The 68,621-nt window shown below is 31.6% G+C and overlaps 15 protein-coding genes across 15 annotated transcripts in view; 8 read left to right on the forward strand and 7 right to left on the reverse strand.

Annotated features, from left to right (window-relative positions):
* The first annotated feature begins 11,091 nt into the window (after positions 1–11,091).
* On the forward strand, positions 11,092–13,038 carry BO95DRAFT_442660 (uracil-DNA glycosylase). Its single transcript, XM_025586479.1, has 3 exons — positions 11,092–11,855; positions 11,909–12,368; positions 12,431–13,038. Exons 1-3 carry the CDS (start codon positions 11,488–11,490, stop codon positions 12,731–12,733), a joined length of 1,131 nt encoding a protein of 376 aa, XP_025442492.1. The 5' UTR covers positions 11,092–11,487; the 3' UTR covers positions 12,734–13,038.
* A 168-nt stretch (positions 13,039–13,206) lies between these two features.
* pdiA (protein disulfide isomerase PDI1) lies at positions 13,207–15,368 on the reverse strand. The gene is made up of 4 exons (XM_025586480.1): positions 14,767–15,368; positions 14,294–14,672; positions 13,760–14,199; positions 13,207–13,696 (listed from the first exon to the last, which is right to left on the reverse strand). Exons 1-4 carry the CDS (start codon positions 15,135–15,137, stop codon positions 13,330–13,332), a joined length of 1,557 nt encoding a protein of 518 aa, XP_025442493.1. The 5' UTR covers positions 15,138–15,368; the 3' UTR covers positions 13,207–13,329.
* A 374-nt stretch (positions 15,369–15,742) lies between these two features.
* Positions 15,743–18,103, reverse strand: BO95DRAFT_413311 (MFS transporter). The gene is made up of 2 exons (XM_025584276.1): positions 17,705–18,103; positions 15,743–17,642 (listed from the first exon to the last, which is right to left on the reverse strand). The coding sequence occupies exons 1-2, from the start codon at positions 17,838–17,840 to the stop codon at positions 15,967–15,969; spliced, it is 1,812 nt and encodes a 603-aa protein (XP_025442494.1). The 5' UTR covers positions 17,841–18,103; the 3' UTR covers positions 15,743–15,966.
* Positions 18,104–19,147: 1,044 nt separating this feature from the next.
* Positions 19,148–22,527, forward strand: BO95DRAFT_431746 (mediator of RNA polymerase II transcription subunit 14; the record flags this gene model as incomplete). The annotated part of the gene is made up of 2 exons (XM_025585023.1): positions 19,148–19,840; positions 19,894–22,527. 2 exons carry the CDS (start codon positions 19,148–19,150, stop codon positions 22,525–22,527), a joined length of 3,327 nt encoding a protein of 1,108 aa, XP_025442495.1.
* A 168-nt stretch (positions 22,528–22,695) lies between these two features.
* BO95DRAFT_514320 (DNA polymerase epsilon noncatalytic subunit) lies at positions 22,696–25,476 on the reverse strand. Its single transcript, XM_025591668.1, has one exon. The coding sequence runs from the start codon at positions 25,210–25,212 to the stop codon at positions 22,996–22,998; it is 2,217 nt and encodes a 738-aa protein (XP_025442496.1). The 5' UTR covers positions 25,213–25,476; the 3' UTR covers positions 22,696–22,995.
* Positions 25,477–25,585: 109 nt separating this feature from the next.
* On the forward strand, positions 25,586–27,599 carry BO95DRAFT_442663 (SHNi-TPR domain-containing protein). The gene is made up of 3 exons (XM_025586481.1): positions 25,586–25,714; positions 25,796–26,853; positions 26,917–27,599. Exons 2-3 carry the CDS (start codon positions 25,819–25,821, stop codon positions 27,208–27,210), a joined length of 1,329 nt encoding a protein of 442 aa, XP_025442497.1. The 5' UTR covers positions 25,586–25,714; positions 25,796–25,818; the 3' UTR covers positions 27,211–27,599.
* Positions 27,185–28,703, reverse strand: BO95DRAFT_128624 (yippee/mis18 family protein). The gene has a single exon (XM_025580493.1). It carries the CDS (start codon positions 28,298–28,300, stop codon positions 27,587–27,589), a length of 714 nt encoding a protein of 237 aa, XP_025442498.1. The 5' UTR covers positions 28,301–28,703; the 3' UTR covers positions 27,185–27,586.
* A 140-nt stretch (positions 28,704–28,843) lies between these two features.
* On the reverse strand, positions 28,844–29,783 carry BO95DRAFT_362634 (ornithine decarboxylase antizyme; the record flags this gene model as incomplete). Its single annotated transcript, XM_025582586.1, is given in 4 exon segments — positions 28,844–29,060; positions 29,141–29,559; positions 29,576–29,583; positions 29,603–29,783. 4 exon segments carry the CDS (start codon positions 29,781–29,783, stop codon positions 28,844–28,846), a joined length of 825 nt encoding a protein of 274 aa, XP_025442499.1.
* A 615-nt stretch (positions 29,784–30,398) lies between these two features.
* On the reverse strand, positions 30,399–32,914 carry BO95DRAFT_128632 (cleavage polyadenylation factor subunit MPE1). The gene is made up of 4 exons (XM_025580494.1): positions 32,479–32,914; positions 32,067–32,364; positions 31,892–31,998; positions 30,399–31,835 (listed from the first exon to the last, which is right to left on the reverse strand). The coding sequence occupies exons 1-4, from the start codon at positions 32,648–32,650 to the stop codon at positions 30,520–30,522; spliced, it is 1,893 nt and encodes a 630-aa protein (XP_025442500.1). The 5' UTR covers positions 32,651–32,914; the 3' UTR covers positions 30,399–30,519.
* A 23,707-nt stretch (positions 32,915–56,621) lies between these two features.
* Positions 56,622–58,360, forward strand: BO95DRAFT_388927 (deoxycytidine monophosphate deaminase). Its single transcript, XM_025583567.1, has 7 exons — positions 56,622–56,807; positions 56,905–57,247; positions 57,323–57,684; positions 57,754–57,886; positions 57,944–58,031; positions 58,081–58,131; positions 58,185–58,360. Exons 1-7 carry the CDS (start codon positions 56,786–56,788, stop codon positions 58,230–58,232), a joined length of 1,047 nt encoding a protein of 348 aa, XP_025442501.1. The 5' UTR covers positions 56,622–56,785; the 3' UTR covers positions 58,233–58,360.
* Positions 58,361–59,132: 772 nt separating this feature from the next.
* On the forward strand, positions 59,133–61,207 carry BO95DRAFT_388932 (imidazoleglycerol-phosphate synthase). Its single transcript, XM_025583568.1, has 3 exons — positions 59,133–59,445; positions 59,507–60,946; positions 61,012–61,207. Exons 1-3 carry the CDS (start codon positions 59,323–59,325, stop codon positions 61,099–61,101), a joined length of 1,653 nt encoding a protein of 550 aa, XP_025442502.1. The 5' UTR covers positions 59,133–59,322; the 3' UTR covers positions 61,102–61,207.
* Positions 61,208–61,448: 241 nt separating this feature from the next.
* BO95DRAFT_442668 (putative autophagy ubiquitin-activating enzyme ApgG) lies at positions 61,449–64,449 on the forward strand. Its single transcript, XM_025586482.1, has 8 exons — positions 61,449–61,553; positions 61,624–61,845; positions 61,936–62,044; positions 62,111–62,889; positions 62,951–63,095; positions 63,149–63,616; positions 63,667–64,029; positions 64,160–64,449. Exons 2-8 carry the CDS (start codon positions 61,655–61,657, stop codon positions 64,253–64,255), a joined length of 2,151 nt encoding a protein of 716 aa, XP_025442503.1. The 5' UTR covers positions 61,449–61,553; positions 61,624–61,654; the 3' UTR covers positions 64,256–64,449.
* BO95DRAFT_388938 (RlmE family RNA methyltransferase) lies at positions 64,038–65,547 on the reverse strand. The gene is made up of 6 exons (XM_025583569.1): positions 65,278–65,547; positions 65,175–65,225; positions 65,079–65,105; positions 64,615–65,025; positions 64,403–64,564; positions 64,038–64,335 (listed from the first exon to the last, which is right to left on the reverse strand). Exons 1-6 carry the CDS (start codon positions 65,449–65,451, stop codon positions 64,294–64,296), a joined length of 867 nt encoding a protein of 288 aa, XP_025442504.1. The 5' UTR covers positions 65,452–65,547; the 3' UTR covers positions 64,038–64,293.
* A 625-nt stretch (positions 65,548–66,172) lies between these two features.
* Positions 66,173–67,738, forward strand: BO95DRAFT_442670 (OST3/OST6 family protein). Its single transcript, XM_025586483.1, has 4 exons — positions 66,173–66,676; positions 66,734–66,831; positions 66,891–67,246; positions 67,301–67,738. Exons 1-4 carry the CDS (start codon positions 66,332–66,334, stop codon positions 67,480–67,482), a joined length of 981 nt encoding a protein of 326 aa, XP_025442505.1. The 5' UTR covers positions 66,173–66,331; the 3' UTR covers positions 67,483–67,738.
* Positions 67,739–68,167: 429 nt separating this feature from the next.
* BO95DRAFT_496198 (Rft-1-domain-containing protein) overlaps positions 68,168–68,621 on the forward strand; it is a gene marked incomplete at its 5' end in the record, with an annotated part of 1,757 nt that continues 1,303 nt past the window's right edge. The window contains one exon of the mRNA XM_025590851.1: positions 68,168–68,621. This exon is cut by the window's right edge and continues 307 nt beyond it. Within this exon, the coding sequence (XP_025442506.1) occupies positions 68,168–68,621 (454 nt within the window).

Here is a 68,621-nt window from a genome sequence, read left to right on the forward strand (position 1 = left end):
CTAAAATTATATACTAATATACTTAATATTTATTAAGCCGGGATTAATTTATAAATAATTTAAGATTTGTATAATTAAATAAAATTTTAATAAAATATTAAGCTCCATTAAAATATTAATACTAATATTTAAAAAAATAGATAATAGTAAAAAATTCTTAATTTAAAATATTCTAGTTAAGTTTTATACCCGAGAATTTTTTTAACTAAATAATAATTATATAATATTATTTTGTTAGTTTTAATTAGATTAAAATATCTATTATTTTTTTATTATAAATATCGGTTTCGATCCAAATAGATTAAATTAGATTAAAAAAATAAAAAAAAAATAGTTTAAAATATATTAATAAATTAGTAAAACACCAGTCTTTTATTTAGAATTAAATAATATATTTCTAGTTTCTTACTATTTTAACTTTTCTTTAAAAAATTTATTAAAGATAATATTAGTAAAGAAAAATTATAAATAAATCTATAATAAAAATTATAAAATCCTAAGAAAATCTAAATATTATAATAAATAATAGATAATAATTATAAAACAATAGTTTTAACTCGGTCAGAATCTATTATAATATTTATAAAAAAAATAATATATTTAAAAAATTTAACTTATTACTAAAAAAAAAAGTATTTAAATAGTTTAATATATAAATTAGCTTTTTATAGTTATACCAGCACTTTTTTAATATATTTAATATATTTATATCTTATTATTAAGAAGATAAGAATATTATTTAGATATATAATATAAATAATATCGAGAATATTATATAATATAAAATATATATAGTTTTAAAAAAAAGCAGATATATTAATTAAGCTAAATAGTATTATTATATACTTAAAATAATTATAATATATATAAAATATAGTTTTTTATTTGTTTTTTTTAATATAAATATAATAATAGGCGTTTTAAATATTAATTTTATTAAAATATTTATATTTAGTTAATCGGTCAAGAATTTCGGAGATTAAAAATAATAAATATTAATTTTTTATTATAATTTTATTAAATTTATAATAATTTATATATAGCCGTAAACTTTTATTTTTTTTAGATATAAAGAAAATAGAGGCTTCTATAAGATTTTTAAATAAATATATTTTTTTATTAATAGTATTTTTATTAATATAATCTTTAAGTACTAAAAGTTCTTTTTTTAAGAAAAGATAAATAAATCTAAATAAAGATAATTTATTTTTAAAAAAATCAATAGTATAATTCTTATTATAATATTTAGAAAAAATTTTAAATTAATTAGAAAAAAAAATATCAGTAAATTCGACCAGTTTTAATAAAATAAAATTATTTTAATAATATTCTGATTTTTTATTATTATCTAAAAGTTATAGTTTTTTTAGAATTTTAATAATTATATAAATACAGGCGTAATTTCAGCAAGTCTTAGTAAATTTTTAAAAACTTAATTTTTAGATTTAATTAAATTTAAACTACTATTACTTGTTTTAGAAAAATAAATAAATTTTATAATTAAATAAAATAGTTATAAAAAGTAAGATTAGAGTATTTTAAATAATAATAATATATAGTTTAATAAAATATTATTATACTTTTTTTAAATCAGTAATATTTAAAAAAATATTTTATATTTTATAACTAGTAATAAAAATATAATTAATAATTTTAAGCTATAATAAGAATTTTTAGAATTTTAAAAAAAAGTATTATTATATAAATCTAATACTAACCAGATTATATACTATATAACTATTAATATTTATATAGATTTTCTTAATATTAGATATTTATATTAGTATTAATATTTTATCGGCTGTTTCTACTTTATAATATAGAATTAAGATAGAAAAGTTGATTTTAGCTTATTTTATTTTTTTATATTATTCTTTCTAACTTATAGTTCTTAAATTTAAGCTGATTTTTTTTTTTAAAAATATTAGTTAGCAAGATACTTAGTACTATTATATAAAAAATATTATAAAATTTTTCTAACTAGATTAGAATAATTAGTTTTAGAATTAAAAGATTAAGTATTCTTATAGAATTATAACTATTTTTATAATATATTAGACTTATTAGATCTCTGTTTATATTTTTATTTTTATATATATAAATTCTAATAATAAATAGTAAAAAATACTATCTTATCTTATTTTTTAAATAGTTAATATATATATTCTTTAATATAGCAACTAAAATTAAAAAGTAATTTTATAAAAAAAGTATAGCTGTATTTCTTTTTAATAGTTTTAGAAAAATATTATTTTAAAATATTAAGATAGATATAAAATTTATAAAAATCTTAATTATTTTACTATCAAGCTTGTTCTAGCTGGTTTATTATATTAGATTTAAAAATAATAATATTTCGGATAAGAAAGAATATCTATTTAATAAAAACAGACTATAAATAACTAATATTTTTTTTATTTTAATAATAATTTTTTAAAATAATAATACTATTTCTGCTAATAAGTCGTATTTATATAGCTTATAATCTCGAGAATCTTATAATAATTATTATAAAATTTAAATAATATTTTTTAAAAATTATAATCTAAATTATAGAATTATTTTTAGTATTTTTAAATATTAAAGAAAAGTTCGAATTGCGGAATATTTTTAATTTTAATATTTATTTTAAATCTACTTAAAAAAAAAGTTTTCTGTTACCGAGTTAATATTAATTTAATATTATTATATTAAATTTTTTATTATAATTCAGCAACTTGTTTTTTTAACTATTAGTAATCTTATAGCTAACTAATAATATTTTTAACTACGGTAAGATTCTCTATTAAAAAATCTAGTAGTAAAAATAATAAATTATTAGTAATAAAAAAAGTTTTTAACTTAAAACTATTATTAAAATATAAGAATTATAGTAATATACTGTATTTTATAAATAACTAAAAAAAGAATTAGAATTATAAAAAAAAAGATTAGTTAGATATAAAATAGTAGCAGTTTATTAATTTTAAGACTAATTCTTACTATTCTAAAGATTTAGCAAGATTCTAGAAGTTAAATACTGAAAAAGATCTGAGTTATTAATATTATAACTATTACGCAGAGGATATATAGATAGATTGTTAATAATCTGTTATAGCTACAAGGGTTATCTATAACAAGTTTTTATATATTTAATTCTTAAAATCTTCCGCAAGATAGACTAATAGTATTATAAGTTTATTTTAAAGTATATTTAAATAAAAGTTGTTGTTATCTGCAGTCTCAGTAATAAAAAATAATAATTTTAAAAATATATTAGAAATAATATATAATCTTTTAGGTTTATAAACTATAAGTAAGTAAAAAAATTAAAAATATTATACTACGCGAATAAGTCTTAGGTTTAGTTAAATTACTAATATTAATATTAAAAAGACTTACTTTAAAAATAGTTTAATTATTTAATAGTTAGTATATACCACTGTTTTTCAAACAGTTTAAATAAAATATCTATACTTATAGATTACCTAAGATAAACCTAATATTTTAAGTTTTATAGACTAATAATTATATTTTATACTACTAAACTCCCAACTTAAAAAAAGAATTAATTAAATAGAGTCTATAGATAGAATAGTAATCAAAGTCTATTTTATATTATATTTTAAACTTGACTTGTTGTTTAAAAGAATATAAAAAAATATTACTTTTATTTTTTTCTTTTTTAATATATCGATGTTGATATAGAATATTTATATCTTATTAAAATATACAAGTACTGGTTTTTTATAGAAGAAATTTTTTATTATATAAAAAAACTAAAGTTCTGCGTCTGTCGGTTCTATTAATAAAACTTTTACTGTATAATTTTTTTATATAGTCTTGCTAAGATTATTAAAAATTATTTTTATAAATAAGATCTTATATTATTAGAGAGAATAAATTATTTTTATATAAAAAAATATATAGTTTTTTAACCAGTTTATTAAACTGATAAAATAATTTAATTTAATTAGAATCTTCGGAAATTCAAGTTTTAAAATCGCTGCTATTTTTACTTTGGTAATTATTATATCAAAGATATTTATATTTTATTTAAAAATTCTAATAAATAGAAATCTAAGAAAGGATTTATTAGATAATAAAATAATTCTTATTTTCTGATATTTCTTAAGAAAGTATTCGAGATGTTAAAAATAATTCTTAAATATTTTTAAAAATATAATAAAATTGTTTATATAGATGTACAGAAATTTTTTTATTTTTCGAAATAGATCTTCTACTTGATATTAAATATATAGTATTAAGTTAAAATAATCTATAGAATATATCTTAAAAAAATTTTATCTATAATATAATATAATATTTGTAAATTACTAACTTTCCGAATAAACCGGCTATTAATAGAATATTTTAATTATATTAAATACTAAAAGATATATTATACCGATAAGTATTATTATAATTTCTATTTAAATTAGTATTAAATATATATCCGGAATTGCTAATATATTTAGTATCCGGATATTAATTACTAGATATAGTTTTAATAATTTTTGTTTTATATTATTAATAACTATTTTTATAATAATAAAAACTAAAATACTGGAAGAAATAAAATTTTTTAATCTATCTCTATAGTTAGTTTTTAATAACTTGTTGAAAATATTATTAACAGTTTTCTAATATATAAAACTAAATTTATATATCTTTACTATTTTATTAATTTTATTTTTTTATTTTTTATATAAGAAAATGCGAAGCTATTGGTCTATTAATATTTTAATAATATTATTATTTATTTATACTTTAGAAAATTTAGCTATTATTTTTATAAGGACTTTTTATTATTCTGATATATTATAAATTGTAATACCGGTTTTTAAAATCTTTATTATTATAAAGTTAATATTAAATTTTAATTTGTTTTATATTTTAGATATTATTAATATAAGATTCTCGAGTAAGTTTTAGAATTTAAAAGTTATATAATAAACTGCTGTAATATTAAACTTTAAAATACTTCTAAACTTTATATAATAATTAATAGTAATTAGTTATAGTAATAGGTTTGAAGCTATAATAAAAATAAAATTTATATTAATTATATAAATAAAAAAAATTATATTTATATATTATTTAAATTTAAAAATATAGTTTTTATCAGCTGTAAAATTAAGTAGATAAACTAGAAGTACTATTTTATTATATATAAAAATAATTATTTTTTTTAATAAATATTAGTCGGTTTTAACGGTAATTTAGTTTTAGTATAATTATAAGTAGAAAAATTATATTATAATAATATACTACTTTAATAAGCCGGCCTTCGAAATTAATTTTAAATCTGTATAATCTAAGAATATTATAACTAATAAAAAGATGGACTTTTAAGTTTTAGATTAAGTATATATTTATATATATTTAAATTAATACTAATTTATTATCGACTTTTGTAGAAAAGAGAATAAATAATATTATATATTTTATATTATTAAATTTTTATTTAATTTTATAAATATAAACCGGATATATTATATTTAATATTAAAATATTTAGAAAATTAGTCGCGAGCCAGATTTTATTAACTATTAATATAATATATTTAAAGTTAAAATATATAATATTTATATTTTTATTAATATAAATTTTAATTATTATATATTTTTAGTTCTTAAAGAATTTTTTTAATTTAAAGGGCACGAAAAACTTGTCTGTATTAATTATTAAAATATTTAGATTTATATAAAAAGTATATAGTTTATAATTTGTAATATATATATAAAATATATTATTAAAAATAAATAATATATAATAATCTAAGTATTATAAATAAAAGATATCTCGATGTTTGTAATAATCCGAAATATTTTAATTTTTATAGTTATTATTCGAATAATAAGTATTATTATTATTATTATAATATTTATTATTATAGTTATTATTATAATATCTCTAAATATTATAGAATTAGTTATATATTCTATTAATCTGGCTATACCGGGAATATCTATTATAGAAACTATTATTACTATTACTATTAGTATTATTATAGTATATTTTTTAAAATTTACTATAATTATAGTTATTTTAATAATTATAATTACAACTGCAGCGGCGCTTGTATTTTTAATTATTATAATAATTTTTATAGTTTTTTTTATAGTTAAAATTCCTATCTTAATAATTATTTTAATTATTATAATAATTATTATATTTATTTTTATATTTATTATATCGGTTATTTTAATAATTATTTAGTTTATAAAAATCTATTTAGTCTCTGCGGTATTAGTTTTTATTCTAATTATTTAAATTATAATTAGATTAATTAAATTAATAGTTATATTAATTATATTTCTAAAAAAAATAAATATTATTACAGATATAATTTTAGGCTTTGTTTTTTGTATTTAAATTCTATTTATTCTTCTAAATTGTATAATATAAGTTTATTTTATTATTAAATTTCTTAAATATAATTTTATATCTAGATTTCTTAATATGCTCTCGGAGCTCGGGATTAATATATTTTTATATTTAAATAATTATATTATATTTATTAAGTATACTGTAAGCTTGTACTAGTTTTAATATTTTAATAATATATATAGTTAAAAATCTGTTGTAATAAATATCTCGAATAGTATAGTAATAATTATTAAGTTATTTTTAAAATTAATTATTTAAAATTTTTTATCGGGCTTTGATTACTGTAATCTAGTAGTTAATATTTCTAAAGTTAATAAATTTAATTTATTATATTTTATTAATTTATTATATTTATTAAGCGTTTATATTATTTTTAAAGAAAGTATCTATATTTTAATTTATAATAACTATATCTTGTAAATATAAGATAACTTTTAAATATATATAGAAAGCTTAAACAGTTTAATAATATATTTTTTTATTATATTTAACTAAATCTCTGCGTTCCTAATTAGAAGATATATTAAAATAGAAATATTTAATATTTAAAGCTTGTTATTATATATTATTTAATACTTAAAATCTATTTTAATATTAAAAAACTGCCTTATTGTCTGGAAAAGATGGTAGAGATAGTAAAAAAAAAATAAAAAATTATTATTATAAAATCTGTTTTTTTTATATTATTTTTATTTTTTATATTTTATATATCTTTATTTATAAGTATTAAATACAGTTACTATTACTTGAGCGAATAATTATATAAACTCTATTTTTTAAATATTTATTATTACTTTATCTATAATTTAGATAGATTAATTAATATATAAACTAATTATTTAAGTCGAACTGTATATATATAAGTTATTAATTTAAATAAAATTATTCTTATATTTTTATATTTAATATAAAACTGGTATTAATATAGTAGATATAATCTTAGCAGCTGGATAATAAATAAGTTTATAAATAAATTAATTAAGACTTTTATTAAAAATAGTATAAGAAAATTAATTTTATTTATTTTATATAATATATATACTAGCCGTGTCGGTATCGGTAAATTAATAAATAAATCTAATATAAGTCTTAGTAGTAAAAAAGATAAATAAACTATTAAAAATAGTTTAGAAGTCGACTTCGGTAAAACTAGTATTAATAAAGATTTAAATACTATTTTAATTAATATTAATATTTCGACTGAAATAATAGTTAAAGTTTCTAAAATTATTATTAATAATATTAATAGGATAAGAATAAAAAAAATATTAGTATAAAAAATTATATCTATCTCTACTTCTTCGAATATTATTAGTAGAGTAGAGAATATTTGTAAAAATATAAAGATTAATAAATATATAAAAAAAGAAAATATGATAATAAGTTTAAACCGGCGAATTACTGTTTTAAAAAATCTTCTATTTATCTATTTAATAGAGTAATTATACTTGTTTTTAATAGTTTAATCTTAGTTACTTTAAGTTTTCGAAATATTTATAGATTATAATAATATTTAAAAAATAATTATTTATACTACAGTAAGAATTTTTATAAAAATATTTATAATATTTTTATATTCTATTTTAATAAAGTAAAGTAGTTAATAAACAGTCCGAATAATATTATTTAAATATATTAATATACGTACCGTTCGGAAGTACTTATATATAATTAATTATATAAAAATAAAATTAAAAATTATAGTTAGTTGTATGATTTATAATAGTTTAGTTTAATAAAAATAATAATATTAAAAAAATATTTTTAGTAATATAAAAAACGGTCGGAAGCAAGTAATAAGATATATAAAAAATTAATAAATAAAATAATCGAAGAATTAATAAGTAAAAATATAATAAAATATACAAGATTAATAAGTAGAAAATTAGAAAAAAGTATATCGGTAGTATTATAAATATTTTATTAATAAAATACTTATTTAAATAAATAAACCAATATAAAGCACTTTTTTAGTAATTTGGTTAAATAAGTAATTTTTAAATAAACTAAAAATTATAATAAAATATACTACTAATATTAGGCTTTAAGACCTCGAAAAATAATAATTTATAAATAGATAGTTGTTTTTTTTATTTTAGCTATTTTAATATATATATAAGATTGTCTTCCTGAAGCAGTAAGAAAAGACAGTACCCAAGCCGAGGCTCGAGGTGTCGAAGGCAACAAAAAACTTTTAAAAAGATATATTCTAGAAGCTATTTATAAAAAACTAATATAAAAAATCTTTATTATCTATAATAAAAACTGTTTAAATTAGTTTTTTACAGACGGGCCCTAAAGATTTTTTTTAATAATAGCTAATTTTACTAATTTTTAATTATAAATTCGAAAAATTATATAATTTATAAATATAAACTCTTAATACTATAAAAAATTCTAGCTTATTTAACGATTTAAATTAGATTTAGTCTACTATTTTTTTTTAACTATAAAATTTGTTGAAACTTAATCTATCTTATAATTTACCGGGTATTTAATTTTTATTAAGTAATTAAAAGTTTTATTTAGTACTATAATTATAATAATATTAATTATTTTTATTCTATTATAACTAAATAAAAATAAATAAAGTATTTTTTAAGCTTTTATATATTTTTTTTTTATATTCTGTTTATCTAAAAATAGTGGGTCTACTATTTATAAGATCTATAATATTTATAATAATTTTTTTAATTATTTAGATTACTTAATTAACCGACTGGTAAAAAAGCAGATATCTTAAAAAAAAATTTTTTAAAAACTTATAAAATATATATTAAAAGCTCCGAAAATATTATTATTATATCTACTAAATAGAAGACTATATTTATATAATTATAACTATTTTAAACTTAATGTTAAAACTTAAAAAGTTTAAAAAAAATATCTAACTAGATAATAATACTAACTGGTATTATAAATACCGAACTATTTTTAAAAAAATATTTTATTTTTATTGTAATTAGAATCCGGCTATTAATATACTATTAACTATTTTCAGATTATTATTAGGCCTGGATAAAATTTTTTATAATATTTTTAAATATTAAAAATTTTTACCAGCAGCCGAAATATTCAAAAAATTTAAAATATATTTAAATATTAAAGATATATAGCTTATAAAAATATTTTTAATTAAATTAATATTATTCTAAATATTATAAAATATATTAATATTTTTACTTACTAGAAGTCCCGCTGTAATTAGTTTTTTATTTTTTATTAAATAGTTAGAGATTTTTTTTAGTTGCTATTAATAGTATTAGTATTAAATATTTATTTAATAATTTTTAAAATATCTATTATTATTACCAGAGCTGTTTTTATACTAATATAATTAAAGTAGTAATATTTTAAATATATATTAATTATTTTACTATTAGTAAAAAATACTAGAATATTTTTAATAATTTTAATCCGGATTTAATTATTTTTATATCTAAGAAGTAAGAAGAAAATAAGATAATTATTATTTTTTATATTAGTAAAAATAAAAATATAAATAATCTTAAAAATAATCTAGAAGATAAATTATTATTAAAAATAGAAAAGCTAGTTTTATCTGAATTTTTAAATATTATATATATTTAGATAAAAATAGAAATCTGGTTTTCTTAATTTTTTTGCTATTATAATTACTGTTTTAAATAGTATAAAAAATAGTATAATCTTATTAGTTTATTTAATATTAAATATTATTTTTTCTATACTAGATTTTATAAAAATCTTTTTTAAAGTATAGTATACCCCTCAGCTTTATAAAAAAAAAGATTAAGTAGATTAAATAAATTAAGCAGATTAAGTAAATTAAGCAGATTAAGTAAGTTAAATAGATTAAATAGATTAAGCAGATAAATCGGAAGAATTAAAGCTGTACTATAATATTAAATAGATAAGCTAAATCTAAAGAATATTACTATACTATAATTAAAAATATATTATACTTTATATATTATCTGTATAAAAGAAATATATATATTATTAATTAATCTGCAGTTATTAATCTATCTGCTATATCTAATTTTTCTAACTGGTAGGTATAAACAGTTAAAATAATAGTTATATTTTAATCTAACTATAACCGTACGGTTAAAATTTTTTTATATTTTAATCTAACCGCCAGGTTATGGCCAGGTTAAGATTAAGGTATAACGGTCAGGTTAATCCACTCTAATCTAAAGACATAATTTAAAATATACTATTATTATAAAAGCTGCGCTCTCTCATAATTAATTTATTCCTATTATTAAGAAAACTAACTAGGCTAGATACAAGAAGAAAGAAGAAGAAGATGGTCCCGCTAGGCGGTGTATCTAGGCAGAACAACACACGGAGTCAACAGGGGGGGAGAAAACCTACAGACATCACTGTGCAAATGTTAGTCTAGGTTTAAAGTTGACATACACCCAATACTGTAATTTATATGATGTTATATGCAGTGCAGAACAAATCCATAGAACAACCATTAACTTATAACCTTACTCCAGTAACTAACTACTAAATTGTACCTATTCTGTTAAGAAGAGAGAAAAATCTACTCACTCTAGTAGCAGTAGCAGTCCTTTAAGTTAACATGTTTCCAACAGATGAATTTTCAAGGATGAGTATCAAGTTATTTGAAATAGATATAGTCACGGGTATACATAGTACTTACCACATTGGCTTCCGGTCTAGTGCTGAAATTACTGCTGGTGTCAATAGCAATTCATTCTCCTGCAAGGCTAAGTCCAACCCGAACGGTCAAACGTCAGTCAGCCCGACTCGGCTGGTGTTTCATTTTCGAGGACGCGTGAAACTCGCGCGCGACCACGACGCGTGCTTGTTTCCTCGGAGTTGTTGTTAATTATGCTCGGTCTGCAGCTGATCATGAAAGCATCACATTTATACTGCTATTATCCCAGCCCTTGCCAATCTATTCGCCCCATTTAATGCGTAAAAGCTGGTGATGCCACAAGTGCCCCCTGAGCTAGCTCCATTCTCTCTCGTTTCAACCCTCCTATCTGGATCTCCTTGCCATTGCCGTTGCCATCGACCATTGGTCATTCACCCTCTCCCTACCACATACTATCTTCGGGGTCTACTCGCTCTCTGTGAACACGCAAACCCAATTGCAGTATGGCCGGTCAGGCGGGTACGAAACGAGATGCGGATCATCTGAAAGACCCAGCCGCAGATCGAAAGAAGTCCAGGGTCAACGGTAGCATAACTTCTTTCTTCAGTGTTCCAAAGCCCTCAGTCTTGGTCGAAACTATGCCACCGACCAGGGCCTCGTCCAACTTCGATAAGCAGAAATGGGTGGCGTCATTAAACCCCGAGCAGAGAGAGCTCCTTCAACTTGAAATTGATACTCTAGATGAGAGTTGGTTGGCACAACTCAAGGACGAGGTATTGAAGCCGGAATTCCTAGCTTTGAAGCGCTTTCTGCAGAAGGAAAAGCGATCGGGAGCTAAGATTTTCCCCCCAGAAGAGGAAATTTACTCTTGGTGTGGTTTAAGCCTCAGATGTCAAATAGCATTTTCCAACTAATACAGTTTAGGTCCCGCCATACCCCTCTGCACAAGGTCAAAGCAGTAGTGATCGGGCAGGACCCCTATCACAATCATAACCAAGCTCATGGTTTGGCTTTTTCCGTCCGCCCGCCAACACCAGCTCCCCCATCCCTCGTCAACATCTATACGGGGATCAAGAATGACTACCCTTCCTTCCAGCGACCACCGAACAAAGGCGGCCTTTTGACTCCTTGGGCTGAACGGGGAGTACTTCTTCTCAATACATGCTTGACTGTCCGCGCACATCAGGCTGCCAGTCACTCGAACAAAGGTTGGGAACAATTCACTCAGAAAGTCATCGACTTGGTGGCCCGGGTTCGTACTCGTGGCGTTGTGTTCTTAGCATGGGGGACGCCGGCCGGGAAACGGGTGACAGGCATCAATAGAGAGAAGCACTGCGTCTTGCAATCAGTTCATCCAAGTCCGTTAAGCGCATCTAGAGGCTTTGTGAGTCAGCATTTCGGACATACAGGCGCAGAATGCCTTGCTGATTATTTTCGTGGCTACAGTTCACCAACCAACATTTCAAGAAATGCAACGATTGGCTATCCGATCGGTATGGCCCAGGCGAGATCATCGACTGGAGTCTAAGCTCCAAGAATAAGACAAACAATCCCCTCACCAATATTCAAGGCCCTGCTCCACATGAGGCAAATGGTTGTGAGGATCTAGCGGTGAAATTACCCAATGCTCATTACGAGCAAGTGTCTCATCATGACTCGAAAACCCCCATCCCGACCGAAAATGCCGATGAGTTCGATGAGGATTTAGATGCATTGGAGGTACTGGCGGCAGCAGACTCAACCACTTGAGCGTCAGGAAGAACGACGCATTCTATACCTCTTATGCTTTATTGGCCCGGATACCTAAGTAAGAGTTACAGGTTATTCATAAGTACTCGCCATCATTGAATTGATAATTTCAGGGTGACAGTTGATAAAATGTGGGGTCGCGATACAACAATTCGTGTGATTCTAAGGCACGCATTTGCGGTCATATGGCACCAGGGGCACGTGCGTAGATGCTTCAATGTGCTGATTATTGAACTTATCCCCTAGGGTAGCTCTAGGATTAGGTTACGTCGTTCCGAGACGGGGTCGGAAATTGAAATCAAGAGGAAATCAATGATAGACTGGTTTGACTCCCAGCTACGTACGTACTAATGTATACCTGCCCTCAAAATATGAGCCCCATACACCGAGACATGTAAAATGTGAAAGTCCTGTGTCCCATAGGCCTTGCATACCAGACTTCCTTGGTCTGGCGGTTAGGAAAAGACGCCAGATCAACCTTGTCAGATACGTATGTGAGAAAAGAGATATAAGCTAGAGCGGAAACGGAGAGTAACAGGCTAGATTGAGAATAATAAGATACAATTCATTAGAGGGACCGGGAGCTTCCAAAACGATTAGAGTTCATCATGCTCCACCGCTTCTTCTTCGGCAACTTCCGGGGCCTCGTCTTCAGTGGGAGCTGCAACAGGGGGAGTGGTGACGTCCGCATCTCCCTGCTGCTCCTCAGGCTTAGCATGGGCATCAACCTTGTGCTTACCATTCTCAAAAATGAAGTTGGCGAGGTCCTCAACTGTGCGGGACCCTTCATACTCAATTGGAGAATCCTTGGCGCCGGCTGGGTACAGTCTGATTGTCGGGAAACCAGTGATAGGGTCAGGGACATCGTTGGCTGTCGCATCAATTTTGGCGACAGTAACCTTGGCCGCAAGTTCAGGGTTGTTGACATAAAGACTAGCAAGCTCATCGTACTTCGGAGCAAGACTGTCGAATCTGGTCAGTTGTGTCCGCTTGGCAAATATGGAAACAAAGTAGGAGATAACATACGCTTTGCAGTGCCCGCACCATGGCGCATAAAACTCTAGAAGAACGTCCTTGTCGTTATCAACAACAAGCTCCTTATAAGAGTGTGCCACAACAACGGTCACTGGGCCATCCTGAGTCTCCGGGATAGGCTCTGACTTGATGCTAGGCTCGATCTTGCCATGAAGAACATCTTGAATAAAGATCTCCAAATCTTCCACCTTGAGTTCCTTGGACTGGTCATACGGGTACTTGGCATTCTTCGCAGGATCTTGAATGGCAAAGGCAGGGAAGTTCTGGGGATCGAGATTGAGGTTTCCTGCATGCGCACCGAACATCTTGGCATCAATAGTAGCGATGTTGATAGAGCCTCTGTGCTTCTCCGCGATCGGCTTGAAATCCTCCGTCAACTGTTCCCGCTCTTCCTTGGTTTCGGCGAAAATGTATGCGAGGGGAACGCCGGCCTTCGAGAATATTGATCAGTGGGACGGGACACACAAGCCCACCTTTGAGAGAGCAGGCTTTGGATTGACTGGAACTTTCGGGCAATCCACTTACTGTGATGTATCCAGAGTAGGTCTCGGGTCCGATTTCGCCCACAAGGGGAGTGCTAGCGGTCTTTACCCAGCCGAGCAGAGCCTGTTGGTCAATCTCGCCATCAAAAACTGTCTTTTTCTCATCGAAGTCCTTGTAGAGAACAAAAGCCGGCTGTTCGACACCCTCCACCTTGGCGATGGCAGGGTCACTTGCTTCCGCGAAGAGGTAATTATCCCTCTGGGATTCGGCAAAGGCCTCGAATGCGTCATGTGTCGTTTTATCTTCAGAATCAATGTAACCGATGACGACGATTTTGTCCATAGTCTTGATCTCTTCAAGATTCTCACCATCAACAGGTGACACGGCAGGAAGAGATTGCTTGATCATATAGGACACAATGCTGATAGGTTGAAGGTAAGTAAGGATCTGTTATTTCCCTCACTCTCAAGATAACGGAGAAGAATGATGACAGGGAAGTACTGAGGTGAACTCACGATTCTGCTTGACGCGCACCTTGGTAAGGCTTGCTCGAGTCGGGTCCACGGAAGATCTTCAAAGTCGGGTAGCCCTCAACGCCCTGACTCCGACACAGATCCTCCTCTACAGTGCAGTCGATCTTTACCAAAGGAATATCCTTTGCCTTCAACTCTGCAGCTGCTTCCTCATACTTGGGAGCGAGAGCTTTGCAGTGGCCACACCAGGGCGCAAAGAATTCTGCAAGCACCAGATCATGTTCCGTCATGAAGCTTTCGAACGTGTCCGTGTTCAGTGAGATGACATCAGACTCGGCATCCGCAGCGTCCGCAGCGTACACTACGCTTGATGCGCCGAGGAGGCTGAGAGCCAAGGGGGCGAGAGATCGCATGTTGGCTGAGATGGCTGGCGGTAGTATGAAGCTCGGGTGAAGTCAGAAACGGAAAGCCTTCCTATAATCCAGCTAATGTGGGCGACGACGCCGGGCTCCAATGGAAGACTGAAGGTGCTAGGCTGTCTCGGCCTGGCGACTGGAAAGGAAGGAAGTTGACAGTGTACAGGGTGGATAATGAGTGCTAGGTATTTAAAGACTTAAATAGTGTTTGTGAAGTATGGGGGAACGGAGTTAAGGACAGTCTGTTCTTTCTGCAGTAAGTTGCCGCTTGAGGATGCTGACTGGTTCAAACGGCCCCGCTTAACACAGCAAGGGACCAAGCTAGTGGTACCTGAATTGTATAGTAGGCATTTTGCGGCATTGCAAGTAATATTGCAACGGAATGGTAACTACGGAGTACTCGTAGGTACACGTAACTTCGGTCGGAAAAAGTCAGGGTACTGTTCAGTACACCTACATACAGGGCGATTAGCCCCTTAGCAACATGCCGCCGATGCGGTGCTCTCCATCTATTCCCAAGTTGGAACGGTACGTCGATTTTGTAACAAGAGCCCAGCAGAAGACATCAATCCAACACACTGTGTGATGCAACCTTATCTTTACTTGTGCAGAGGTACGTTCTTATTGGGACAGAATCGACGTGTCTGGAGAACCTATATCGAGCTTTCGACAAGGGGCTCTAGCCCACACCAAAAAAGAAAAAAGAGAGAGATCATACTCAAGACTAACTATTCAGGCACAAGGAAGCGGAGGGGACAAGGAGACAAGATGGAATACACAACTATCCCAATGCTGCTACGAAAGACACTGTTCCACCCTCCATGGCTCACTCACTTTGCATGACTGGTCGTTCACTGTGAGTGGAGACGTGTAAATTCGTTCTAGAACCGAGCGACTGTATCCCCATTTCACCTTCCAATCCAGTCGCGAGTGCCAGAGCATCTCGTTTCCCACGGTCAACGTCGACAAGCAACATAAGAGGCAATGGAAACAAGATCAGTATGGCAAGAAAGACGAATGCGGGTCTTATGTCACCATATCGATCCGTAACGAGTCCAACAACCATCGGGCCAAAGATGCTGGATCCTTTGTCGGTGATGGCATAAAGCGCGTAGAAAGCCGCTTCGTAGCCTGGAGGAATCAATTGCCCGAAGAAACTTCGGCAATAGGAAGACAATCCTCCCATGACAAGCCCGTAGACTATGGCCAGCACATACATCTCCCATGGTTGTTGAAGACCCAAGAAGCCCAATTCCTTAACGGCTGGAATGAATCCTAGAAGTCCATAGAGCGGCACAATCTCAAGCAGCAGAATGCATAGAATGATGATTTGTGATGCACACAGGCCAAAGAACCGCGCAATATAGCCCCAAGAGAATGCACCGAATACACCTGCTATCATTGCAACCACGTTGATCAGGCCCAATGCAGCAGGCTGCATACCGAGTTGGGTTTTAGCGAATAGCACGGCCGTCCCACTCACTGTTGCGATCCCGTCACTTAGAAGAAACCACGAAGCAAGAAACAATAGAATATCTTTCAGATGCCGAGTACGCATTGCTGTCCGGAGGAGAGACTTCCAGGCATATGCAACATAGCCACCCCACGCGCGATGGTTCTTGCTGTGCAAGACATGGGATAGAGGTGGTCCTGGTCGGGAACGCAGCCATATCGCAGCAGGAATCGTGAAGAGCAACCACCAGAGTCCGATCAGAAAGAGAACAAGACGCAGCGAGAAAGTAGTTTGCCTAGTCGCAAAGACCACGGCGATGCATATTCCTTGTAATATCACCGCGCCAATATAGCCAATGCCGATCCCATAAGAAGAGATTTTGGAGGACAGCTCGAGTTCCTGGTTATTCTTTATAGAGACCAGTTTGCGATCTGCTAGATGATGCAACCGACTGGATTGAACCAGCGGTGTTGTCTCCCGAACTTCATGCGGGGGGCCAGATGCTGGGACCTGGATGTCGGTGTAGCTACCGTTTGGGGCGATTGGCCTGAAAGGACTAGCCGCATCTCTTTTGAGCAAGGAAGAGTGGTGGCGGACTAACAAAGGCAGGAACGAATTGAGAAGCACGAAAGAGGCCCCAAAGCAGGTATTGGCTACAATCGCAGACAGCGCACCCAGGATGTAAACTCGCGGCGATATCGCAAGGAAGAGCATTGTGGCAACGGAGCCGGCCAAAGCAAAAAGCACTAGAAGCATCTTGCGATGATTTCCATGGTCTGCGGCGCCCGACATAGACACAATGAAGATAGCCTGAACAAAGACACTCACCGAGAAAGTATACATAGCGAAGCTTGCAGTGTTCACTTGTAATCCTAGAATATTAACCACGCATTGAGCTACAGTGGCTGCCCCAGGTTGCACATATACAAGGGCCGATTGTGCTTGGTTTTGTGGGTGATTCCAACTTGCACTACATGGGATTGTCTGGTCCGATAGAAGGACACCACGTTCCCTAGCCATTTGCTCCAAAGTAATGGGGAGGAACGACCCTTTGAAAGAACCATCAATCAGGATATGCAACTTTTCAATAATGCCTCGGTTCAAAACATACCCATGGCACATACAGCGAAAACCTCTGCAGCCCAACCATAGCTGTACCAGCCAGCAAGCTCTTTCTTACTCGTAGGCCGTGTATCTTCACCGGGGTACTGGGGAGGATCACTCCTACCCACATGATAACCCTGCATGATGGCCCGAGACGTCTCCAGAAGCAGCGTATGTAGCAGATAAAGATAACAGGAGTTATTTCACTTTGTCACGAGCCAATACAGTCTCTGTATTCTCGTTAACACTGAGCAGAGCAGACCGCGATGGATGATCACTCGCAGCAGCTAGTCCAGACAAAACAGGTCGAATGATCTCTTTGTTGATCACCCGCGTTCGAATCGATATCGCGCTGTGCCTACTGTGATCCAAGTTGAAGCTCTCAGAGGTATGAGGGAATCTCAAACGTAGCCAAAGGAGAATGACGGGGGTGTTATAGGCTCATGATATACAATAATGTAGTAGTCTTTTTACTGCGGCAGCAGACGAAGTCTCCAGATTACAGAGATAGCATAGGGAGGGAAATTGTCTGTCTGATAGTCAAAGTGCAAAACCAGCAGTACTGCTGCAACCGACACGCGCTCCGCAACAATATAAGGAGAGCACTGGTGTACGGGGCGCTGAGTATACCATAGTAGTACACTAGTCCTGCTTGGGGAAAAGTTGCTGGGATCTATGGGATTACGTAGCTCCGGCGACCGCTGAGCCAACTGAGGCTGGACCTGGGCTCGTGCATTTGCAGCGCATCGCGCCGGCTTCATTTATCAATCACTTTGCCTTGTTTTCTTACCGGAATATCAATCCTCTGACTGGAGTGTCCCAGTCCACCGCAGTTTTGATATACAAAATATGCTTTAATCTTGCCATAGGTTATCAACTCGTACTGTCTCATACGCAAATCTCCCCCTCCCCGCTCCCAGATCGATAATTCGGTCTCCGTTCTATACGCCATTTTTATCGTGAATCGATCAGCCAGTGCTTGTGTCGCAGTTGCTCCTCACAATCTTGGACACCGATTCCGTTGCGAAAACCACTACCTTTAAAAACACCACATAATAGCTGGTAATATCAGCCAACCATTGAAAAGATCCACTCTTTGAGCATTCGATTCTCCTTGTTTGGATGGAATAAGCTCGCGGCCCAAGCACCGAGTCCACCTGCGCCTACGTTGGCTTGCGATTCTACGAAGCTACAGATTATATATCCATTGCGATACATTCAACATCTTTGCTTCGGTCGATGGTGATACTCATATGTAGGCTATATACCAGACCTCCGGTTTGACTTGTGGCCATCCATCCGTGTTCCGCAATTCTGCATCCCTTCTTGCATCAGCTTTGGCTGCTTTGAAGAGGCACAGTCCTACATCAGATTACTCCCCTTTTCTCGTGCAGAGGGTGAGAAGGGGAGGGCTTAGAGCGACTGAGATCCGGCTTATGTCTTCTGGAACATGCCGGGCGTAGTCATGGACACTGCCAATATCGGCGGACAGATGAAGGGATCACCCACTGACTCGCAGAATGGTGTATCTTGTTCTGCCGGGGAGAAGGCGCCAATGAAAGGCTCTGCTGTTGTTCAAAACGGCTCTCTCTACGCAGCCGGCCTGGAGAAGGGTTCCGCTTATCGCACGGACGCATCGACCATCACACCCGTGTTAGCAAAAACGAGAGAACTACCAGAGCTACCACATGTGACGCAAGGATTCTTTCCCTTTTCGATCTTACTCAATAGATCAGCTCAACAATGCTGGAACGATCTACTTGATTTGATCACGGAACTCGCAGAAATCCAGGTGGCTCCCAATGACCTAGGATATGCATCAGTCCCCATCGCGGGAAAGCCACCGGGGAACCAGTCGTCTGAGAATATACAGAAGAAGCTCCGTGTGCTCGAATTCGCTCACGCTAAACGTGCCGATTTTATCAAGCTTCTCGTTCTCTCTCAATGGGGTCGACAAGCTGCAGATGTCAGCAAGCTGATCGACATCCAGAATTTTATACGTACACGTCACCAAGCATACACAGGAGCGCTACAATGGATTGGAGAGATGAAGAAAGACCTCGTTCGAGCCCAGGTGGCCAATCCGGATATCAGGACGTCCCTAGAGGTATTATCCAAGGGAAGAGTGGCGTCCATGCTTACCGTAAGTTACTTGTGCCTGAAACTAATGCCCCAATCTAACATGCGGTGTGCCAGCTCGGTTACAAGCCTCCCAAGCTCTCAACGCCGAGAAGAGCTCTCAGGAAGCTACAAAAAATCAACAGATTACTATGTACCCGACTTGCACTGCATGATGAGCTTCCTCCTTCCTTTCAAACTTACAGCATTCATGACGGTCGAGTCACTTTTATCGTACCTACTGAATTTGAGCTTGACCTGTCCATTGGAGAAGGAAGTGGGTTGTCACAATTTTTTTTCGTCGACATTCGCTTCCTCTTCCATCCATCGTCACCAATCCCCAAAGGTCGAATCTTTAACGAGCTTGAGTCCAAAGTCAATGATGTACTTCAGACTCGCGGCTTGCCTGGCTGCTTCGATCTATTACACAATCTGGTTCTTACGAACAAGATCAATGTCCTCTTTAAACAAGCCACCGACATGGCAAGGGGACTCTGGGCTGATGTATTGCGCATCGAGCTGCTACATCGAACGGTTGTTGTCCACTATTGGGCACGGAAGCCTGGTAGCAAGAGCTGGTTAGAAATCGGGATCAATAGCGGCCGTCGCGGATCTATTCACGGGAGCCCTTTGCCGCCCTACCTAGGGTTGCGCTGGATAAAAGATGGAGAAGAAGTCAATTCTGGGTTGATTGATTTTGACACGACGAACATTTCTATGGAACGGTTACTTCGAAGTGTTATCGCCTTGCACGTATCTCATACCGTCTCCTCGGCCTATCACAGCATAAGTCAAAGCTTACTGTATTCAACCAGCACGTTGTCCTTACGAGCCCAGCTCACAACCACTGAGCCCGGTAACTGCCTACTCGATGTTCAACTCACGGGAACCAGATACCTCAGGGTTTCTGTGGAGCCGATGTCAGGAGCGAACGTCTTTTCCACTACGCCCAATATCTTGGAGCGGCCTGACAACGATCGGCTAGCAGAAAAACCTGCTGTCGATGACATTGTCACCCGTGTTGCACGCCTCCGGTGCATTGCAGCTATAGAAGAAGTCGAATGCTATTTGCAAATGCTAGGCTTCGACGTGATAAACCCAAGGATATTGAATATAGACGTTCGCAGAGTCTTTCCATTGAACGTTCTGCGCTTCTCCTTCTTCAGCCACAAATCTTGGGAGCGAAACTGGATTGTAGCAGCAACGAGCAGCATGGATGGTGATAACTGGTGGCTTGTTCAGCTTCGACCGGGGGTCGTAGCCAAAAGACATTCAGCATACGATGTGAATGTCGGCAGCCGGCCCGCTTTTCGTTTGGCTCAGGTCGTCAGCAACACTTTCATCTCATCTCGGCTTGAAAAGAGTTATATGTCCTTTGCGAATCTTGTGCACAGTCTATCAGGAATTCTTACAATATATGCCAACTCCCGTTATCTGGCCGACCTAGACGCAATCCAATCATGTCCTCCTGCGCACAAGCTGAGAATCGAGGCTGGCTTCCAGATTCCAGACATTTCACTTCGATATGAACCTGCCAAGCTTCCCAACGCCTTACGCTTAGTTCTGCCTGCAGGAATAAGGCAGAAAGGTTTCATCAGAGAAACCATTCGTCTTACATTCCTTGGTATTGATTCACAGGCAAATCTCGCCATAATTGGGGCCTACGGAAGATTAAATATTCCTGTGAAAGCTTTCAGTGCTCTCATATCCAAGTGGGACCGCTCTTTAGTGTTTCAAGAGAGCCATAACGGCTTTGCAATTCGTCTACTTGCGCCAACAGGTCGACCAGTCATCATTGGTCTCGTTGAAGATCTACAGAGACTCGAATGTGTGTTGTCTATTTTAGATACCTTGCAACGGAAGAAGATAGAGGTCACGTCAATATCGCTGTCTGGCATCTCCTTCACCTATGGACCTGAAAGGGACTTAGCTGCCAGGCTGGAGGTTGACATCAAAAGAAACCCCCCTCTTTCAGAGGCCGATGCGGCCGAGCTTGCGACCAGGTCTGATTCGATCTTCCGCTTGCAGCTCGGCATAAGATTTGACTCCACAAACCCCCATCGTCGAATCCAGGGATCTCTTGCATCTAGCCTGAATCGTACTCCAGCTGAGGCTAGCATGGAGTCCATTGCTGAACTCCTGACAAGCACATTACCTTTAATGCGAGCTTTGGATCATATAATGGATAACACTTCTCGCAACGAGTCCTTAAAGGTGCAGGCGACGGTGCGCAACGCCATGACGTATGCTATTCACTATCCTGATGCAAATTTGCACTTTCGATTGGTTGCCAGGATACGTTCGAACCGCCTAGTGTGGGTGCTCAGAAACGTGAACAGCTCCGAGTCTAGTTCCGACCAGGTCAATTCTATGTCCAAGGTACAGCAGTCTCTGTATGATTCCAAAGGCGATGGCTGGAGAGGGCTTGGAAATGGTGTAATTGCACAAGTTGACCGGGTTGGGAATCTTTTGTGGGAACTTCACAGATGCATTGCTGCCTCCGTTCCCAATCCTTCTTTGAATAAAGCTGGTACCAGGGAATTATCGACCATCACGCCCACGCAAGCTACGGCGCTCAGCGCGGTTGCCTCGGGAGTAGCAACGAAACCAGTACGCCAGGATTCGTCACGTCCCGCTCATTTGCAGGAAAGGACAACTCAACACTCTGCCAGTGTTGCTTCAAACACTGCAGATGTCATCATGATCGACTAGAATAGAGGCTTCTGAAATGGAACCCATATTTGCACATGTCCATATTTTTATCAGTCCACTTCATATATAAATGCCTCGAAGTACCTTTATGGATTGTGCTTCTATTTGTGAATCTCGTATGCTGTATCTTGCTTATTCGCTTCCACATTCCTCTTGGAATTTTGTGGTACTTAACCCCAGGTTTATGCTTCCAATGCGGGTTAAGTCCGATGAGTATGCTACAGCGTGAGACTTCAGCAGAATTCAACATTGGTCTCCAAGGATGATGTGATAAATGGAAGTGAAGGTGAGCCCACATCGCGTCATTGCCTTATCCGACAAGGAATGTTCTCCTGTCTCATTGGTCTCGGGAAAATTCTATTGCCTGGTGACATCCTAACCGGACTAATAGTAATTCGGTGGCTAGAGTATCACTCCCAGATTTATAAGTCGCTCAGGTGTCGCATTTGTGCTCTAGCGAAAAGATGACTAGTAACGCTCTTCTCTAACCCGTCCCCGATTTTTGAGAGCGTCATATTCTATCCATTGAACGCAAGTAAGACCACTTGCTGAAACAACCCTTCCTGGGTTCATGACATGGCAGCCTTCGTACGTCATGCAAAATGGAACAGATTCTGAGTCAGCCAAGATCAGCGCGGTTGGCAGTGGATATAGCTGAAGTGAAGAAGCATAGTCCCAGAGAACGGGTCGCAGAGAGAGTGGGAAAGGCGACAGGTTTCCTTGATCTAGGGTGGTCTTCACAAGCTTTCGAGCAATCGAAGTTGCAGAAGGCATTGCATTGGCATCAGTAGACGTGTATTGAGCTTGAGGAGCTGGCTGATCTTCGACTTTCAAGCCACTGTTCCCATTGGTGTCAGTCATGTCGCCTGGGCCGACCTTGATTGCGCTGCGTCGAAGCCTACTCGATATGTCATCTCGAAATATGGCGATGTCATGGAGAGGTCCGAACAGTGTCAAACGCGCAGGATTAGAAGTCCATACTGCTTCGCCAGGCGGCTCAGACGTCTTGGAGCGATCCACATGTGAATTTGCTGCGGCAAACGCACGTCTCACCCTGGTAGTGAACAACTCGGGAATAGCATGGCGCGGTACTGTGGAAGCAGCACCAGCTGAAAAAGCTGACGACCATGGATCATTGTCACCTGGGACGAAAACGAAGGTCGAATGCTGTAGCAGCAGGGGGAACTCAGAGAGTGTCAAGGATAATGCATCAAAGTATTCTTTGTACTCGATACTGCCTGCCTGACCACTGCTGTTGATTATTGCTTTTTGCACAAAATTTCCGATAAGGACGAATGCTACCGGAAGTTCGACCACATTAAGGCTGCTGTAGTAGCCAAAAACCTTTTTCAAGGCATCCAAAGTTCCCATGTCGTCAAGGTTGACCTCACTCATGATCGCCATCTTGAGTCGGCGACCATCTTCAGCATTGTCGTGAACATTCTCTAAATATTGAGACTGGATCTGTCTCATGCGTGGGCCTTGTGCCCGCTCACTCCCAACCCCTAGGAAGTCTACCCAGCCCAGACCTCCGCTTGAGCTGATTTCACTATTGCGTTGTCGGTTGCTTGTTCCCAAGGTGATGTCGCGGCGCTCACATGGAGGCCCACAAATAGAAAGGCCTATGAATTTCCCTCCGATGGCTCCACCAACGCCAGAATTACCACCGAGTGAAGATCCCTTAACATGTGCTTCCTCTTCGTAGACCCCATCTACAAGAGCAAACATGCCAGGGGCAAGCCAAGAACCATCTTCCGGGACAATTCGCCCATGACTCAGATCAAGAACAATACTTCCGGTTTGGTCACTTAGAGAGAGCTCCCCCGTGGGTGACACTGAGAGTAAGCCAAGGATTAGGTGGGAAGTCCCGCTTCTTCCCAGCAGATTTGCGACCGGCGTCAGTTTGTAGCCGGTTAATGATGTTCGCTGTGATATCGACTGATTAGACAACCCTGCTGATGTTTGAAATGACTCGTTCCGAAGGAGCCGTTGGTGAACGATGTTGTAGCGGTCTCTGAAAAAGGCAGTTTTATGAGACGGCGACGGAAATAGTGAGGGCTTTGATTTAGTAATCTCGAAATACTTCATATCCCCATGATATGTTAAGCGTGGAATATCAAATGCCTCAATAATCCTCAACCATTGCCTTGGATGTAGAGCCAAGTCAGCCTCTTCGGACTTTCCGCCTTCAAGGGTGTTTGCTGCAAGAACAGTCTCCGAAATTAAATTCCTGCTGTTCAAGCTTGGACTTCGGCTTGAGGTGGCCTCATGTGCCGATGTATTCTTCCCCGCGACCATTCTCCCTCCAGTCAAATTACCCTCCAGGACTTGCAAGATAGCCTTCAATGAGGCCCCTTTACCTTCATCAACAATCACACCACCTCCGGCTTTCCTCCAGCTCTTGGCAACTTCATCCAGCACACGTTCAGCAAGGCCATCTTCCCGCCATCCCGAGCCACAGTTCCTTCCCACGAAATTTGCTAAGGTCTGGAGAGCAGACGATGAGATCGTGAGGTTGTGCTTCCGCGTAAAAGTCCGAAAGGCCACAGGACGAAGAGTAGAGGGTGGAAGTAGAATGGGAAGGATCGAGGTTCGCGTGGGAGCGTGATTGGGTGTGGTCTTTCGAAAAGGGTGCGCAGGAGTGCCAAATCCAGGCGACGATGAAGGGACCGGATCCAGATCCATGCTTGAGGCTCGAGATAAATCTTGGCGTTGGGAAAGAAGTGTTGGTAACTGCCTTTCGGTTGCAACAATAAGACCAAGAGACAACTCAACCTGTTCTTTCGGTAGGGTGATCGCGATTGACCCTCGTGAGCAAAAGCGTGATATGCCTAGAATACCCCCTGATTCGTTGTTGTCTTATGTGAGTCCTCACAATGGTCGCGAGTGGAGATAATTCAGTACCGAATCCGATAGCTAGCTCTCTTGCCCGAGCGGGACGCGAGGTTGTCGCGCGGCGCACGCGCCTTCCCGCGATAAGTAATCGCGGGAGGTCTTTTATTTCTCTGTCGGAAAACTAGTCATAAACCACTTGACGCTGACCTATATGCTTAGGCGAGTCGCCCTAGTCAACTTGATAACTTATAACTATTTCCCTTCCCGGTCCTTTGCTCACTGGTTTATCGCCCTCCTTGTGACTCGAGTCGCCCTGCGCAGTTCATCGCATCCTGCATCCCGATTGAGTTCTGTATGGGTTGTCCATCCGATGTCTCTGATGATTTTCCCTTCGCACTGCTGACTAGAGCTGCAATCATATCTATACCTATAGTCAATTCCTTTCAGATAGCTAACATGGCGGAAACAAATGACTTGGGTGTCGCCCCACCCCGAGGAGATTGCGACGGTGATGACCGGGCGTCCTTAGACAATCTTATCAGTCAAGCTGCAGCGAAAGACGCAATCAAAGATTACAGCGCGGCCGCGGAGCTTTATTCCGAGGCTACGGAGCTTCAGGCGAAACTGAATGGCGAACTAGCACTCGACAATGCTGATCTTCTCTTCGCTTACGGGAAAGCCCTTTATAACGTTGCTGTTAGTAAGAGCGATGTTCTTGGATCAAAGGTGGCCACCGAGCCCCCTTCTCAATCCAACAATCCAACACCGACAGCAGAGAGTGTCATTCAAGATGCCATCGTCCAGGCGCAGTCTGCAGAACCAAGATCTGAAGTCAAGGCCAAGCCGACCGATGATACGAGCAAACCATACTTTCAATTTACAGGCGACGAGAATTTCGACGATTCCGATACTGAAGACGAAGATGATCCCCCACTTGTCGAAGAGGAGGAGGATGACTTTGCCAATGCCTATGAGGTTCTCGATCTGGCGCGTATACTGTACCAGAAGAAGCTAAACGCATTGGAGGAGGATGCCGGGAAAGGGAAATCTGCGAAGGCACCCTCAAGCCTCAAGCAACTCAAAGAACGACTTGCTGATACGTATGACCTACAAGCTGAGATCTCACTCGAAGCTGAAAGGTTTGCGGATGCAGTGGCAGATTTGAGGACAGCTTTAAGTTTAAGACAGTCGCTGTTCCCCATGGAAGACCCCTCCGTTGCCGAATGCCATTACAAGCTTTCCCTCGCCCTCGAATTCGCATCGGTGAGCAAAGCTAACGACGATGCCCAAACTGAAGATGGTAAGGTCGATGAGGACATGGGAAAAGAGGCTATTATACAAATGGAGCACGCTATTGAAAGCTGTCGAGTCAGAATGGCCCAGGAACAAGCGAAATTGGATATGAATGACTCACCGGATGAAGATAAGGCCATCGCCATGAAAAGAAAGATAGCTAATGTGAAGGATATTATTTCCGACATGGAGCAAAGGGTAAGCCCCCGCCTTGCATTTCTGTTTTTGTTGGGAGCCTCGACCCTCACATCTATTTGACAGCTCGTCGACCTCCAACGCCCTGTCGCCTCATCCTTGAAAGCTAGCGATGTGGAAGACACCATGCTTAGAGGCATCCTGGGTCAAATTGTAGGACAACCTGTTTCTGAACGAAAGGCTCGACTTGACGCAGTCACCGAAAATGCAAATGACTTATCTGCATTTGTGAAACGAAAGCCGACTAGCGCCTCTCGGCCCCAAACTGGGGAGTCGACTAAAAGGCGTATGGTTGGAGATAAGACCCAAGACTCCGAACCAAAAAGAGCCCGAACGACCGACCTCAAGGATACGATATAATAGCTGGTGAACTCCTTCAACTCACGTGCATTTCGCCCGTATCTACGGGCTCCGCCCTCCACCTCTCACAATAATGCAAGCTCTCAACGTGAATTTGACGCCAAGTCTCGTTGATAGTGAATTATGATACCCGGTTGATTAAGGACATTGTGCATGAAAATACAAGATAAAATCGTACTCATTGGGTGGAAAGCCCAACCAGTGATGATAAACGCTGCGCCCTGTAGAACTGCAAAAGCTGGTCGGCAAGTGCAACACCCGGACGAAGTTGAAGACTGACAAGATACAGTCGCTCTTGCGGGTTGTCTGGCTTGGAAACTGGTTGGATTCACATTTGTTCCCAGGTCGATAAATCTTTTGAGGTTGATGAGGTTGATCATGATGGGTTGTGTCTGAACCTAGAAAGATAATGTTCCATTTTGCGACTTCTGCGGCGCATAGCTAGACCAGGACTCCAGATTGCGGCGAAGAGATCTTCGCATTCATCCTCATCCTGGCTGTCGAATTCTATAACGTCTTCCGACAAGCTTTCCCGGTGTTCTTCAGAGCATGAGGTTTCAGGATCGAGAAGCAGATTGGCCTTCGGTGCAGACTCCCAGAATGGTGACGTTGTAATTTTCTCGGTCTCTAGTATGAACTTGCCGACCTTGTAGCGTTGTGATTCCTCCTCTGCGGAGACATATTTCCAGCCGAGTACAGTTCCACAGAGGGCACAATTTAGATCGCTTACCATGTGCGCACCGGTCACTAATCGTCGAGGTATGGGTTTTTGCACAATGGTATTTGGGAGACAATCTGTCGCTGCGGAAGATGGACTAATAGAAACCGCACTGGCAATGATTCGTGCAGACACAAGCAACGCGCGGCCATGACGGCCAGTGAAGCCTTTGCTGATAATTTGCGATGTCAAGCATAAATCGGCCGCGCAATGAGAGCAACGGATACAGGACACATGGCCCATCAAGAATTTATTGGTGTCGTTGCTCGTCTCCTCTAAACAAGGTATTGGGTCTGGTCCAGAGGACGGTCCCTGGGTTGCAACCTGCCTGGGGCGCAAGATACCTGGACGAAGTAGAAACTTAGGAAACATCGGAGCGTTTACCACAACTGTATTGCAGGTATGGTCAACAGAAGTATCATCAGATAACCTCCACTCAAAAGGACCAGTGGGTGATTGGAAGAATATATCTTCTGGAATTTGACTACCTCATAGCTAATGCTAACTATAGCATAGGTAGTCCTGAGGTCATCTCCGCGTGATCCGCCATTTGTCCCTTGGCGCCCGCAACATCGGCCATTTCCGTGATAAGGGTGATTCATTACAGGCATGTATCGTAGGAGAGCCGATATGCGACAATTGGAACCACCGAACACACCATTGCACGTAAGAGCCCCGGGAGTACAATTGAGCCTACAATGATTCGAATTGCTTCTAAAAGTAGGCCAACAAGCATCATCAGGTGGTGCCGGATATTTCAGATTACTAAGACATGTTAGGAAACAGGAACCTTAGGAGTGTTGCTCGACGCAAAGTAGACAAATAGGTTGCTGCACCAGAGGAAATCACCACTACACGAGTAGCCATAGTATCATAAGACTCGGACTTCTAAAGAAAGCGGACATGTCCCTTTGATTATACCTCGGCGCTTAAGAAGAGCCACTTGTCGCTCAATGTATGATTGAGGTCATTTTCAACACTCCATTGTTGCAGGGTAGTTAGATTAAAACCACACCACCCAAGGTTCCTTACGATTTCGAGCTCGACCGCATTGTGCGAACGCGGGATACAAGCAACAATTTGCAAGCATTGGAATGCACTAATACTTGCAAGCTCGAATAATGCCACCAAACTAGATGAGGTCAAGATTAGTAAGCACGAATGATGAATGTGCTGGTTTATGAAGGCCCGACCAGATTTGAGATCACATACCCAGTCTTGAGGCCGTGGCCCAAAGTTTGGTCAGAGAAAAACACGAATATGGTTGGTTGGCCATCACTCGTGATAGTCACAAACCCTCGATAAGTAACGTCATTTGTGTAATCCAGAACTTCGAGCCAGTGCTGGATCGGCGTGTGCATGCCCTCGACAATTTCTGGCTGGCTTTGATACGCACCCATCCCAGGCGGCTCCTGCTCAGTAAATCTCCTCTCACCAAGGAATATCACAGACAGGTGCTCGCAGAAGAGCCTCTCACACTCTTCCGGAATAGCATGCGTTGCCTCCCCTTTATGCTCCAATAAGTTGTTCCCTGGCCAGCTGATTCCCATGCCGGGAATGATGGACAAGTCAAGGGGAGGACGTGAAGGCGGCTTAAACCCTGAGGGGACCTCAGGGATACCACTGTGCTCCTGCGTACCGTGCTACATTAGCATCTGTGGATGGAGCAGGCACCTTCCTTGGGAAAGAGTATCTTACCGGTGCCCATAGTAGTGCAGTAGTGGAACCCAGTAACTGCGGAGGTGATAGTATTCACACTGTAACAGCTTGCAAGAACGCTGACCCGACGGGTTCTCTCAGAGCACCGTTGCAGCTGACTACCACTACTACTGATATCGTTTGATGATTTGGCCATAGTGGGAACTTGACGAAGGAGAGAAACTAGGGACTGATTGTACGCTTAGGAGGGGTTATGAATGTTGTAGGCTTAGTAAAAAGACTTCTTGAGTCACCGGATTCTTCGATGACAATGGACCGTCGAAAGGAATAACAAGAGTGAAGATCTTTGGGAGAGGTGTTGCAACTCGATAGGATGACGATGTTAGGTGGCAGGTTTTTGTAATCAACGGCCTGACGGGTTGGAGAAGTGATAGATCACAGAAGGGGGCTGCGAGTGGATCCGTCCACTCTGATACGCGCGGAAGTACGTACTCATACTCGTATCATATGACCTCGGGGCTGATGGGATATCAAACCCCACTCTGCCGATCTCCCGGCGATAGGTATCGGTAAGAGGGAGACATACACGGACTTCTACTCCGGATCGCAGGGTGTTTATACTCAATACTCTATTACATAGTTTAGGGGTCACAAGTCTGGTCATCGCCAAGATGGGAATAAGAGCATCCATAAGGCCGGCATAAAGGGCTTGATTGACAAGGGAAGTTCATCCATATACGCAAAAAATTAACTGGATTGATGCTGGTTAATAGTACACATATCATGCACCGTGAGAATTAGAAAGAATGGTAGAACAAAAACTCCCGTGAAGTTGTGATCTAAGCAAGGGATCGGAGTCTGAAAGAGATACGAGGATGCCAGCGCTGAAGGCAGGGTTTTCACAGAGCTATGGCCAACACCAGGAAATATTCTCAGAGTTCCCGGTAATCGCTCGGTCTCGTCCTTCGATGTCTTGCCTGGTGTCGTTGCGGGTTAACAGGCTGACGAAAATATGCAGTGTCTTCTTCTCTGGCAAAAGGAGTACTAAAAGCGGTTCGCTGCTGGTTTGAGAATTGGCCAATTTCTAGGCCCTGCGAGAAGTCGGTACTTGGCTGGACTGGCCCATTCATCTGTGACATAGGAAACATGCTAAAACTCGAGTCGGCCGCATTGCCAAACATACTTGCGCTATAGCCACCCATTTGATCACCATACATTACACCAGGGAGTTGGTTGAAACTCGCACCATTCATCGGGTTCCAAGGCTGGTTGATGTTCGGTGGAAACCCATTGGCCGCAGGAATGCCCATATAATTCAAGAAACCGGCCCCTTCAGAAGCAAACCCAGGAGCAGGAAATGGTATCGCAGGCATTCCTTGGGTTTGCGCGAATCCAATTCCTCCAAAATTCATTTGCTGAGCAAAAGGTGGCTGCTGGAAGCCATTGGGTGAATCTTTAGCCTGCGAGGCCTGCACCTCGACAGAAGATTTGCCGTGAGAGTCACTCTTTTTCTGTTTCTTCGAAAGAGAGCTTGGGCTAAGACCTTCGGAGGCAGTGCTGATAGGCTCACCATCCGCAGGCCTCTTTTTCGAGGCCGTTGGCGCAGTTGACGGGGCTAGGGCAGGTGAGACCTCTTTCGCTGCCACGGAGATTTGGCCTGAACCAGATGCTTTACTGATTGCTTGAGCCTCTTGCTCCACTGGCTGCTTTTCTTTTTCTTTCTTCTGATCTGTCTTCTCGGTTTCGTATTCTTTAATTCTGGCAATGGCGTCATCGTCGACTGACAGATTATCAAGAAGAACGCCCTCTGTTCCACATCCAGGACAAACGAAGTCACTCTCAATCAATGCGTTCGCGATGCAGTCGTTGCAATATGTTTTCTGGCAGCATGGGGTTTTGGTGGGCTCCAGAAACATTCTTCTGTCTATTGGACATTCTAGGCCACGTGCTTGAAGTTCTTTGCTGTGTTCTGCCGCAGCAGCTTCGGCGGCGGCGGCAGCAGAAGCTTTGGCTTTTTCTTGATAAAGCTCCCAGGCGGCCTTATCTGGTTTCGCAATGACAAAATCGCCATCAGCGTTGACCATAACGCCGGTATTTCTTGAATCTTCATTCGAGCCATCCATAGTGAGGTTCTCGGGCTTGTCTACTTTGGTTTGAAGTGACCGCGGTATTCCGGTGGAGCGTTTCACTCTGTATTTACCGTCAAATTTGGGGTCGTTATTCGTAGGGCACTCATGTATGAAATGTCCTACACATTTGGTCAGCGAGGCTTCTCCATAGAGCTTGACACATGCAAGAACTCACCCTTCTCGCGACAGCGGTAACAGATATACCCCGGGGGCATAGGACGCTCTTGGGAATTCCCAGGCACGATCTTACCCCTCCCACGACCGAAAGGGACGGGTGTGGCGCTGTAGGATATTAGAAGATTGTGTTGTTATGATAAAAGATCTGGCAAACACCGGGATTTTGTACTCACTTCGCCATTTCTTGCTGTTGCTCTTTCCATTGATGCGCCTGCAGATTGAAAAGGGCATTAATCTTTTCCTCTTCAGTCTGGGCATTATTGAGTTCGAGAACGCCGTTGCTGACGGGTTGACTATTGAGAGAAGTTCGAATTGATGAAAATTGGTCATTACGAGGAGTGCTGCGCGCATTGACTGGCATTTTCCCGGACACATACCGGGCGGCGCCGCCTTTCCCTGGCCTTGATGCTGGCAACCTCCGAGCTATGACTGAAGTCGATCGCGGTATGATGTTGGTGTCGTCATCGTATTCTGCTCGGGATCTTTGTTAGCAAATGTCGATTACATTTCGACTCCTTATTTGAATGCTCGTGAGCAAAGTGGAGAGTCGGCCTCTTGGGAAACAGATCGTAGAAACTGACTAACCTTCTCCAGTATCCTCATTGTAGACAGAGAGCTCAAAATCGGTTCCATCCCCCAACCTACTTTGATTGATAATCTCTCGTTTCAGCTCGAAGACGGATATACCGGTGCCATCGAAAGTTACCCGGGAGGGTTCTTTTTGGGACTTGAACTTGAAATGAACAGATGATGACATTTTATTCAATTGGAAGTCCAATGATTGCGTTGTCAATGTAATTAGATCAAAAGGAGAATGCCACTTTCACAAAAGATACACGGGAGAACAAGGTAGACAATTGGTAACAGCAACGAACGGGAGGGCTTGCAGATCACAAATAACAGATTGACTTGCAAACAGTCTCTTGCATTCAAGTTCAGAGACCGAAGGACTACCCTTGCTCGAAGGCGTTGCTCGAATATGTAATGAGGACTTCTCTTCTAAGCTGGGTGGTCACGAATGACTGTATACAGACAAGTCTGACGATTGTGACGAATACAAGGATGATGCAAGCAATTCTGCGAGGGTCGAGAGAGAATTTGAATAAATGTTTTGAGGGCTTTGCTAGTCCAAACCTGAGCTAATTGAGCTTCCCTCTAACCTGCAATGACGACAGATTTAGTAGGATAACCTCGGTCGTGGAGCGATAACGATAGGGTTGTAGAAGATCGATAAATTATGGGCTCACGAGTGCATATAGACAAGAGGATGAGGAAGAGAGAAGGACCCTAATATACTCGCGCAGCAAGACTCCTGGGTGACTGTCCGGTCGCGAAAGGAAGCATGCGCACAAAGAACAGGCCGAAGACCTAATTCACAGAAGAATCAAATTAAACCAAATTTCAAAGAGTACTTCGGTCTGAATATTAAAGGGACAAGGGCAGAGATGGGCTTGGCAAGATGTCAAAAGGATCGTCTGTGGATGGCGAGGTCGGTCGAGAGGTGGTGGCAACCATTCAAAGGTGGATGGATAATAGATAATGGTCTTTCTTTCAATGTAGTCACATGATTAGCTTGTAGTAGTTCGTTAGTTAACTATCGAAGGTAGTTAGTTATTCTAAAACAGTTAGTTAATATAATTAGTAAGCCACCCGCTATGATAAGCCATCCGCCATCCACGCACATCAGTCTTGCATTCTTTAATATAAAATAATTTAACTAATAATAATTCTACTAAATATATCTTAATTATTAAATTATTTAGTAAAATAAAAGAACTGAATCTATCTTATTATTAAGGCTATCTAAAAAAATAAAGTTCTTCTTATAGTAGAAGTAATATATATATTTAATATTTTATATTTTAATTTTATAAAAATATCTGTAAGAAGTTAATATTAAATTAAATAGATATATTAATTTTATAGAATTGATTTATTTTAAAAAAAGACTTTAAAAAATTAGATTTTTTTATTTATAAAGTATAGACTTTATTTCCGGCTGTTATATATTTAGAATATAATAATAATTGTTCTGCAAAAATAAGATTTAAATTTTATAACTTTTATAAATAAAAAATAAATATATAACTTTATTAAATATACTCCAAAATTAAAAAATTAATTTTTATAAAAATATTATATTTAATATATAAAACATAAAAATCTAAAGTTTTTAATTAAATAGTTTAATTATATTAAAACTACTAAAAAATATAATATTCTTATTTAAAATATATAAAATTTTAATAAAACTAATTTTATTATAGAAATAGTAGCTATAGTTTATATAATTATATAATCTAATTATATAAATAAATTATTTTTTATACAGCCAGAATATTAAAAATAAATAATTTTAATTAAGTATATAAATATAGGTGGTATAGTATTATTATTATACTTAATTTTTAAAAATAAAGTTTATATAAAGATATAATATTAAGATCTTTTTTTATTTAATTAGTATATTAATTTATTACCAAATAGTTAGACTTTTAATAATATTAGTTTATATTAACTTTATAAATATTTTATTTTTTTACTAAAAACCAATAAATCAAATAATTAAGTTTTTTAATTTTTAATAAATTGTTACAGTACAGACTTAAAATATCTATTTTATCTGTTTGATCTATTTAATCTATTTTATTCTAATAATCTGACTGTTTTTTCTAACTATTTTATATATAACCTGTAATCTTCTTAATTATTTATTTATTTTTAATTCTATTTATAGTTTTGTAAGCTATATTTTACTTATAAAATTAAAAACAATCTAATCTAATAGCTAATGAAAAATTTAGAAAACTAGTTATAAAAATTATGTAGCTAGAACTATTATTTTTATTATTTAACTAGATTAAAGATAGATATTAGTCTACTTTTTAATATCATATAATTTATATTTTTAAAAATAATAGTTTTAATAAAACATTAGTAATTTTATAATTTCTAGTAATATCTAATATTTTTAAAAAATTTATTTAATATATTAAAAAATATTCTAAAAAATAGTTCTATCACTATAACCAAATCTATATTTATATTATAAAAATCTAAAATAAATTAACTATTTAAAAAATACTTCTAATCTTTTAAGTTAAATAATTTTAATTGAAAAATATTTATAATTTAAAAATTTATCAATATTATTATTATCTATAAAATAGTTTTTTTAAAAAAATCAAATTTTAAATAAATATATTAGAACTATTTAGATTACTATTTTTATAGTAAATATTATAGTATAAATTTTAAAATCTATATTTATTATTAAGAATACTGCAGTTAGTTTAATAAAAATAATTATATTAATTAATTTTAAATCTTTTATTTTTTTTAAATATTTATTTGATTTTAATAAGTTTAAAAATAACTGCTCCGATCTTTACTAATTTATTTTTTAAATTAAAAAATAAATATAAATATTAATTAATATATTATTATTATTATCTAAAAGTTATATATAATTAACTACTTAAATAAGATATTATATATCTAAATGTAATTTTATATTAAAAATAAAAAATATAATCCAAATAATTTTATCAACATTTTATATTTATTTAAATATTTTTTTAGCAATTCTAATTATACTAGAATTATATATAATAAATTATATTAATTAAAATAAGAATTTTATAGTTTTATAATATCCTTTATTAAATTTAAATATTTAGTCTTAAAAGTATATATATATTTAAGTATTTTTTTATACTTAAGAATTATATTAGCTAAGATTTTAAAAATATATTTTTGATTAATTTTTTTTAAAAAGACTATTATATAATAGCAAATCTAATAGACTATTAGACTATAGCTCAATTTAACTAGTTTATTTTATTTACTTAGTCTATTTTTTATACTAATAAAATAATACTGTAGAAATATATAACTATTTTTTCTTTTTTTTATACTTAAGATTTTATTAAAATAGTATTAAATTAATAAAACTAAATTAATCTAACTGGCTGTTATATAATTTTAAGTATTATTTTTATATATATTAACTTTCTGATATATAAAAAATATATATATTTTTTCTATTTTTAAAATTTTTTCTATTATACAAGTCGACGGTAAAAATAGTTAGTTTTAAAGAATTTATATTTAAAAAATATAAAATAAAAAAATTATAAATTCTAATTAAATTTTTATTACTGTAGCTGTAGGCTATATAATAATGAAAAAATAAAAAATTTTAAATAAATTTTTATATATAATTAAACTGTTACTAAAATTAATAAATTTTATTAATATTACTATTAGCTGCATAAAACTAATAAATAAAAATCTAGATTTTCAATTAAATTTAATATCAAAATAACTATAATAGTATATAATATATTAAAATTTAAAAATTTAAAGATAAATTTTATTTAAAAATAAGATTAGTAAGATTTTTAAATAGAAATTATCTTATTTAAAAAAATTTATAATTTTCATAAAAAATTTTTTAAATATATCTTCAAGCTGATACTAAAAATTTATAATAAATTTAAGAAAAAATTAAAAAACTATTAGCTAAAATAATTAAGCTAAAAAATCTAATATAACTAAAAGTTAATTATAATATCTTATTTTATAATATTAATTTTCTAGAAACTAAAAAAAATTTAAAAACTAACAAAATATAGACTATAGTATAGAAAAATATTATATTAATTTTAATAACTAATATGAGCTATAAATTTTTAAATATTAAAAAAACTTTAAATTTTTCCGATTTTCCGATATTTAATAATAAAAAATATAATTTTTAAAGATTAAAAGCTAGTAATTATATAAAAGCTTAAAACTAATATTAACTATTATAAAAATCTAATTATAAAAAAATATATATTATTGATTATGATGAAAATAATATTTATAAATATTTATTTTTTAAATTAAAAATTAAAACCGAATTTTTTTTTTAAAAAATATAATAAATATTTTATTTTATTTAACTATAATCTATATTAATCCGAACCGAAAACAAAATATCAAACCAAAATATATATATCTTAAAATAATTTTTAAATAAAAATTTTATAACTTTTAAATTTAATTCTATTATCTAGCTAGTAAAGCAGATATTTTAATAAATTTTTAAAAATTTAATTTTTATTAGAAATTGCTTTTAAAGCTTAAAGAACTAATTTTTATTAAGTTTTATAAATTTAATACTAATTTTAAATAGTATATTATTATATATGGTATAATTTTTAAAAAAATATAAATAAAAATATAAAATACTACTGCCGAATCTTTTTTATGAATTATAAAAATAATTTAAATAATAAAATTATTATAGTAATTAATAAAAATAAATTAAATAATAAAATTATTATAGTAATTAATAAAAATAAATTAAAATCCTAATTAAATCTTATATAAATAAAAAAACCTATACTATATTATTAGCTAAAGAAAAATATTTTTATTATAATAAATCTAAATATTCAAATTATAAGTATTTTAAAAAAAAATATTTTTAATTTAAGCTATGAAAAAATCGGATTTAAAAATATTTTAATAAAAAACTTTATCTAAAAAAAGTTTTTATTTCGAAGTCTTTGTTTTTATAATATTAAATATAAACCAGCAGTATATTAATCTAAAAATATTATTAAAATTTTTTAAAAATAATTTTATAATTAAAACCTTAATTTTAAAGAATATAATAGGTATTTTTATTAACATTTTAATAAATATCAAAATAGATATTTAAATTTATATTAATATAAAATTTATAGTTAAAATTAAGATATTTTTTAAAATAAAATTATTTAAATTATAAAATATTTGAAATATAATTAGATTTAATAAAAAATTCTCTACTTTTCTAATATATGCGATTTATTTTAACTTGATAATAAAAAAATAATTTTTTATCTAAATTTTTTTTCTAGTATTAGATCTAGAATTATATAATATAATTTTAAAAAAATTATAGTTAATAAAATAAAAAATCTTATCTAACAATTATAAAAATTAATTAATATAATCTAATAAACTTCTACTTAAAGATAAGATTTAATTTAAATTATTATAAATAATGTCTTTCTGTTTTTTTACATATTAAAACATTAATTAAATATATTAAAGAATATAAAATAAAAAAATAGATTAATTTTTAGATTTAAAAAAATATTATAAAAAATTAATAGTTAATATACTATAAAAAAAATTTTATTTATAAAAAAATATATTTTATATAGCTACTAATTTTGAATAAGTATAAATTATTAAAATATTCTATTAAAAATAGACTTTCTTATAATAAAAGAACTATTAAAAAATAATTAGATAAAAGATTAAATCTAATAACTTAAGTATAAATTCTATAGAATCTAAATAAAATCAGATTTTATAAAACTAATCAAGCCGAGATACTTAATGAAATAGATAAAATATTATATTTAAATTAAAAATTTAAAAATAAATTTATTATTAAAAAATCTAACTATTAAAAAAAACTAAAAATAATAGATCTAAAGATTATACTAATAAATATAACCAGCTTTTAATAATATTTAAACAAACTAAAGTTAGAAATTTTTATTATTTTTCTGCAGAAAATTAAAAAGATAATTAATAAAAAAATATAAAAAGTTTTTATAAAACTAGAATAATAAAAAGTTTCAAAAATTTTTTTTAATATTATAATTTAATTAGGATATTTCTAAAATAAATATTTAATATTTTACAATTTTTATATATCTATAATTATAAAATTTAGCTTAAAAAACTTCTCTATCCGGATTTTTTCTGTTATATAGAATAATAGTAAAAATACTAGAAACTATAAAATATTATATTATGAAAAATATAGAAAAAGTATTATTATTTTAAGCATTGTTTTTTTTATATTATTTATTTTGATAGCTAGAAAATCTAAAAAAATTCTGTATATATATAGATTATTAAAAACTTAATATACTAACTAGAAAGAATCTATATCTATTATTATTGATTAATAAGATTATTAATTAATTAAGATAAGCTAAAATATTTATAAAGCTAGATATTAAATAACATTTCTACTATATTTATATAGGTTTTATTTTAAAAGATCTAACTATTTTTTCAATTTAATATAGTATATTTAAGTATAAGATTTTTTTTATTTAGATTAACTAATAAACTTATTATATTTTAAAAATTAATAGATAAAATTTTTTATAAATATTATAATATATTTATAATTATTTATATTAATAATTTTCTTAAATATTATATTTATATTAGATTAGTTCTTAAAAAACTATATAAAACTATTTATAAACTATTATTTATAAATATAAGTTTTATATTATTAAAATTAAATTTTTAAATTTTATTATTTTAGTAAATAGAATATAAATAGACTCGGAGAAAATAACTATTATTAAAAATTAAAATATTTTAAAAATAATATATAGAGTATAATTTTTTTTTAAACTTTATAATTTTCAATAATATTTTATTTAAAAATTATAGTTAGCTAGTTTAACTACTAACTATATCTATATATAAAAATATTTTTTATATAAAATAAAAAATATAAGGTAGTTTTTAAATTTTTAAAAAAACTTTTACTATAATACTAATATTAATATATTGTAATTTTATTTTTTTTATTTAACTGGAAACTAATATTGTAAATAAAACTATTATTAAAATTTCTATTTAATTTATTAATAACTAACAATATTTTATTTTATTTTATTTTAAAAAATTATAATACCTGCCGAACAGAATTATAATATTTATAATAAAAAAATACTAGCTATTATATAGTCTATAGAAATCTAAAAAATAAGATTAAAAAAATTATAGAAAAATCTTTCTTTTAGAATATTTATTAACTATAAAATATTAAAATATTTTATAATTTCTTAAAAGCTGAATATATAATAAGTATAATAAACTAAATTTTATTTAAATATTACTTTTAAATTTAATATAAACTAAAAAAAATTAATAATCAGATTCTAACTATAATAGAAATAAAATATCTTTTTAAAAATTGTTCAGTACTTAAAATACTAGTTAATATTATTATTTAATTAGATATTTTTTTTAACTTTTTAAGTATTAATATTAGGTTTAAAATAATTATAATTATATAAATATAGCCTTCTGTCTAATAAATATAATAGTAATATTTTTAAAGTTTTTAATATATATTCTATAAGTTTTTAAAAATCTTTTTTTAAAATATCTACTTTTTAAAATAGATTAATCTGATAGTTATATTTTAATCTTAATCTGGCCATAACCTGACAGTCAGATTAAGATATAAAATCAGATTAACTATTAGATAGAATGTTTAACCGTGGTTAATTGCTATACCTGGACTAGTCCTAAAAAGACTATATTTTAACTAAATATTTTTTAATAAAAAATATAAATTATTATAAAATTCTACTGGGCTTTCGATCGGTATTTAAATTTTATATTAATAAAAATCTAGCTATAATTATTTTATTAGTTTTATATAAATATAATTTATTTTATTAGTTATTAGATATAACAACTAATAATATTAGTAATAATAATTTAATATTTAATATAATCTTATTTAAACTCCGGACTTAGTTTAGCTAAAATATCTAGCTTTATAATATTTTACTTAATCCCGATTTTATAATAATTTACTTAAAGCTAATATTATATATTTTATTTTATTTATATAATTTAATTTATAGTTAATATTCTTTTATAAAAATTTTAAATTAAGATCTTAAACAGTACTATCAAATATATATAAAAGAATTATAATAAAAGTTTTAAAATCTTTTTTAATATTTTAAAAATTCTTAAAAAAATATATTTTAAAAACTATTTATAAAAGACTAATATAGAAAGTTTTTACTATAATAAAAATTATCTAAATTAATCTTTTATAAACAGATTTTAAAAATCTTTTTTTAATAATAGCTAATAATACTAATTTTTAATTATAAATTTAAAAGATTATATAATTTATAAATATAAATTTTTAATATTATAAAAAGTTTCAGCTTATTTAACAACTTAAATTAGATTTAGTTTACTATTTTTTTTAACTATAAAACTTGCTGATACTTAATCTATCTTATAATTTATTAAATGTTTAATTTTTATTAAATAATTAATAGTTTTATTCAGTACTATAATTATAATAATATTAATTATTTTTATTCTATTATAATTAAGTAGAAATAGATAAAATATTTTTCTAAGTTTTTATATTCTTTTCATTTTATATTATATTTATTTAAGAACAGTAGGCCTATTATTTATAAAATTTATAATATCTAGAATAATCTTTTTAATTATTTAGATTATTTAATTAACTAACTAATAAGAAAGCAGTAGAGTGGCTAACAGCCAGGTCAGGTCAGGTTAATTGAAATTTTTATACCTGACCGCAGGTTATAGTCAGGTATAAAAATATATATACAATTTTTTGGCAACTAAGCCTATTATAGAAGGCGGTAAAAAAGAGCTGAATATAGCTGTCTGGTTTTGGCCTGATTTTGGCCTATTTCTGCCTGATTTCTGCCTAAACTAGTCTTTTTAGGACTAGTCCAGGTATAACAATTAACCACGGTTAAACATTCTATCTAATAGTTAATCTGATTTTATATTTTAATCTAACCGCCAGATTATAACCAGATTAAGGTTAAAATATAACTGTTAGATTAATCTATTTTAAAAAATAGATATTTTAAAAAAAAGATTTTTAAAAACTTATAAGATATATATTAAAAACTTTAAAAATATTATTATTATATTTATCAGACAGAAGACTATATTTATATAATTATAATTATTTTAAATCTAATATTAATACTTAAAAAGTTAAAAAAATATCTAATTAAATAAAAATACTAACTAGTATTTTAAGTACTGAACAATTTTTAAAAAGATATTTTATTTTTATTATAGTTAGAATCTGATTATTAATATATTATTAACTATTTCCGGGTTATTATTAAATCTAAATAAAGTTTTTTATAATATTTTTAAATATTAAAAATTCTTACCAGCAGCCGAAATATTTAAAAAATTTAAAATATATTAGAATATTAAAAATATATAATTTATTAAAATATTTTTAATTAAATGAATACTATTTTAGATATTATAAAATATACCAATATTCTTACTTACTAAAAGTTCTATTATAATTAGTTTTTTATTTTTTATTAAATAGCTAGAGATTTTCTTTTAATTACTACTAATAGTATTAATATTAAATATTTATTTAATAGTTTTTAAAATATCTGCTATTATTACCGGAGTTATTTTTATTTAATATAATTAAAGTAGTAATACTTTAGATATATATTAATTATTTTATTATTAGTAAAAAATACTCAAATATTTTTAATAATCTTAATCTAGATTCGATTATCTTTATATCTAAGAAATAAAAAAAATAATTACTATCTTTTATATTAATAAAAATAAAAATATAGATAATCTTAAAAATTATTTAGAAAATAGATTATTATTAGAAATAAAAAAGCTAGTTTTATCTAAGTTTTTAAATATTATATATACTTAGATAAAAATAAATATCCGATTTTCTTAATTTGTTTACTATTATAATTATTATTCTAAATAGTATAAAAAATAATATAATCTTATTAGTTTATTTAATATTAAATTTTACATTTTTTATACTAGATTTTATAAATATCTTTTTTAAAGTATAATATATTTCTCGGAACTACAGAAAAAAGGTTAAGCAGATTAAATAAATTAACTAGATTAAATAGAATAAATAAATTAAACAGATTAAATATATTAAATAAATTAAACAGATTAAGCAAGTTAAATAGATTAAACAGATTAAGTAAATTAAGCAGATCGAACAGATCGAGTAGATTAAGTAGATTAAATAAATTAAATAGATTAGATAAATTAAACAGATTAAATAAATTAAACAGATTAAATAGATTAAACAGATTAAATAGATTAAACAAGTAAAGTAGATTAAGTAGATTAAACAGATTAAATAAATAGAATAAATCGAATAGATTAAACAGATTATATAGATTAAACAGATCAAATAAATAAGCTAAATCTAGATAATATTATTATATTATAATTAAAAGTATATTATACTTTATATATTATCTATATTTAAAAAATATATATATTACTAATTAATCTATAGTTATTAATCTATTTATTATATCTAATTTTTTTAACCGGCAGGTATAAATAGTTAAAATAATAATTATATTTTAATCTAACTGTAACTATATAGTTAAAATTTTTTTATATCTTAATCTGACCGCCAGATTATAATCAGGTTAAGATTAAGGTATAACAGTCAGGTTAATCCACTCTAGTTAGAGCTATTATTTTTATTATTTAGTTAGACTAAGAACCAGACACGAGCCCTCTTCTTACTATAAATATAATTTTTATTTAACTATTAATTTTAATGATATATATAATTAATATAGTATCATTTTTATTTATATATTTGTATATTTTTCAAATTCTTATTAATTATTTAACATTATTTATTTTATAATATAAAAATAAGTATATAAAAATTTAATTAAACAACTAATCTACCAGAATATTTATTATATTAATAAGATTGATTTTTTAAATATATATAAAAAATATATTCTTTTATTTTTAAAGAATTAACTACTTAAAATATTTTTAACACTTTAGAATTAGTTTTATTTTAACTAGATAAAATATTTAATAAACTAGTTATATAATTTTATAAGTCTATTCTAACCAGTAGTATTACTATATTAATTATACTAAAAATATTTAAAAATATAAAATACTTATAAAAGTATAAAACTATAACTAAAAAAACTTTTTTATAAATATATAATTAGTTTATTTTTATAAATAAAAATATCATTATTCTATATTATAAAAAAATATAAAATTATTTTTAACCGGACTACTGTATTTAAATAAAAAGTTAATAAACTATAAACTAAATTAAAAAATAAAATATTAAAAATAAAAGATTTTATTATTAAATAACCAGTCTAAATAGTCTTATTGTTAACAAACTTAGAAATATTCTTAAAAAATTTATAAAATTAATTAAATTAATAAAAGTTAGTTTAAAAAATCAGCTGCTAATAAGAAATAATCTTACTGCCGGGTATTATTTTACTACAGTAAATATAATATAGTTAGATATATAAAAATAAGATAGTCTATATATTAAAATACTAAATAAATATATTATTTTATTAATATATACTATATAAAAGCTTTATCTTTTTATAAAAGACTGTTTTGGTGGGTGCGGGTGACGGGTGGCTTATTATAGCGGGTAGCTTATTAATTACATTACTTAATATAATTAGTAAGCGAGAGGAACGCGCAAGCAGGAAAAATATCCATCTTATAATTCTGCTTTATATATAAATTTAAAGTTAAATATTAATCTTTTTATACTATTTAAATTGCTTTTTTTTAATATTTTATTCTTACTAAATATTATATCTGTATATAATCAACTTAATTATATAAAAAACAGTAAGATAGTATACAGCGGTAAGACTATTTCTTATTAGCTGTAGAATTAGATTATTAAATTTTTAAGATTTTATTTTTTTTTATAAACCCGGCGAAAAAATTATATAATTTTATAAACTATAGCTTCTTCCAGGCCTGTTAATTAGCAATTATTTTTTTTTTTTTAGTCTAGTATTTGTCTGCTGTTAACTCTATCCCAACATCTTGTTTCTTCTATTCTACTTCTTTCTTATTTGTTTCTTCTGTCTTCTGACTATATCTGTATTTAATATTTTATATTCTATACTATAAAAAAAATAATAACTTTATACTATTATATTATTTTAATATTTTTTTATCTTGGGACTTTTAGCCCAGTATATTAATAAATTAGTAGTATATCCAATATAATTCTAGGTTCTTTTAAATATATTTTTTTAAAATATTAGAAATTACTTTTTTAAATATTAATATTTTTTTTCTTTTTTACCGAGCTTGTGTCTTACTTTAATAATATAAAAACTGAAAATCCGACTATTTTTTAAATTACCAGATCTATATTTTTATTTTATAATATTATTATTTTCTTATATAAAAAGCTACAAAAATATTAAAATAAACAAAACTTAGATACTAGATTATAATATATTATAATATATTAAGCAGCTGCTACGTCTAACAGTTATATAAAAATATAATATATTATATAATTTATATTATTTGAATATTAAGACTTCTAAAATTTATAAATATTATTTTTTATTTACCAGACTTAAATATCAACCGTCTAGTATTTAATAAGACTGTTTAAGAATTTAAATATTTTATAAAATTTTTTCTTATAAAAATTATATATATATTTTAGCTAGTTAAATTGCTAGTATTTAATATTAATTCAGATAAACTACTCGATTATATAAGATTTAAATTAATTAATATTATATTATTAAAGTTTCCGAGAGCTATAACTATAAATATTTTTATATTAAGATTTTAAATACTAGAAGACTTAATATTTTTTTTTATAAATTCTCTATAAAAAGATTTTAATAAGATCTTAAAATATTTAGTTTTATAAATATTCAGATAGCTAATTACAGAAGTATTTATATTATTTATCTAAATATTATATACTTCTACTAAGTCTAAGTTATTCTATTTTTTTAAAGTTTTTTTTTCTGTTGAATTATTTATAATTATAATATCTTTCAGTTCTATAGTTTCTTTTGTAATTTCTTTCTTTATATCTTTTTTTTAGTTATTTCTAAACTAAAAATATCTGCAGAAAGCCTATTATTTTTTTCTTTATTTAATAAGCACCTGTTTTTTATATAGTTAAGCAGTAATAAGCAGTCTAAAAAATAATAATCTAAGAAAATATTTTTTTTTTATTTCTTACTAGATTTTTTTATTTATTTTTTTTTCTACTTTTTTACTGCTTGATCTTTTTATATTTTTTTAATTTAATTATATCTACACTGGTTTCTATAAGTATTAAATTTTAAAATATTAATATAAAAGCTGCTGATACAAAAAATATTAATATAATTACTATTAAAATATTAAAATCAGAATTTTTTAAAATATAAAAAAATAATCCACTAAAAAATAAATAAAATAATATAATTTAGTTTTAATAATAGCTCGCCGATATTATAGCAGAGCTAAAAAATATAAACTAATATCTTTAAAATTTCGAATAAAAATATAATTAATATAAATAAAAAAATATATAAAATATAAAAAACAAAGTTAATATAAAAATAGAAAAAATAAAAAATAAAAATAATTAATATAGTATATCTAGGCTTTAAAATCTAATAATATTAGTTATTTTTTTCCCGATATAAAGATAAACTAGTATTTTAAGTAATAAAAATATATTATATACTTTAAGAATATTAATCTTTTTATTAACTATATTAAGAATATAGTTTGTATATATTAAGAACCTATAATATAAATAAATATTATTAATTATTTTTAGAATATAGTCTTCGATTAGTATCTTATACTTAGTAAATATAAAAAAAACATATATATATACATATTTTTAAAAAACAAAATATTTAAAAATTTTTATATTAGATTTAAGTTTAATATTATCCAGATACTTACTTATCTATAAGCTATTATAAATTATAAATAAACAGATATATATTAAAATAAGTTTATTTAGATATTTACTTAAAATATTATATATAATTATAAGATCTTCTATATTAATAATATCTACAACTAGTTAATATTAATATAAATATATTTTTATTCTAATCTTACAGCTGGTATTAATCTATTTATATAAATTATTATAATAGTCGAATTTCTTAGCCGCCTAGACAGTAAAATATCTTTTTAGCAAAGATAATCAGATAATAAATAGAATATCTAGCAAAAATATTAATATAAAAATAATAATTATTATAATAATAACTACTAAAAAGAATAATATTTTAATAATATATATTAGAATTATTTTAATATTATTTATTAAAACCGGAATAACTATTAGAACTACTAAAAAATTAATATAAAAATAACTATAATAACTATAATAATTATTTTTTAGAAGCTTTTGTATATTCTAATATAGTTATAACTAATATAATAATACTTTTAATTCTAAAAAGTTTTAGCTTACTAATATAAATATAAATACTAATAACTAGAATAATAATAGATATTTCTTTTAAAATAAATAAAATATATAAAAATAAAATAACTTATAAATATAGCTGCAGCAGCAGTCTTTATATTCTAAATAATTATTTTTAATAAACTATTTTTAGACTAAGATAAAAACCGAAGATATTAATATAAGAAATAACAAATAGTAATAGTTTTAAAATTATATTAATAAATTATAATAGATATACCAGACCTCTGTTTAAAATAATATTTAATTTTAGTCTTAGTTTTAATTATATTTAGTTTTAACTAACTCTATTATATCTAACAAGTTCGATAATATATACTATAACTATAATAAAAAATATAAAAATAAAATTTTTTTTTAAAATCTTAATATCAACAGTACTAAATATACTATAATTAGTAAAATTTAAAACTAAGACTATAATATAAAACTCTAATATATTATAAAATCGGAAGATCTGTTACCAAAAATATAAAAATATTAATATAATAAAATATAAAAATATACTACTAATATTTCCAGATATTATATTATCTATAAAAAAATATTATATCAAAATATATTAAATCTTCTAATAATATGTTTATTTTTATAAAATATAAGAAGAATATTAATATTAATATACTCTATATATAGCAAGCTGCTATTATAATAATAAATCTTAATAAAAAGACTAATTTCTAAATAATATATTTAAATATAAAATATAATTTAATTCTAATCAGTAAAGTCTTTGCTTTAAGTATTAAAAATATTAAGTTTTATTCTATTAATAAAAATATTTATATTATAGATATTAGCTCTACGTATACTATAAATAAATATATTATTTTTTAAGTATACTTTTTAAAAATAATAATAAAATAAAAGAATATTAGTTCTTTGGTTAAATTATTTAATATTAAGTATTAATATAACTATATTACTATAAAAATATTTATTATAAATAATTCTAAGTTTAAAACAGATATACTTATAGATACTAATATAATTAATTATAAAGAAATTCTGCTTAACTATTACTATTAGAAAATATATCTAAAAGATTATAAAAATATACTAATTAATATTTAAATATAAACTAAAAAACAGATTAATATATTAGTTTATTTAGTTAAATATATTATAATACTAGTATATAATATAATATATATATCTGTCTGTATAAAAACAGAACTACTAAAAGATATAAACTATATATTCGAATTTTTATTATAAAAAGATCTTGTAGTTTATATATATTTAATTAATTCAGATTTCGCTTTTATACAGATTATAAATCAAATTTTATATAATATAATAGTAGCCAGATATACTAGATTAAAAGTAGTTTTAGATAATAAATATATTATTATATACTAAATAAAAAATTATACAGCAGAGCTGGCTTACTACTTTAGTAAATATAATTTAAAATAGTTATTATACTATATAAATAAGTTAAAATATATTAATCTAATTAGTTTTAATAAATACTAAAGATAATATCTTATTTACTTTTTATTAAAAAATATATACTAAATATATATTAAAAAATAATTAGTCTATACTGCCGACTTCGGAGATAGTTATAATAAAAAAATTCTATTTATAAAAAGACTAATTTTTTTTTAGTAAAAAAAAAAGACAGAATATTTAAAAATATTATTAATATTAAGACAGCAGATATAAAAATAATAAAATTAGTAATAAAAAAATAACAGAATATTTAAATAAAAGATTAAAAATAACTAAAAACTATAAATTTTTATATTTAATATTAAAAAATACTACTATATTACTAACAGGCCAGATTATATATAATAAAAATCCTGAAACTATTTATTATTTTATAGAAATAATCAGTAAGTATAATATATAAGTTAAATTAAATAAATCTAATATCAGAATAGTAAATATATCTAAAGATTAATAGCTAAAAATACTAATAAAAAAATATTAAGATATTTAAGCTATATATATATTACGTTAGTAAGTAAAATCAGAAAATAATTAATAAAATATTTAATTTTTTATATATTTAAAATAAGATATTTTTTATTAAAAACTATATTTTAATAATATACCCTATTTTTATAATCTGAAAAACAATAATTAATCTAATTATAAATATAAAAATAATAAAGAGACATACAGTAGTAGATTTATAAAAAATAAATAAAAAAATTATATTAGATTTTTATTTAGTTTTATTATAAAATAATATTATCTAGCTGGTAGCCGGCTGTATTTATATTATAATAATTAATATTTATAAATACTTTTATTAATAGCTTATTAAATATATCTATTATAATTATCTTATAGTTATAATATATTAGGGTTAGAAAGTCTTTTATATAATAATTATAAAATTTATTAATTTAATTTTATATATTTAAAAGCAAATAGATCTTAATCTTAAGAAATTTTAAATATTTTATAAAGTATATATTAATAATCTAATAATTATATTAATCGGTTTTAATATATATATTAAATATTTATATTAAATATTTAAATATTTCAAAATAATAAATATTAAGTTTAAGTTTATTAAGATTTTTATAGTTTTTCTGTTTATATAGCTATTAAATTAATAAGTTAATAGTCTTAGTTTATCTACTCCGAAAAAAAGCTAATAATAATATAGTTTTTTTTATTTCTTAATATACTGTTAATATTAAAATATTATCTTGGTATTATAAGCTATTTATAATATTAAATATTATAATATACTATCTGCATACAGTTATTTTAAAATAAAAAATAATATTTTTTAAAAACTTATTAAGCTAAAAAGGCTGAAGCCGGAAGATATATTTTAATAATATTATATAAATACTAATATCTAATAAGCTTACTGTATTTAATAATCTATAAACAGAATTTAATAAAAATAGAAATAAAATATTAGTATATTTTTAATCTGAATATTAACTATATATTAATTTAGATATTTTATATAAGGAATATAGTACTGTTTTATATTATATTAAATAAAATAAGTTATATAAATTATTAAAACTATTTTTATATATTTAGATATAACCAGTTTTATTTTTTAGCAGATTTTTTATAGCTTATAAATATAACTATTAATTAATAGAACTTAAAATATTCTATTTTATTTAAATAATCTAAAAAATAAAATACTATCTCGAAGCTATATATATACTAATAATAATATATATAGATTATATAAATATTATCGGACTTATCTAAAAAATAATATTTAATATAATAGTTTTAAAGTATTTAAATCTTTATTTTATTTATATATTCTAGTTTATATAAAAATATTACTTATAAATATACTATAAATTAAAAAAAATAAATAATCTTATAAATATATTATTTTGTTTTTCAGCTAAGAATATATTATATATATTTTTTAATCTCGATAATCTTCTTGAAGCAAAATTAGTAATTATATAAAAAATATTATATTATTCTATTTAAATATTAATTAACTAATATATTATTATAAGATAGTAGAATATAATATTTTATTAATTTTATTATTAGAAATTTTTAAAGTATATATTTATACAGTCTATCTTAAAAATATTAGAATATTTTATATTATCTAAATACTATAAAATAATTCTAAGATAATTTTTTTTATATATATTTAAGAACAGTTTATTTTATATATTTAAAAATATAATAAATTCTGTAGATAAAATATATTAAGAATTTTAGCTATATATATCTTACTGTTTTATAAAAAAGTTTTTTTATATAATATATAATAATTATAAATACTTAAAAACCGATAAATATCTTACTATATTAAAAAATCTTATATTATATTAAGGCCGTGTTATACTTGACGAGTATATATATTACTATTTTTAATATTTATATAATTATATATAAAAATATAAATTTTTTAGTATTTTTTAACTAATTATCTTATATACTATTTTATTTTATATAGTAATAATTAATTTTATTATTAGCCTGCCGGCTGTTAGATATCTGCTAATATATAAATTTAATAATACTATGAATATAAATATTTTAAATAAATATAATTAGTTTATAGTCTTTGTTAATAAGTTTATAAAATAAATAAAACTAATATCTAAATATATATAATAGTTTATATTTCTCTAAAAATACCAGCTAGTATTATATTTTTAAAAATATAATTAAAACTTATTTTATATCTTTATATTTAATTATAATATCCGATTTTTAAGCAACCTTTAGTGTGAAATATTTAAAAAATTAAATAAAAAATAGTATTATTTTACTATATATTATCTATAAACAGATAGACAGACAGAAAAAAAAATCAAATAATTAAAATTATACTTTAATATATATATATATAAGATTATTAGATTTACTAAATATAATTTTTATTTTAAATTATTAGTTAGATTAATAATTCTATTAGTTTAGCTATAAAAACAAGCCTGTATAAACTTATATACAGAATATCTTTAGATAATTTATAAATATAGACTAAATACTTGCTTATAAAATAATATTTTAAACTATATTTAAACATTAAAGAAATATATAAATTTATAATTATATAAATAAAGTATACTTATAATAAGAATTATTAGTCTATAAAGTTTAATATTAAAAATAAAGTATATTTTAGATTTTATAAAGACTATAGTCTTTTAATTAATAAAATAAAAATTATTAAAAATAAATTTAGTTATTAATATACTAGTCTACTTTATATTCTAGAACAGGTTAGAAGACTTGTTTATTATCTTAATATTTTATTAAACTAGTAAATATATCTAGTAATTTTAATAATACAGTTAAAACCGGTATTTAAAACTAAAAATTTATATAACTAATAGTATACTTAGCTACTTATAATATAAAAAAATAAAGATATAAGAAATAGTTATAAAATTAAATATATTTTTATAAACAGACCAGCACGTAGTTAACTAAAAAAAATAATTTTAGAATAATTAAATATCTTGTTTAATTTATAAAATACGGTTTTAAAAAAGATAAATAAATAAATAAAAGAAATATTAATATAGTAGATCTGATTAAAAAATTTAAAACAAGCTATATCTAATTCTTATTTACTTAATTATATTATATCTAATATTCTAACTATCTTCTTCTATTTAATATTCTAATTATTTTTTTTTATTTATTGAATTATACCGACTGTCTAATATTTTTTTTCTCTATTCTTTTTTTCTTTATTATATTCTTATTTTTTATAATATATATTCTTACTATTTTTTATTAAGATATTCTCGAATATATTCTTATTTTTTCTATTTTAATATATCTTTATTATTTATTATATCAGATTTTTTATTTATTTCTAAGACTGTTATATTTTTTAATACTATACTCCCGGTACTATAAAAGTAATATATTATAGTAAATAAAAAGAATATCTACTCCGGGACTTAAAAACTTAGTAATAAGAATCTAGTTATATTTATTTCTAAAAAATAAAAATAATAAGATAAAATAAATAGAATATAATTAAGCTATTTAAATCTAAAGACCCCTGGTAGTAAAATATTAGAGTCTGATTTTTAAAAAATAGCTATTTTATAATATATATTTATCTGACTAGTTTATTTATATAATATATAAACTTTTATTAACAGTTAAACAAGCTAAATATAATATAGATTTTATTTATAAAGACCTGCTCTGAGTAGAAAGAATACTAATAAATAAAATTATAATAATTTATACTTACAGATTTTAATAATATTTAATTATATATAAAGAATATATTTTTTATAATAAAACCGGCTGTTTTTAATAATTATAACTTCTAGTAAAACAGCAAGATATAAAAACTAATAGTTTTTTTTAAAAATAGTATATAGATCGGATATTATATTATAAAATCTAAAAATATTTAGAATATCTAAAATAAAATATAAATATATATAATTATAACAGGCTATAATACTATAAACCGTAACAACTAAAAAAAACTAAACTAAATAAATTAAAATAAAATAAACGTCTGGTGTTTTTATAATAATAATCTTATTATAATTTATATTTATAATAAGAATAATAAGAAAATAATTTTTTTAATTTTTTTAAATTAAATCCTATTTAAGCTGTCGGTTGGTATACTAAATAATAATATATATAAAGATAAAAATAATTAGCTATATAATATCCGACCAAATATAGATTCTAATAATAAAAAGAAAAATCCTATTGAATCTATTTTTAAATTATTTATTAACTGTATATTATTTTTTTTAATATAGATATAAGTCAGGCTAAAATAGTTAAATCTATAAATACTATTAATATAAATAAGTTTAAAATATTAAATAAGCCTATACTAAAAACCGCAGATATTAATATAACTAAAATACTACTATCTAATTAAATAAAAAAAATAGTTAAAAACAGAGTCTAGTAGCTTTTTAAAATAATTATATAAAAGCTTTATATATTTAGCTGTAATAATCTTAGTCTAAATAATATATTTTATAAAACCGATATTAAACTCGGATTATCTAAAATAAATATATTTAAGATAAATATATCTAAGATAAATACTTCTAAGATAAATATATCTAAAATAAATATATTTAAAATAAATATATTTAAAAATATATCTAAGGCTGCTAAAATAAAAGCTATATTTTATATTATATCTAAAAAAATACCAATATTTCTAGCTGTAAATAAATATATAAAATTACTCCAGTAAAAAGCCGATAAAATTATATTTTAAAAAAAATATTAGATACTAGAATCTAAATAATAAAATATAAAATAAAGTCGATAAATTCCAGAACTTAGATAATTTTATAATAAAAAGATATATTATATTAGTATTTAGACTATAGAATAGTTAAAATTAAGACCGTTTTTATTATTATATTAATTAGAAGTAGTCTAATATAAAAATTATTAACTAAGTTCTTAATACAGATTAAAAAAATAAAAAATAATAAAATATTATTTTTATAAATAACTAATATTTTTTTACTCTAAATCTAACCGCGGTAGTTATAATACTAGACTAAATAAATAAAATAATTATAAGCTGCTAGATAATATTTTAAAAATTTATTTTATTTATTAATTTTTTTAAAAATATTATTAAAAACGTCGCAGACAAGAAAGAAGAAAAAACCAGTAATAAAAAAAATATATTATATTACTTTTTAGAAAATATAAGATATTAATAGTACTAAATAAAAACAATAAAGACAATAAAAATAATAGTAATAATAATAATATCTTATATTATTCTAATAAAAATATAAGAAAGTAATAAGAATATTACTAGTACAAAAAAATTATCTTATTAATTTTATTTTAATATTTTATTTTTTTTATTTTATTTTTTTTTATTTGTTTCTTCCGTCTTCTGACTATATCTATATTTAATATTTTATATTCTATGCTATAGAAAGAATAACAACTTTATACTATTATATTATCTTAACATCTTTTCGTCTTGGGGCTTTTAGCCCAGCGTACTAACATCTGCAGTTTATAAATTACAATTTTTCTATTTAAATAAAACTGTTTTATTTAACATAATTTTATAGTTTTTAATAATATATAATAATATAGTTTTTATTAACTTTAAAGAACTTTGTATATATTTATATAATAATTTTTTAATTATAGTTTTATACTTCTTTAATTATTTTATATTTTTAGATATTTTTAGTATAGAAAAAATAATAGTTTAATTTTTAGTAAAAAATAATCTTTTACAGGCTATATATCAGCTTTTTAAATATCTTATCCGGCTGGAAAGGTACTAAGCTGAAAGCTAAAAAAGTATTCTATATAAATAATTTTTTAAAAACAAGTTCTTGGGTCTTAGAAAATATATCTAAAAAAACAATCTTATTAATATAGTAGATTTTTTAATAAATTAGTTATTTAATTAAATTATTATATATTCTCTTTAATAGCGCGAAGCAGGTAATATCTAAAAACTAATAAAAATATAAGAAATACAAAAATATATAAATAAAAATAATATTATTCTAGCTGCAGATTTTATTAAAATAAGATATTAAATAAAAGTTATATTTATTAAGAATTAGAAGACTATGTTTTTCGACTTATTTTTTTTAATTAAAGAAATAAAGTAGTATTTAAGCTAATATAATCCGATTTTATTATTTATTTAACTGTTTAATAAAATATTAATTTTTTAAAAATAAAATATATTATTTTTATACTAAGTCTTTATATATATCTTTTTTTTAGTAATAATATACAGAGGCAGAATCCAGTCTAAGATATTAATATACTTAATTAATATTATCTACTTATAATTTTTAGATTATATAAAAAATAGTTTATTTATATAATTAGATTTTATTACTATTTTAATAATAGCTACCAAGCCTATAATAAATCTAGTTTTATTAAAGTTATAAATATTTTTATCTATAATTCTATTTTCTAATATAATATTTTTAATATAATCGAACTATTTTTAATAAGTCTTAAATCTTTATAGAAGGCTCTTTTATAATTATATTAGCAAGAAAAATATATCTTTAAAAAATTATAGTATTTAATAAAGTTATATATTTATTTTTATTTTATTAAAGTCTTATTCGATACCTCCAGCAAGGCTTTTTATTTCCGAATTAATATAGATATTATTTTATAAATATAGAAAGGCCTGGAAGAAAGCTTTTATATATTTAAAAAAAAATCTACTATTTTAATACCTTTTTTTTAGAAGAATTAATTTATACAAATTAGTATATATATTACTTTATGATTTAACTTCTTTAATGCGTTTTCAAAGGGTGGTTTACAGAACATCAAAAACATATACTACTTCTTATAATAATAAAATTTAATTATTTTTTATTTTAATTACTAGAAGAATCCTGTCTTCTTGTTTCTTACGTTTTTTTAACAATATAGATATTTTGGTGGTTAGAATCGTTGATCGAAGACCTTGCGTTTTAATAGAATACAGAGATCACAAGGTGGGCGTTCCTTCCGCTTGCGCGTTCCTCTCGCTTACCGATTACATTACCTAGTATGATTAGTTAACGGGTCGACAATCCACTGCATTCAGGCGGACAGTACAGTACACCCACCAAGCATACAGGCATGCAGTGTAATGAGTCTCTAATGATTAGCATAAATTTAGTAACTCAAGTAATCTAACAAATCATAGCTCACATTTTATGCGGTATCTAAGATCCTGCTGAACTTACAAGCCACATTGTTTTAAATCCGTCTTACAAAGCCCAGCGTCATAACTATTGAGCATGGGATTTTTGGGCTTTGTTTGTCAAGATAGGGCGTGAGAAAGGCTAGGTGATGTCTGTTTATTACTATGTGTACTGCACGTATTCTCACCTATAAAAGGATCGCTGTAAGACAAGAAGGATTTTCTGCTCTAGATTTGCTAAGTACTTCTCTTTAACTTGGATCTTACTTACTGAGTACATTGGCTGTAGAGCGGGTTATTGCTAACACGTGTATAAAAATATTGAAATACACCACTGTAGGACTCCGTATGCTGCAGGCATTGTCTACAGGTAGGTACCAGTATTGTAGTTGCGACCATACACCCAAGCTGAAGCTGATTGGCGGGCACATCACAATTTGCGGGACACCTCATTCAATGATACATAGCAAGTGGACTACACAACTAGCCTACGAATAATTCTGCTCAAGACCCTGCCATTCATTCTTATAGATCGAGCAGACACCATATTAAGACGTACCTTACTTCTCGGCATCCCTAAATTGATCCAAACGTCCATCATCAAATCCCTACATCTGGCGCAACCGGCAAAGTTAAACGATATGTTGATTGGCTTGTGTGGAGGTAAGCAAAACCGACCTGCAAGAATTTCCCCCTCAAACCCCTACTCTTTTTCTACCCACCCCCCCTAAATCAGTGCAGACTAATAGTTAGGCGAAAGGTATCTGTTCTGGCAAGCATGCAGTCGCCGAGTATCTCATCCGGGAGGAAGGTTTCCAACTACTTGAACTAAAAAGCGGTGTGGCAACTGGAACATTGGATGAGTCTGAATACCTCTACCAGTCAGAGCTCTCACCTCGAAAGGAAAGTAATCCTTCATCAGAGTTTGTATTCGAAAATGCGGAATCTCTCTTGGATTTTGTAACCCGAAGGTGGCAGGGACTTTGGGTCACGACAGAAATTTGGGAGTCCGCAATCCTGGATCGTTTTCTGCAGCGCCCTTTTTTCCTGCTAGTAAGCATCGATGCGCCCGTGAGTCTTCGTTGGAAAAGACTTGTTGACAGGTTAGTACTCGTGTATCTCTACCTGATCGGTCCAATTGCAGTATTGCTTGCAACACATCTGACGCTCCATTATAGGTGTCATGAGATGCAGCTAAATCCTCCACCTCTCGAGAAATTTGTTCTCTGGAGCGATAAGCATCTCTATGACAAGAATATTGGACGTGTCTATCTCACGGATCGTGCTCAGGTTCGACTGTTTAACTCCTCTCCATCACTACAGGAATTGTATAAGGCTCTCAAAGCGATTAACCTGGCTGACGAGCAACGGTTACGCCCACACTGGGATCAGTATTTCATGGAGTTAGCATCACTAGCTGCACAGCGAAGTAACTGCATGAAGAGAAGGGTTGGGTGTGTGCTTGTTCGAGAGCGTCGCGTAATAAGCACAGGATACAACGGCACTCCGCGACACCTGACAAACTGCAATGAAGGTGGATGTACGAACCCTTAGTGAGACAAAATGTCCCACTGAGATCCTGAATTTACCGAGGCTCACTTTTAAGCAGGTCCAAGATGTAACAGTGGAGAAGGAGGAGGTCGAGGCTTATCTACGTGTCTATGCTTACATGCGGAAGAGAACGCACTGCTAGAAGCCGGGAGAGAACGTATCAGAGAAGGCACAATATTATACTGTGATACGTAAGCTCTGGTGCATCGAACGGCTTGTGTTCCATGCTAACAACTAGCGCTGGTCAGATGCCCTTGCTTGACCTGCACGGTCAAGATTGCCCAAGTGGGTATCTCCGAGGTTGTTTACTCGCAGGGATACAATATGGACAACGATGTATGTTATGTTCAAATCTTCGGATTGTCATCCAATTGACAAATTCCAGAGCGCCGCAATTCTGAGAGAAGCCGGTGTTCGGCTCCGGCAATTTTCTCCGGTAAGGCCTGCTTTCACCACTGCTAATATAATCACTGAACAGTATTTTGGCAGCCTCGCAATGGTCTGATTTATTTGGAAGGCTCTGACAATAATGCATAAACTAGTACCGCAGGAGAGCACGTACTACAAATAGTCATAAAATTACTACCGAGCACCATCGTGAAATCGAACTACGATTCTCGAAATCCGTGATCTTTTGTACAGCAAGTCATACTTCCCTGTATGACAGCCACATGATAAGAATGCATTGCCAAATTTCGGTCATCTAATTGTGTTGTAGAGAGCACTTGTGAATTTGAATGAATTGTGGGGGGGAATGATTACATTACAGTGTACCTCTACTGTGAAAGTGCATCGCGCTCAATAGGCGGCAATTATGGGAGAATTGCGTAGGCTATGGCGGGGATTTAATGTGTTTCCAGGATATCCACAGCACTTTGATGGCCTTGATGTCTGATGTGTAATCACACTTCCTAGAAGACGTAGCTCAGTGCATACATAGGGTCGGGCTTTGTGACGCATTCGATATGTAAATGGAAAATAAAGGCGCGTGGAAGAGTTCTGTATTCCACATGAAGTCAACCGCCTTCAAATTCAGATATTTTAATAAACCGATGAACAGGAATGCTAAGGATACCAGAAGGTACGGAATCAAACAGTGCAATTAAATTTGCCCCGGTTAATTCTTGAGATATAAGAATTAAACCCCGAGTCCTAACTCTGCATACGTAGTAGATTTGCTTAATGATAGTAAATCGAAGAGGATTAGGAATGTAGTAATTCGGAGAAAGTGTGCTCTTAAGTAGAACACAGAGCTGTTCTACCCGCTTGTTGAATGCGTTGATTTGACATACAGTTATGATTAGGCTGGTAGATTAAGTGACTAGCACCGGGGAAAGAGCGGTGGTTCCTGGTAGTGGGCACCGGAGGGAAAAAAGTCCCAGAAAGTGGTCTGTAGCGAGCTGGAATGACTCAGCTCCCTCCAACTTAGTGGGGTAAAGAAGATATATCCCCTCTTAAAGTTCCTTTCGCCCCCCGAGGGCTCCCTTGAAAGTTAGGTTGACAAAGCCTGTGCAACTTGCATATTCTTGACATTCGGTGTCTTTATACTTTTTTTTTTACCTAGGACTAGACGCTGTTCCCCAACCGTCTCCATCTGCCACAAGGACTACTGGAGTCCACACCAATTATGCCTACTGTTCACCTGCTCGACTATGTAGCTGGAAATGTCCGCTCCCTGGTGAATGCCATAAATAAAGTTGGCTATGAGGTGGAATGGGTGAAGTCTCCGAAGGATCTGGAGAATGTGGAGGTGGGCTTTTTTGATCCAATGCTTATGAGCAAGTTCATATGATTAACCGCGACCGCCATAGAAACTTATCCTTCCGGGAGTTGGTCACTTCGGCCATTGCCTATCCCAACTTTCTGAGGGCGGTTATCTAGAACCAATTAGACGACACATCGATTCCGGCAAACCCTTCATGGGCATCTGTGTCGGTTTACAGGCGCTTTTCATTGGATCCGAGGAAAATTCCGAAGTGCCTGGTTTGGGGGTAATTCCTGCTCGGATGCAGAAGTTCAATGCCGATACAAAAAGTGTGCCTCACATCGGATGGAATTCTGCGTTGAATACTTCAACTGCCAACCAAAGCTTCTATGGGTTGAGCCCTAGCAGCAAGTACTATTATGTCCACTCTTACGCAGCACTCTATACCCCTGGCCTCCTGGAAAAAGAGGGCTGGTCAGTAGCCACGGCCACATACGGCGATGAAGAATTCGTTGGAGCTATAGCGCGGGATAACATCTTCGCGACACAGTTCCACCCGGAGAAAAGTGGACAGGCTGGTTTGCGGACAATCCGTGCTTTCCTAGATGGGGATCGACTGCAGACGTTTTCTTTGGAACCCTCGCTTTCCTCGGCAAAGAAAGACGGTCTCACACGTAGGGTGATCGCCTGCCTCGACGTACGTGCAAATGATGCTGGCGATCTCGTTGTCACCAAAGGTGATCAGTATGATGTTCGTGAGAAAGAGGGGGTCAGCACGGGCGGCCAAGTCCGAAACCTGGGAAAGCCTGTTGACATGGCCAAAAGGTATTATGAACAGGGTGCAGATGAAGTAACATTCCTGAACATCACCTCTTTCAGGAACTGTCCGGTTGCGGATACGCCTATGCTAGAGATCCTGAGAAGAACATCCGAAACGGTCTTTGTGCCGCTCACTATTGGCGGCGGAATCAGAGACACTGTTGATACTGACGGCACTCAGATATCGGCCCTGGACGTTGCGACGATGTATTTCCAGTCAGGTGCAGATAAAGTGAGTATTGGGTCGGATGCTGTTTTTGCAGCGGAAGAATATCACCAGGCTGGCGGGAAACTAAATGGAAGGACAGCCATTGAGTCGATATCCAAGGCTTACGGCAATCAAGCTGTGGTAGTAAGCGTTGATCCAAAGCGCGTATACGTGAGCCAACCGGAGGATACCACGCACCACACAATTCGGACAAAATACCCGAATGGTTTTGGACAGTCTTTCTGTTGGTATCAATGCACCGTCAAAGGTGGCAGAGAGGCCCGAGACCTTGACGTACGGCAACTAGCGCAAGCTGTTGAAGCAATGGGCGCCGGCGAGATCTTGCTGAACTGCATTGACAAAGATGGAAGCAACAGTGGGTTCGACTTGGAGCTGATCAACGATGTCAAATCCGCCATTAAGATACCGGTTATTGCTTCCAGCGGGGCTGGAAATCCTGAACACTTTGTCGAGGTTTTCCAGGACACAACAACAGATGCGGCTCTGGGTGCCGGCATGGTATGTAATCCCTTGCTCCTACTCACGTGTCTAGCTTTATGATTTGCTGATTGTCCTCTTATTAGTTTCATCGTGGCGAATACACAGTCAGTGATGTAAAGAATTATTTAGATGAGAGGGGATTTTTGGTTCGCAAGTTCGAAGCCAACAGATAGACTAATCATATTATCTCATTTATTATAAGTAGTCTTCGTTCATGCTGCTTGAGGATCGCTATAGCTTTGTGTATCGATACCAGTTCACCGTGCAAGTGTCACATAGAAACAGTTCATTTTCAACTCAGTTTCTAAACCCTATAGGCGAGTGACTTCATCAATCCTTTCAAATACCCATTTCTTTGTGGCCCTGAACCACGGTAATTACTCGAGATTATCATCATTACAGTACAGATGACACAAAACAATTGGGCACCGAGGTTCTGTCCGTTACAGCCCCACCAACCCCACCTTAGCTAAGTATGGCTGACAGGTGACCGATGGACCGACTACCTTGCTTCATACTACAAATGACGAGACTCTTTTCTAAATCTCAGAATCCGACGAAGCTGTTTGTAATACACTGCAGCAATATTTAGTGACAGCTTCTAGTTAATCAGAGCCGCCTAAAGGTGAACATCAGCTTCCTCTCCAAAGCTGGATCCTTTGGATCCTTTATTAACCAGCTTGAGCTATCTACAGCACTGCTTATGATCGGAGCAAGTATTTGACAATGCTCTACGCGCCGTTCGCCTCTGATATTGAGCTGCCATTCTACACTGCTCTCACATCTCAAAAGATAAATCATGACAAGCTTGATGACTCGGCTCGCCAAGTCCTGGGCCTTTATGAGCTTCGGCCTACGGACGCTCCGAACGCCTCATGCCGGATGCAAATACATGGGAATGCTCTCTCCAACGATGAGTGAGTCTGAGATAATTTCTGGCCTCTATGCTTCTATCTTCAGTTCCATCTAAGTAGGATCGTTTACTCATCGGCTGGTTAATTATATAGGACGCCATCTGGATACTACCGCGCCGAGGGAACAATAAAGAATGTCAACACCATCGAAGAATATATGAATACTGACAGAGCACGTCTGCTTCAACAATCCGGAGAACTGGTCAGTTTTCAATTTGTCATTATGTCATTATATCCAAGTCGCATTAACAATAGGTTGTTCCTAAAGGTATTGAACGCCATACGCGATGGGAGTATTTACTCTTGTCCAGCTCTACTTTCTTCCTTCGTCATTTTATCTTATGCAGATTTGAAGAAATACAAATTTCACTACTGGTTTGCATTCCCTGCTTTGCATTCGGATCCTCCATGGGTCTCTGCAGATGAACTTGAGTCAGCCGCGGAGCTTTACCAGGGTCGGAGCCCAGTCGGACGCACAGACGCTCTGTCAAAAAGTGAGACCATGGCTCTTGTCGATGCAGTTCAGACATGGGACTCTGCTGTAGACAGCCGTCAGCGAGGTTTCTTTTTGGCGAGGAGATTGTGTGTCACTAAAATTCGCGCTGGTCGTCAGGAAGGGTCCGAAAGTCGGAGTTCCGGGGATACAGAAGACATGCAAAGGCAACAATGGCAGATCGCACCTCTCTCATCTTTTGAAGAAGGGTTTTTCCAAGAAGCAAACTGTGATGATTGCTTTGTGGGGTTCGCGGATCCCTCTAACTACGACAACGCGCCAGGCTGGCCGCTCAGAAATCTATTATTCCTTGCCAAACAGAGATGGGGGCTCAACAAGATTCGGGTGCTTAGATACCGTGATGTGCCTTCAGGCAGTGATCAATGCCGCAGTACCGTGCTGACACTGGAACTGAAAGATGCAGTGGCATCAAACGCTGCCAGCCGCGGGGTTCCTTTGATTAAAATGCCCAAAGTCACAGGATGGGAGCGCAATCCTTCGGGACGACTGACAGGACGTTTGGTTGACCTCACGGAATATATGGATCCCAAGAAGTAGTTCCCCCTTCCTGCAAGCATAGCATTCTCAAGCTAACAATTGTCTTGGTACAATAAGATTGGCCGACCAATCTGTTGACCTCAACCTCAAACTCATGAAATGGAGGATTAGCCCTAATTTGAACCTCGAGAAAACAAAGGCCACCAAATGCCTCCTCCTAGGAGCAGGCACACTAGGCAGTTACGTTGCTCGAAACTTAATGGTAATTTTCTTGCCTTCCCGTTCCTCACTGGCATAGTCACTGAAGCTGTACAGGGCTGGGGCGTTTCTCGAATCACTTTCGTTGATAATGGTTCCGTCTCGTTCTCTAATCCAGTAAGACAACCGCTCTTCAACTTTATGGACTGTCTCGAAGGAGGGGCCAAAAAGGCACTTCGTGCTTCGCAAGCTCTATCTGAGATTTATCCGGGAGTGGAGTCCGCAGGCTATGTGCTTTCCGTGCCGATGGTTGGACACCCTGTCATTGACGTTGAAAAGACACGGGCAGACTTCGAGACACTGCGGGGATTAATTGATGAGCATGACGTAGTATTTCTCCTGATGGATACACGAGAATCCCGATGGCTACCTACGGTCATGGGCAAGGCTGCAGGTAAAATAGTTATGAATGCAGCGCTGGGTTTCGATTCCTTTGTGGTGATGCGCCACGGAGTCAAATCAAAAATTAAGGACTCGGAGCAACTAGGCTGCTACTTCTGCAATGATGTTGTTGCGCCAATGAATGTGAGTTTTAGACCGATTGATTCTTGACTAGAAATCTGAACATCTGCTAGTCCACTAAAGATCAAACGCTCGATCAGCAATGTACTGTTACTCGACCTGGAGTGGCCGCCATAGCGTCCGCTATGCTGGTGGAGCTTCTCATCTCCATTATTCAACACCCGCTGGGTGCAGCAGCGCCGGCTCAAAATTCACGGGATCATGACCAAGGAGACCACCCATTGGGCCTTTTGCCGCATCAAATACGAGGATTTCTGTCAACCTTTGAAAATGTCTCGGTCGTAGGTCGGAACTACAAATACTGTAGCGCCTGCTCAGACAACATCGTCGAGACATTTAAAAGGGATGGCTGGAACTTCATACACAGAGCTTTGAATGAGCCTGGTTATTTGGAAGAGCTTAGCGGACTGAAAGAAGTAGGTTATTATCTTATATGTTTCCATCGATACACTTTCGCCTATTCCATTTGGCATACATCACAACTGGACACGCCTGTATCAGACTAAAAGAATGAACATGAACTCTATGAAACTAACGCTGAACCAGGTCCAAGCATCCGCGGAAGCATCACTTGCTGACATTGAGTGGGATGAAGATTCTGATTCTGACGGAAGCAAGAACGTCGACCAGTCAGATCTGTAGTCAAGAGATTATTTAAGCCTTGGGATTGGAGGCTGGGTCTATCTTCGACTAATACCAATAAAGTATGATTCTTTCGACTCCTATTCTAGGATTAGCAATGTTTGACGGGTTGTATACGCCCAGTACAATCTCAATGTAGAAGCTTACATCACGCGAAGACTCGGGCTTGTGCCTGTGAACCCTCTGAAAAAGATCTCTAAGCTGTCTCTCAAATTCTTTCTCTTCAGCCCCTTGGTAATATTTGCAGATAAAATGGCCACCAGTTCGGAGAACCTCACGGCTGAACTGCAAAGCTGCATGGCATAGGTCCTATGAAACTTAGCATTTCCTTACTGGCAAAGAGGGACTACACCACACACCATACTGCCAACGTGGTCTTTGAAGCTTATACCGCTCGTATTCATCATCCTGTTATAGGGATCACTTAGACTTCTCTTTCCAAACCCAGTAGTTTGGTGCCAGGGAGCAGACATATCGCTTAAGACCACATCAACTGTTCGTTCAATGGCTTTATCCCTTGAATTGTTTTCTGTGGACACCTGTGCAATTCCCATAGGCATCTCTTGGTCGAATCCGAGCCGATCATTACTGCCCGGGCTGTTGATACGTGGTTTGCCTCTGCTAGGGTCACAGACGAATTTACGGACATAATCCTGAACTTCTGGGTTGAGGAAATTGCCCTGGATCGTAGAAACCCCTTTGGGTGGCTGAGCTGGAATGATATCAACACCTAAAACCCTGCCATCGGGTTCAGTTCGAGCCACTGCTACCTGGCATGCAAGTGAGCTGCCGTCCTGAAGGGGGGGGGGGGTCTCAGAATTACCTGGGACCACGAGCCAGGAGCATATCCCTACACAGTTGAGATATGTAAGTCAACTGACTTGAGAATCTTTGCAGCTTGGACTCTTGGCTACCATACTAGGTCAACAACAGTTTGCCCGCTTTGGAACACGCGGTATTTATCATCAATCTGGGTATCATCAGAGAACGTAACACCATGTATATGGACCAGTTGGGCATACTTGGAGAAGCTTGAATGCTGCGCGACTTTTCAAGCCTTGGACTACAGCTTCTTTTGTGAAGTGATCCTTGAGCTGGCGGGCCTGCCATCTCTTCGAGGACGAGTGTCTTTTTAAAGTGAGGTGGCAAACCAAACGACAGCTTCGTGAAATACGTGAGATGGAAGGAATATACATAATGGAAGTCCTCTCTCTTTTCTTGGGGTACAGCCAGATTATTGTGAGCCGTATGCACGGGGCATGTTGTGATACACGACTAGGACTTATTTGAAAAGTACGGAGTAGTTGTTGGATTCGAGGTTAGGTTTTACCTCTCCGTCAATTCAAGCATTGCCGGAGCGGGCGGGCTCCGGGCAATGATTTAGAATCACCCAAATCACTGTCTTCGATTTCAAGATACTGGAGCACCCGATTTGTTTTCTCTGCCCTCCATTCCCTGTCTCTTACTTAGACTCGGCTCTACAGTATCTTTATCTGATGCCCTTCGATATACAAAACTTGCTCTCGGCGACCGTTCAAGCTTGTTGTTGATACGTGTGAGATATCGTACCTAGCACACAGCTGACTTAGATAATAATAGTCAGGACAGTCAAGTACCCTAATGTTACCTACCTTTATCTAATATTTACTTTGATAGTCCGTAGATGAGAGTTCATTATTCTCTTCTAGGGTATTTACACTTTCCGACAATACTTACGTGGTGGTAATGTTCAAAACTGTATCATACCCGTGATAATTACTCGTCAGTAACTATCGGACGGTAATCTGTGGGTAAGTATATATGACCACGCCAGAGTACCTGGAGTAAGTAGTAACTTACAGTACATACTCAAGTAGTAGTGGACACCTATCAAATATGCCGCTGTGGTGCCCCCTGCACCTAAATTGACTACTAAGGCCATAGCTTAGGTTGACTAACTACCCAGTCCACAACCACCTACCTAAGTGATCACTTACACCTGTTCTAAACGATACCCTATTCCAATGGCTGTTGCGAGTCGCTAAACTACTTCTCTTTGCCCAACATTTCCACCAAGCACCCAATTGGCATGCAAACATGAAGCTTTTGAACTTTCTGGTCCCGTTCCTCGCCATACTTCCCCATGGCCTCTGTGCCAATTCTGATACAGACAAGTACGAGAAATATCGCTCACTCGCGAGATCTGCGCCTATTGATCTTGATGACTCTTCCTACGAAGATTTAACATCGAAACCTCGTAATTATCATGTTGCCGTGTTGTTGACTGCCACTGAAGCTCGTTTCGGATGCATTCTATGTCGTGAGTTCCAACCCGAATGGGACCTCATCGCGCGCAGTTGGAACAAAGGTCCTACACTCAATGACTTGAAAGTGCTTTATGCTACCCTTGAATTCACCAATGGCAAAGAAACATTCCAGAAAGTAAGATGAATACTACCGTCCTTGCGAGAACATGACCTCGAGGCTAATATGTAGAAGCTCATGCTTCAAACCGCACCGGTTCTGCTTGTGTTTCCTCCGACGGTCGGCCCTTTCTCCAAGGTCGACGATGCGCCCTTACGTTTTGACTTCAGCGGGTGAGGCACGGTTTCTGTGGGATTATGGGTAACCTTCGCTAACATGATGTGCTCTGCAGTCCTATCTCGGCTGATCAGCTTTATACATGGATCTCCCGTCATCTTCCCAATGGTCCAAAACCTCCTCTTGTTCGCCCGATCAATTATATGCGCATAATCTCGGGCGTGACTATCTTGATGGGTGTAGTGACTCTTTTCACCGTGCTTTCACCCTACGTGTATCCTGTGGTGCAGAATCGAAACCTCTGGGCCGCCATGAGCCTTATCGCGATTCTCTTATTTATAAGTGGCCACATGTTTAACCATATTCGCAAAGTACCATATGTCGCCGGGGATGGAAGGGGTGGAATCAGCTACTTTGCTGGAGGGTTCTCAAATCAATTCGGCATGGAAACACAAATTATAGCTGCTATTTGTAGGTTTCTGGTTTGACTAAACATGTGATTGTGCTAATCATTCTATTTTACAGACGCCATCCTCTCCTTTGCAACAATTGCTCTGGCAATGAAAGTTCCCCGTATCGCCGATAACAAAACACAGCAGGTGGCAGTGATCATCTGGGGTTCTGTTCTGCTTGGCATGTACAGCTTTCTTCTCAGTGTTTTCAAGGTGAAAAATGGCGGTTACCCTTTCTTCCTCCCGCCTTTCTAGATGAGCACCGTGTCATGAGATGGGTGTGTAAGTGCATATCTGGGGTGAAGGCAGGGGATTGGCAAGAGGCCAGATGAGGGGATTCCGCGGAAGGTAGTTTGTGCATACCATATCCGTGGTGTACCTGGTCAGTCTATTTATCATGACACGTGTATTGGCGAGTGTGCATTGGCATAAATTCGAGTCAGAGTTCTGCAGCTGGCATTAAAGTAATGCATTTCATGTGTGCGTTTCCGCTATGGAATCGATATCTGAGACTAACTCAGGCGGCTACGAGTACATACTCTCTTTTTCTTTGTTCAACTCCGCGCGATTATCAGGACTCCGAGAGAAAGGAGGGGGGCGGGGGTGGGACTCTCCACAAAACTGCACTTTTACATATTAGTCTTGTTCAAGCGGGGACTCGCGGGTTGCTACACAGTATGTTCAGTAGTATGTCCTACAAACAGTACACACTGCATACAGACCCGTGACTATGTATCTATGATATACCTTCGAGGTTGAAGTAGTGTAAATGGCTGACCAATAAGGGGCGGTGGGAGAAAGACCGGCGGACTAGCGCAAGTGGAGTGGATTACCTCGGTGTTTATCTAGGTAGTAGATTATGAACCCGTGGTCTTCTTCTTCTGTGAACTTAACCTCACCCACAATCCAGCCTATCAGTCGTCATTTTTTTCATATCAGCATGCCATCGCCGGATGATGAAGCTAGCTCTTTGCTTTGGTCACCAGCTTCTGGTACAACGCTTCTGGTCCTCGTTCAATTGACCTCAAAGATATTCACTTTTACGGCAAATCAGTTGATCTTGAGAGATCTACCACCAGCTTTTCTAGGAGTTGCAGCCCAGCTGGACCTATACTCCATTACACTGCTGTTTTTTTCTCGGGAAAGTATCAGACTGGCGATTCAAAGGCAACCGCTTGTTACCTCTGTTTCCTCGGATTCAAGTAGTCATGGTAAAGCCGCAATTGACAACAAATTCAGCGCAACTAAACAACCAAGAACCCAAGAAGTGGAATCACAGTCCGTGGTCAATATGTCCTACTTGAGTCTGGGAATGGGACTTCTCTTTGCCATGATACTCGGTACCTCTTACATTCGTCTCGCCTCGGATGAAGTTTCTCAAACACCGTCTTATC

This window comes from Aspergillus brunneoviolaceus, assembly GCF_003184695.1.
Source record: "Aspergillus brunneoviolaceus CBS 621.78 unplaced genomic scaffold BO95scaffold_32, whole genome shotgun sequence".
In the NCBI taxonomy this organism is placed as follows: Eukaryota; Fungi; Ascomycota; class Eurotiomycetes; order Eurotiales; family Aspergillaceae; genus Aspergillus; species Aspergillus brunneoviolaceus.

Coding starts and splice junctions, on each gene's coding strand:
- BO95DRAFT_442668 (XM_025586482.1), top strand. CDS start 61,655: ATGCTCTACGCGCCGTTCGCCTCTGATATTGAGCTGCCATTCTACACT. Junction 62,045..62,110: donor TTCAACAATCCGGAGAACTG/GTCAGTTTTCAA, acceptor TTGTTCCTAAAG/GTATTGAACGCCATACGCGA. Junction 63,096..63,148: donor ACGTTGCTCGAAACTTAATG/GTAATTTTCTTG, acceptor GAAGCTGTACAG/GGCTGGGGCGTTTCTCGAAT.
- BO95DRAFT_442663 (XM_025586481.1), top strand. CDS start 25,819: ATGGCGGAAACAAATGACTTGGGTGTCGCCCCACCCCGAGGAGATTGC. Junction 26,854..26,916: donor TTTCCGACATGGAGCAAAGG/GTAAGCCCCCGC, acceptor TCTATTTGACAG/CTCGTCGACCTCCAACGCCC.
- BO95DRAFT_514320 (XM_025591668.1), bottom strand. CDS start 25,212: ATGGATCTGGATCCGGTCCCTTCATCGTCGCCTGGATTTGGCACTCCT.
- BO95DRAFT_388927 (XM_025583567.1), top strand. CDS start 56,786: ATGTTGATTGGCTTGTGTGGAG. Junction 56,808..56,904: donor GTTGATTGGCTTGTGTGGAG/GTAAGCAAAACC, acceptor GTTAGGCGAAAG/GTATCTGTTCTGGCAAGCAT. Junction 57,685..57,753: donor AAACTGCAATGAAGGTGGAT/GTACGAACCCTT, acceptor ACTTTTAAGCAG/GTCCAAGATGTAACAGTGGA.
- BO95DRAFT_413311 (XM_025584276.1), bottom strand. CDS start 17,840: ATGCAGGGTTATCATGTGGGTAGGAGTGATCCTCCCCAGTACCCCGGT. Junction 17,643..17,704: donor TTTCGCTGTATGTGCCATGG/GTATGTTTTGAA, acceptor GTTCTTTCAAAG/GGTCGTTCCTCCCCATTACT.
- pdiA (XM_025586480.1), bottom strand. CDS start 15,137: ATGCGATCTCTCGCCCCCTTGGCTCTCAGCCTCCTCGGCGCATCAAGC. Junction 14,673..14,766: donor GGTGCGCGTCAAGCAGAATC/GTGAGTTCACCT, acceptor TCAACCTATCAG/CATTGTGTCCTATATGATCA. Junction 13,697..13,759: donor TGGTGCGGGCACTGCAAAGC/GTATGTTATCTC, acceptor CAGATTCGACAG/TCTTGCTCCGAAGTACGATG.
- BO95DRAFT_128632 (XM_025580494.1), bottom strand. CDS start 32,650: ATGTCATCATCTGTTCATTTCAAGTTCAAGTCCCAAAAAGAACCCTCC. Junction 31,999..32,066: donor CAACAGCAAGAAATGGCGAA/GTGAGTACAAAA, acceptor AATATCCTACAG/CGCCACACCCGTCCCTTTCG. Junction 31,836..31,891: donor TTACCGCTGTCGCGAGAAGG/GTGAGTTCTTGC, acceptor CCAAATGTGTAG/GACATTTCATACATGAGTGC.
- BO95DRAFT_388938 (XM_025583569.1), bottom strand. CDS start 65,451: ATGTATATTCCTTCCATCTCACGTATTTCACGAAGCTGTCGTTTGGTT. Junction 65,026..65,078: donor CTCCTGGCTCGTGGTCCCAG/GTAATTCTGAGA, acceptor CTTGCATGCCAG/GTAGCAGTGGCTCGAACTGA. Junction 64,336..64,402: donor AGCCCGAGTCTTCGCGTGAT/GTAAGCTTCTAC, acceptor ATCCTAGAATAG/GAGTCGAAAGAATCATACTT.
- BO95DRAFT_128624 (XM_025580493.1), bottom strand. CDS start 28,300: ATGTTTCCTAAGTTTCTACTTCGTCCAGGTATCTTGCGCCCCAGGCAG.
- BO95DRAFT_442660 (XM_025586479.1), top strand. CDS start 11,488: ATGGCCGGTCAGGCGGGTACGAAACGAGATGCGGATCATCTGAAAGAC. Junction 11,856..11,908: donor GAAGAGGAAATTTACTCTTG/GTGTGGTTTAAG, acceptor AATACAGTTTAG/GTCCCGCCATACCCCTCTGC. Junction 12,369..12,430: donor TAAGCGCATCTAGAGGCTTT/GTGAGTCAGCAT, acceptor TCGTGGCTACAG/TTCACCAACCAACATTTCAA.
- BO95DRAFT_388932 (XM_025583568.1), top strand. CDS start 59,323: ATGCCTACTGTTCACCTGCTCGACTATGTAGCTGGAAATGTCCGCTCC. Junction 59,446..59,506: donor AGGATCTGGAGAATGTGGAG/GTGGGCTTTTTT, acceptor CGACCGCCATAG/AAACTTATCCTTCCGGGAGT. Junction 60,947..61,011: donor CGGCTCTGGGTGCCGGCATG/GTATGTAATCCC, acceptor TCCTCTTATTAG/TTTCATCGTGGCGAATACAC.
- BO95DRAFT_442670 (XM_025586483.1), top strand. CDS start 66,332: ATGAAGCTTTTGAACTTTCTGGTCCCGTTCCTCGCCATACTTCCCCAT. Junction 66,832..66,890: donor TTACGTTTTGACTTCAGCGG/GTGAGGCACGGT, acceptor TGTGCTCTGCAG/TCCTATCTCGGCTGATCAGC. Junction 67,247..67,300: donor ACAAATTATAGCTGCTATTT/GTAGGTTTCTGG, acceptor TCTATTTTACAG/ACGCCATCCTCTCCTTTGCA.